The sequence below is a fragment of the Lynx canadensis genome, chromosome F1 (genome assembly GCF_007474595.2).
Source record: "Lynx canadensis isolate LIC74 chromosome F1, mLynCan4.pri.v2, whole genome shotgun sequence".
In the NCBI taxonomy this organism is placed as follows: Eukaryota; Metazoa; Chordata; class Mammalia; order Carnivora; family Felidae; genus Lynx; species Lynx canadensis.
Window position 1 is genome coordinate 64002892 of NC_044319.2, and position 71344 is coordinate 64074235.

General features: G+C 46.8%; 1 protein-coding gene and 2 long non-coding RNA genes across 4 annotated transcripts; 1 reads left to right on the top strand and 2 right to left on the bottom strand.

Annotated features, from left to right (window-relative positions):
- The first annotated feature begins 4704 nt into the window (after positions 1 to 4704).
- Positions 4705 to 26956, top strand: SLAMF6 (SLAM family member 6). Of its 2 annotated transcripts, XM_030303474.1 has the most exons (8): positions 4706 to 5315; positions 16918 to 17250; positions 21713 to 21976; positions 22405 to 22524; positions 22750 to 22788; positions 23801 to 23880; positions 25274 to 25348; positions 25712 to 26956. In XM_030303474.1, exons 1-8 carry the CDS (start codon positions 5201 to 5203, stop codon positions 25856 to 25858), a joined length of 1173 nt encoding a protein of 390 aa, XP_030159334.1. In that variant the 5' UTR covers positions 4706 to 5200; the 3' UTR covers positions 25859 to 26956. The 2 variants fall into 2 exon arrangements, with proteins under 2 accessions (XP_030159336.1, XP_030159334.1); XM_030303476.1 differs by lacking the exon at positions 22750 to 22788 and having other exon boundaries at positions 4705 to 5315.
- A 20008-nt stretch (positions 26957 to 46964) lies between these two features.
- LOC115505716 lies at positions 46965 to 51995 on the bottom strand. The gene is made up of 2 exons (XR_003966093.2): positions 51191 to 51995; positions 46965 to 47998 (listed from the first exon to the last, which is right to left on the bottom strand). It is a non-coding gene; the product is annotated as an uncharacterized LOC115505716 (long non-coding RNA).
- A 16367-nt stretch (positions 51996 to 68362) lies between these two features.
- On the bottom strand, positions 68363 to 70499 carry LOC115505717. The gene is made up of 3 exons (XR_003966094.2): positions 70258 to 70499; positions 69369 to 69537; positions 68363 to 69257 (listed from the first exon to the last, which is right to left on the bottom strand). It is a non-coding gene; the product is annotated as an uncharacterized LOC115505717 (long non-coding RNA).
- Positions 70500 to 71344: the final 845 nt, after the last annotated feature.

Consider the following 71344-nt stretch of genomic DNA (forward strand, 5'->3'; position numbering starts at 1 on the left):
CTGGAAAACAGTATGGGGGTTCCTCAAAAAATTAAGAACAGAACTACCCTATGAGCCAACTATTTCACTTCTGGATATCTACCCAAAGGAAGTATAAACACTAATTTGAAAAAAATATATGTATTTCCATGCTTATTAAGAATTATTTACAACAGCCAAGATAAAGAATTGAATGCCCACTGATAGACAAATGGATAACGAAGATGTGGCGTATATACACAAGGAAATATTACTCAGCCATAAAAACGAATGAAATCTCGCCCTTCGCGACAACAGGGGTGGACCAAGGGGGTATGAGGCTCAGTGAAATAAGTCAGGCAGAGGAAGATCAATACCATATGCTTTCACTTACTTGTGAATATAAGCGATTCCACCATATGTGGAATCCAAAAAAACACCACCAACAAAAGCAGACTTATAAATACAGGGAAAAAACTGGTGACGGTCAGTTTGGGAAGGGGGTCAGTTTGGGAAGGGGCTAGGGGCCTGAGTGAAGTAGGTAAAGGGGATCAGGAAGTACAAACTTCCAGTTATAAAATAAACAAGTCACGGGCATGAAAAGTACAGCATAAGGAATACAGTCAAGAAATTGCGATAACCTTGTATGTTGACAGGCAATAACTATACTTACAGTACACCTGAAACTAATGATACTAGCTTTATAGTCAACTGTAGTCGATATCGTCAACTATGCTTCAATGTTTTTTTAAAAAGGGGGGAGGGGGCGCCTGGGTGGCGCAGTCCGTTAAGCGTCCGACTTCAGCCAGGTCACGATCTCGCGGTCCGTGAGTTCGAGCCCCGCCCCGCGTCAGGCTCTGGGCTGATGGCTCAGAGCCTGGAGCCTGCTTCCGATTCTGTGTCTCCCTCTCTCTCTGCCCCTCCCCCGTTCATGCTCTGTCTCTCTCTGTCCCAAAAATAAATAAACGTTGAAAAAAAAATTTAAAAAAAAAAAAATAAAATAAAATAAAAAGGGGGGAGAAAAAGAAAGAAAATATCTTGTAGTCCTTACATCAGGTTACATTGCATTGCATGTATTCATTAACTTCAGAAATATTTACTAAGTGCCTGTTGTGTTCCTAGGTGCTGTGTTAGGCTGTGGGTAAGGATGGTTATCAACACATTCCGTGTCCTCAATTAGATTATAAAGAAATAAAGGAGACAGGCCGGTGGAAACATGCTGAACCATGTGAGAAATGCCAGGATGTGAATAGTAAGAAGTCACTTCACCTGGTTTTCAGGATGCTGGGGGAAGCTTTTCAAGGTAGATGATACCTTCTCTGTGAAATTGTGCTACATGTGCTACGAGAGGATTGTAGACACAATCAAACATACCTCAGTTTCAACGTGATCATGGTTGGGGTGCGTGGGTGGCTCAGCCGGTTAAGCATCCAACTTCGGCTCAGGTCATGATCTCACAGTTTGTGAGTTCGAGCCTCGCAACAGGCTGTGTGCTGACAGCTCGGAGCCCGGAGCCTTCTTCGGATTCTGGGCCTCCCTCTCTCTGCCCCTGCCCCACTCACACTCTGTCTCCAAAAATAAATAAACATTTAAAAAAAAAATTTTTTTTTAAAAAGGTGATCATTGGGGCGCCTGGGTGGCGCAGTCGGTTAAGCCTCCGACTTCAGCCAGGTCACGATCTCGCGGTCTGTGAGTTCGAGCCCCGCATCGGGCTCTGGGCTGATGGCTCAGAGCCTGGAGCCTGCTTCCGATTCTGTGTCTCCCTCTCTCTCTGCGCCTCCCCCGTTCATGCTCTGTCTCTCTCTGTCCCAAAAATAAATAAACGTTGAAAAAAAAAATAAAAAAAAAAATAAAAAGGTGATCATGGTTTCGAACAGAAGATAAAAGGCAGGTCAATGAGGTGTTGGATAAAAAGTAAAAATATCCACTAGTATTCAAAGGACAAGGGGAAGCCTTTCCGAAAGAAAAGATTTTTTAATTCAAAATTTCCAGAGCTGCAGAGGGCCAACAGCGTCACTTACCAAGTTCTAGGTAGGGGAGGAACAGGGCTACCACGGCTTACTTATATGGGGACTTCGAGAGTCTCTTCCGAGTATCAGATATGTGTATACCCAGAGACAAATGACATCGTTCAAGGTGCTCTCTCTCTGTTCCTTGACTCTCATTATCTCTGCTCGTCTGTGGTGACCTAATTCTCTTCTCCAGCAAACACCGCTGAGTCAGCATCTTTAAACCTCAGCCATGCAGATACAAAATCATATCTCTTTATCTCTTAACATGCGTATATCAGATATAATAAAAGACCCTAAAAATGTTTTATTGCTAAAAACTGCCAATCCTCATCCGAGCTTTCAGTGAGTTGTCATCTTTTTGCTGGAGGAGCGTCTTGCCCCCACGTTGCTGCTGCTGACTGGTGGGGGTGGAGGTTACTGAAGGCTGGGCTGGCTGCGGCAATTTCTTAAAATAAGACAACAATGAAGTTTGCCACATGAAATGACACTTCCTTTCAGGAGTGATTTCTCTGCCGCAGCCATGCTGTTTGATAGCATTTTTTTTTTTAACATTTGTTTATTTTTGAGAGACAGAGCGAGAGCAGGCGAGGGGCAGAGAGAGAGGGAGCAGGCTCCAGGCTCCGAGCTGTCAGCACGGAGCCCGACGCGGGGCTCGAACCCACGAACCAGGAGATAATGACCTGAGCTGAAGTCGGATGCTTAATCGACGGAGCCACCCAGGCGCCCCTGCTGTTTGATAGCATTTTACCCGCAGCAGAACTTCTTTCAAAACTGGAGTCAATTCTCTTCATCCCTGCCGCTGTTTTTTCAACTACGTTGATGGGATATTCTCAATCCTTTGTTGTCATTTCCAGGATCTTCATAGCATCCTCCCCAGGAGTAGATTCCATCTCAAAAACAAAATTTTTTTTTCTTTTTCTCTGCTCCTCCATGAGAAGCAAACCTTCATCCCTGAAAGTTTTATCCTGAGATTGAAGCGATCCATCCCGTCTAGAGACTCTGCTTCTGATTTTAGTTCTCTTCCTGTTTCCACCCCATCCGCGGTTACAGCCTCCGCGGAAGTCTTGAACCCTCAGAGTTATCCGTGAAGGGCTGTGATCCACTCCCTCCAGTTCCTGTGAGTGGTGATGTTTTGACCTCTTCTCACGAACCATGAACGTTCTGGATGCATCTAGAATGATGACTCCTTCCCAGAAGGTTTTCAGTTTTGTTTTCAGGTTTGCTTTGTCCAGATCCGTCAGCAGAATCATTATCTAGGGCAGCCACGGCCTCACAAAATGCGTTTGTCAAATAATGAGACTCGAAAGTCGAAATGATCCCTTGATGCGTGAGCTGCAGAACGGGTGTTGTGTCAACAGGCACGACAACAACACTCGTCTCATTGTCCGTCAGAGCTCTTGGGTGCCCGGATCATGGTCAAGGAGCAGTAATATCTTGAAAGAAATCTTTTTTTCTGCACAGCAGGTCTCGACAGTGGACTTGATATTTGGTAACCCGTGTTGCAAACAGATGTGCTGTCATCCAGGCTTTGTTGTTCCGTTTCTAGAGCACAGACATGGTATATTTAGCATAATTCTTAAGGGCCCCGGGATTTGGGAAAAGGTCAATGAGTCACCAGCTGCGTTAGCCTCTAACAAGAGAGGTGGCCCATCCTTTGAAGCTGGGGAACCAGGCATTGACTTCTGTCCAGCCACGAGAGTCCTAGATGGCCTCCCCTTCCAATATGAGACTCTTTTGTCTGCACTGAGAATCTGCTGGTGAGAGCGGCCACCTTCTCTTCGCCGGATCTTCCGGAGAACTTGCCACAACTTCTACATCAGCACTGGCTGCTACTCCCTGAGCTTCGCTGTTCTGGAGGCAGTTTCTTTCTCGAAACCTCACAGACCGGCCTCTGCCAGCTTCTCGCTGTGCCTGCACAGCCTCCTCCCCTCGCTCGGCCTTCGCAGAATGAAGACAGTCCAGGCCTTGCCCCGGACCAGACTCTGGCTTACGGGGACGTGGCGCGTGTGATGTTCCGTCCAGACCACTCAGACGTTCTCCACGTCAGCAGTAAGGCCATTTAGCTTTCTCATCATCTGCGTGTTCCCTGGAATGGCACTTTTCCTTTCCTTCAAGAACTGTCCCTTTGAGTTCACAACTTGGCCAACCGTCTGGCGCAAGAGACTTAAGCGTTCAGTGTATCTCAGTTTTGGACGCACCCTCCCCCCTGAGCTGAATCACCGCCAGCTTCTGATGTAAAGTGACGGGCGCGAGACTCTGCCTCTCACTTGCACACTTACCGGCCGTTGCAGGGTCCGTGATCCGCCTAATGTCACTGCTGCCCTGTCTCAGGGAACAGGGAGGCCCGAGGAGAGGGAGAGAGACCGGGAACAGCTGTTGGTGAAGCATCGGCACACACACAACATCTAGCAAGTTCGCCGTCTTATAGGGGCACAGCTTGTGGCGCCCCCAAATCATTACAATGCTGACATCAAAAATCACTGATCACAGATCACTGTAAAAATATAAAACTATGGGGCGCCTGGGTGGCCCCGTCGGTTGAGCGTCCGACTTCGGCTCAGGTCACGCTCTCGCGGTCCGTGGGTTCGAGCCCCGCGTCGGGCTCTGTGCCGACAGCTCGGAGCCTGGAGCCTGCTTCGGATTCCGTGTCTCCCTGTCTCTGACCCTCCCCGGCTCGCGCTCTGTCTCTCTCTGTCTCAAAAATAAATAAACATGAAAAAAAAATAAAAACCGTGACGAAGTTTGAAAGACTGCGAGAATTGCCAAAACGTGTCACGGAGTAAAGAAAGGTTGGAAAATGGCACCAACAGTCTGGCTCGACCCAGGGTGGCCACAAAACCTCAGTTTGTAGAGAAACACGATGTCTGTGAGGCTCAACAAGGCGGAGCGCAACAGAACGAGGTAAGCCTGTAATATTGGCCTCGAATGCCATTCATGCCACCGAATGGGACGGTTACAACAGTGACTCTTGGGTCACCACACCACAACCTGTCATTTGGGCCATTCCGCGCCCCCCCCCCAAACCCGCCGGCAAAAAAAAAGTCAAAAAATGAAAAAAGGAACTAGACAGAAAATGAAAATTGCAACTCACGTCACACACTTAAGAGCGTTGCACTCCACTCAGAAAAGAGTAAACAGAATAGTAGGCAAATGAGGACTGTCGGTGCGCTGGAGGGCTTACCACACCTCCGAGAGGAAGGAGAAGTCCGGGTGAGAACCACTTTCAGTTGATGACAGAAGCGCCAAGGGTGGACACCGGCCGCAGGAGGCCACCGGCTCCCGTCTGCCCCGCCGTCATGCTCTATCTGCTCCTGCCTCTCGCGTTGGTCTCCTGCCTCGGCCCAGGTAAATGCGGGGGGTGGTCGCGCAGCCCCCCGAGCGACTCTCTGGTTTTGTGCAGCTCGCTCAGTCTACACCACTCATGCATAGGTGTCTGTCTGTCCCCCGCGGGGCCGGGTGGGTGTCACCGCCTCTCCACTTGGCACGCGAGGCGCTCCCTTGGAGCTGACAGCTTCCCCTGTGTCTGCATTTATCTGCGGGGCATGGGAGGTGAGCTTGTTCTAAGAGCAGACAGTTTGGAGTTTACAACCAGCATGCTGTGAAATACAGAGTTCTGCCGTTAGGAAAGTGAGTTCTCTCCCCAAATGAGCTAGTCTCTTGCTGGGTGACCTCAGGTGGGTTCCTTATGCCTCTTGAGTTTCAGTGTCCGCGTCGAAAATATTGAAAACCCTCTGGTTCAGTGTGGCCAAAATTTCTAGGCACAGGGCAAACGCTGGAAATAGCCCTATTTTATTACTGTGATCGCTGGCTCTCCCTTCCTGTGATTCATGTCAGAGGCTAGCTAGGCTGCCAGAACTTTATATGGCCACAGAAAGTCCTGGCCCGTCCTGCCTCCCCGTTCCCCACTGACCAGTACGTGGAAAACGGGAAGGCTCGTGTCATGTTTGGGGAATCACCGGTGGTTACTGGAACCAAAGTACAGGCTTCAGGGACAGACGGGGCAGGAGACGAGACAGAAACGCTAGGCCAGATGGGGCACCCGGGTGGCTCAGTCGGTTGAGCGTCCGACTTCAGCTCAGGTCATGGTCTCAGTCCGTGAGTTCAAGCCCCGCATCTGGCCCTGTGCTGACAGCTCAGAGCCTGGAGCCTGCTTCGGATTCTGTGTCTCCCTCTCTCTCTGCCGCTCCCCTGCTCACGCTCTGTTTCTCTCACTCTCAAAAATGAATAAATGTTAAAAAAAAAAAAAAAGAAAAGAAAAGCTAGGCCAGGGTAGCGGATGAAAATAGCTAATACTTCCTGACGCCTTCTGTTCAGGGCCCTGGGCCAAGTACTGTGCACGCATTATATACATAAGCCTCAGTACAGGTCTCGGGAGCTTGTGCTATATTGACCCCATTTTACAACGAGAATTTAAATAACTGGCCCAGATTTCGTTAGCCAGCAGGTGGCAAGCTCTTGCAACAGTTCTGAGAAACAGTGACCAGTGCCCAGACACAGCCGCAGTGACAGTCACCATGGATGCAGAATTAACAAGACGGACACCAGGAGGGTGGGGGAGGCTCTGCTTGTCTAGCTTCTGGGGACACATCGCGAACAGAGCGGGTGAAAACTGTTCCCCGTGAAGCTCACATCTGAGCAGAGGAAACAAGTTACCTAAGTGAAATGGCATAGTGGACAGTGACAAATGATAAGGAGGAAAAAAAATCAAGCGGGGAATGGGGATGTGAAGAATGGTGGAAGGAAGGGGCAGGGAGATTTCAGACAGAGTCGCCAGAGGTGATAAAGTTGGGGGACGAAGGGAAGGGAGGCGGGGAGTTCAGGGTCGGATCTACCGATTTGAAGACATCAGGGTGATATCCGTGAGATTTCCAGGGAGCGGCTGGAAATTGAGGGCTAGAGGCTGGAGGCGCAGACATCACGGCAGGGAGATCATCACCGAAGCTAAGAGAAAGTGCAAGGAGAGCAGAGCCGTGGGAGATAACGTGTCCGTCCTGTCCTGTCTTTCTAGAGGTCTCCAGGTACAGGGTGTGGCCTCCATGTGATGTCCCCAGCTCTGTCTATCCCAGACATTACCTTTGATGGGAAAGCCAATGCATTATGGCTTTGTAGCGACCTCAGTAGCCCAAATCAGGGGAATATCCATTTTGATAAGGGCCTTTGTTACCTCATTTGCCATTCCTGCCCCACAGGGAGAGGCCTCAATCCATCTAGTGAACATAACTACAAATATCCAGTATTTGAAACCCCCAGGGGCAGCTGGCATGACGGTAAAACCCGTTTGCCAGTCTTCGGCAGGCAGTGTCCCCCTAGCCTGACTTGCCTCGGCTAATAATAATAATCTCTTTCATCCCTGGACCGTATATTGTCTCTGTTGACCACAGGCATGAAGCTTCTCTGCCACCGTCAGTTGGATCTTGTGCACTCTTTAAACGCTTTTTTGTAATGTTTATTTATTTTTGAAGGAGAGAGAGGTAGGGACAGAGAGAGAAGGGGCGGGGCAGAGAGAGGAGACCCAGAATCCGAAGCAGGCTCCAGGCTCCGAGCTGTCAGCTCAGAGTCCGACGCGGGGCTGGAACCCGGGAACCGTGAGAGCGTGACCTGAGCCGAAGTCGGATGCTTAAGCGACGGAGCCCCCCGGGCGCCCCTAGATCACGTGCACTCTTAAGAAGCCCCCAAGAAGTCTGCTTGGGCCCCTGGACTTTCCCACTGCTCTTTGTCATCTGATTATCAGGGCCCATCCTCAGCCCCGTTTTGCTGCCTCCTCTGTCTCCACATGGGGGTAGGTTGGGGCGGACTGATAACGAGGCAAGGAGGTTATCGCTGTGCTGCAAAATCTCCCGTGACCTAGCAGCCCTTCCTGTGGCTGCGGCCGCCAAGCTACTTGCCTGTACGACTTCTGAATTTCCTTTCTGGTGGCACTCGCAATGCACCATGGGCACCTTGCTCGACTTGTGCGCGGTTTTCAACACCCCGCGGGTCTCTCTGCCAAAGTTGGTTTCTTTATATCCAGGTTTCGTAAGCCTTTCCTTCCATTTGGCTCCATGGGCATGGAAGACAGAGAAGGTGTATTTAGAATCTTTTATGTAGAATAAAGTGCTAGTCGGTAGCACTTTATGTCTGCCTTTCGGGCCGAGGGACCTGGGGTCGGCCTCTTGGCCTCTACAAGAGCATGCAGGGACACCACGTCCCTGCCTTTCTTGCCCATCTACAGATTGGCCTTCCTCCGCCCTGGCCAGGGATCCACTTGGGAGATCTCTGCGACTTGAGACTTGACCGGTTCCTTCTGGGCAACTGTGGGGGGTGGAGGAGCGAGGTCAGGAAGCAGGGTAGCTGGGTTTAAAGTATGATGCGGCTTCAGCCGTAGCTGAGGGGGATCTGGCAGGTGGCTTGATATTGTCGTGTTCTGTGTTGGGACTGCCACAGATGTCCTTTGGTTTCTGATAAACCGGAGACCAGGTTTATCAGACTGTCCAGGGTCCAGACAGACCAGGGTCCAGACTGTCCTAGGGGGACCCATACTTTCTCTTTACCTCTTTGATCAAAAGGCACGTGGCTGCCCCAGATCTCAGGCAGGGACACCAACTCCTGGCCACCATGTCGGAATGTTCAAAGAAATCAGCTACCACGCTCTTATTTAAGGGCCCCAGCATCTGTGTTAACACCCCCACAGCCACACCTTATCTTTCACGTCCATATAAATCAAATGCTTTTCAAGGTCTGGTAACGCTAAGGTTGGGGCTTCTGAACACAGGGGATCTCTTACTTTTCTACAAAATAGTTTCCATTGCAATGTGCTGTTGAGTTTTAAAGTTCCATTTTCTGGGGGCGCCTGGGTGGCTCAGTCGGGTGAGCGTCCGACTTCGGGCTCAGGTCACGATCTCGTTGTCCCTAAGTTCGAGCCCCGCATCAGGCTCTGTGCTGACAGCCCGGAGCCTGGAGCCTGTGTCCGATTCTGTGTCTCCCTCTCTCTCTGCCCCTCCCCCGTTCATGCTCTGTCTCTCTCTGTCCCAAAAAAAAATATACGTTGAAAAAAAAAAAAAATTCAAAAGCCTTCCAGTGCTGGAGGCTACAGGCCACAGGCTGTTGTTCAGAATGGAACTTGTCCCATGTTCTGGGAACCTTCCTTAGAGCCTCTGAACTTCCAAAGGTCGCATACAGTGATTAGGGGTGACACAAATGCCACACGATCTTGCTCACAGAATATTTAAGCCTCCAGTGGCTTATCCTTAAGAAAAAGCCCATGGGTGGCTCCGTCGGTTAAGTGTCCGACTGCGGCTCAGATCATGATCTCGCGGTCCGTGAGTTCGAGCCCCGCCTCGGGCTCCGTGCCGACAGCTCAGAGCCTGGAGCCTGCTTTGGATTCTGTGTCTCCCCCTCTCTCTGGCCCTTCCCCTCTCTCTCTCTGTCTCTGTCTCTCTCTCTCTCTCTCAAAAAATAAATAAACATTTAAAAAAAATTTTTTTTAATTGTAAAGAAAAAGGCTAGAGAAAGAAAGGTCTTGGAGACTGCCGAGGACTCTGGGCATCTATCTTAACTGTTAGTAAGTGAAGTTACACCAGAGAACTGGGGGCCCTACTTACAGATCGCCAGTACCGAAAAGAAGGGAAGGACAAGGTGTACAACGGCCAGGCACTCAGGGTGGAGATTCAGACAGTCGACAACAGTCAGTTGAGTAAACACATACTCACAGATACTAGACCAGCCGGGATGGAGACGTCCGGCAAATCTTCCGGACTCTAAGCACGAGACACCAGCACAACAGGGTCCAGCGTCCCCAGCGAAGAGGCCAAGTTTACCCTCTGACTAGTCTCAAAACGATCGCTCCCGTTTCGCCGGGCTGGAGCACCCAAGCCTCCCGGATAGCCAGGTTGTGCAGTCTTCCTAATGGTCTTTCCCAGTTCACCCAGACTGTGACACACTCTCTAAAATCTGTGCCGTAGACCCGGCCTGTGCCAGCAGAGAGCCTTCCGAATAAAAACACTCGGTGCAGCCGCTGGATCTCGGGGGAGGTCCCAACACCGGTGGTCGTTACAGGCACCAAGGAGGGGGAACCCCGCAAGGAATCCACTTCCAGCCCGGCCCCGGGAGCTTGAACGGGTTAGCCCAGGACGAGGGGACACTGCCCTCTACTCCTTTCGCCAGACACCAGGGAATCGGAGGGCAGAGTCTCAGAAGGACAAGAGTCCCACCTGGGTCACCAACATTTGTTACCGAGCCAATGTGGGTGGGCCCCTCGGTGAGTTACAGAGAGAAGCTACACCGGCGGGAGCTGCCTTACCAAGTCCTCTATTTGCAGCAAATATGGAGAACACGGAGAATAATTCCCAAGGCGGTGACTCCCCAAACAGGAGTGAGCGGACTCCTTTTTTCCTTTTTCAAACCAATTTTTTAAAATTCAAGTGTAATTATTTCATTTCATTTTATTTTATTTTATTTTTGTTTAATTATTTTCTTCATGAAATTTATTGTCCAGTTGGTCTCCATACAACACCCAGCTCATCCCCACAGGTGCCCTCCTCCATGCCCCTCCCCCACCCTCCCCTCCCTCCCACCCCCCCATCAACCCGCAGTTTGTTCTCAGTTTTTAAGAGCCTCTTCTGATTTGGCTCCCTCCCTCTCTAACTTTTTTTCGAGTGTAGTTACCAAACAGTGTTACATTCGTTTCAGCTGTACGACGTAGTGATTCAACAATTCAATGCATCACTCAGTGCTCATCACGATAAGTGTGCTGTTCGCTCCTTTCACCTCTTTTCCCTATCGCCCTACCCAGCCCCAGCTCCCCTTTAGTGCCCAGCAGTTTGTTCTCTGTAGTTAAGAATCTGTTTCGTGGCCTGCCTCTTTTTTTCTTTGTTTTATCCCTTAAATCCCACACAGGAGTGAGACCATATGTGTCTTTCTCTGCCTGACTTATTGATTTCACTTAGCATTATAGCCTTCAGGCCCATCCATGTTGTTGCAGATGGCAAGATTCCGTTCTTTTTTATGGCTGAATAATATTCCATTGAACGTACATGCCACATACTCTTGGCCCATTCGTCCGTCGATGGACGCTCGGGCTGCTTCCATATCTTGGCTATTGTTAACAATGCTGCTGTAAACACAGGGGTGTGTGTATCCCTTTGAATTCGCGTTTTTGTATCTTTTTGGTAAAGACCCCATAGTGCAACTGCTGGGTCGTAGGGTGGTTCTATTTTTCATTTTTTGAGGAACCTCCCTCCTGTTTTCCACAGTGGCTGCACCAGTTTGCATTCCCACCAGCTGTGCACAGGGTTCCTTTTCCTCCCCAACCTCGCCAACACCTGCTACTTCTTGTGTTTTTTTTATTTTAGCCATTCTGACGGGTGTGGGGTGACATCTCCTTGTGGTTTTGATTTGCATTTCCCTGATGACAAGTGGTGTTGAGCATCTTGTGTCTGTTGGCCATCTGGATGTCTTCTTTGGACACTGTTCATTTCTTCTGCCCATTTTTTCACTGAATTATTTGGTTTCGGGGTGTTGCGTTGTAGAAGTTCTTTATATATTTTGGCTACTAACCCTTCACCTGATAGGTCATCTGCAAGTATCTTCTCCCATTCAATAGGCTGTCTTTTTATTTTGTCGATGGTTTCCTTCACTGGGAAACAGTTTTTATTTTGGTATAGCCCCAACGGTTCAATTCTGCTTTCGTTTGCCTTGCCAAAGGAGACGTATCTAGAAAAATGTTTCCATGGTTGACGTGTTTTCTTCTAGGAATGTTATGGTTTCAGGTCTCGTATTTAGGTCTTTAATCCAGAGAGTGGTCCAGCTTCTTTCCCATGTAGCTGTCCAGTGTTCCCAACACCATTTGTTGAAGAGAACTTTTTATTTCCCATGGCATGTTCTTGCCTCCTTTCTCAGAGATTAATTGACCATATAATTGTGGGTTTATTTCTGGGCTCTGGGCTCTGTTCCTTTGACCTGTGTGCCTACTGTGTGCCAGTAACGTGGTCTTTTGATTACTACAGCTTTGTGGTATAACTCAAAATCTAAAATTGTGATACCTCCAGCTTTGTTCTACTTTTTCAAGATTGCTTTGGCCATTCAGGGTCTTTTGCGGTTCCATCCAAATTTTAGGATTGTTTGTTCTGTTCTGTGAAAAATGCTGTTGGTATTTTGACAGAGATTGCATTAGATTTGTAGATAAGCAATTAGTCAGAGAAAGGCGACATCACATGACTTCACTCACATGAGGAATTTAAGACACAACACAGATGAACATCAGGGAAGGGAGATAAAAATAATATAAAAACAGGGAGGGGGACAAAACATAAACGACTCTTAAATATAGACAACGAACAGGGTTGCTGGATGGGTTGTGGGAGGGGGGATGGTCTAAATGGGTAAAGGTCATTAAGGAACCTACTCCTGAAATCATTGTTGCACCAAGTTAGTTGTAAATTAAACAATAAATGCATTTTTAAAAAGAGAGTAAAAAGGCAATCCACAAAGTGGGAGAAAAAGATTTTCGAAATATATTTTGTATCTAGAATACACCAAGAGCTCCTAAATAATAAGAAAAAAACTGAGAATCCATTTAAAAGTGGATCAAAGATTTCAACAGACAAGTGACTAAAGTAAATATTCAAATGGAAATGGCCAATAAATATATCAAAAGGTATTGAATGTAACTGATCGTAAGGGAAAGGTAAATTAAAACCACAAGAAGCTACCAATATATCCACATCAAGCATTGGGAACTTTATAAAAACTGAATCTGGATAATGGAAAAAAAATTGTAGATAAGCAGGTTCCTCTTATTGGGGTCTGGGATGGATACTGAGAGGGGGAGGCCTGATCATCATGTGTCATGGGCAGGCATAGACCTTCACATGCACACCCAGAAAACGTGCCTATACATATATTATACGGTATGCTAATGAGATTTATGCCCGTCCCAGGGCAGGGATTTTAATATTGTCCTAGAGCTGAGGTACCTGTCTGGCACTTTATGACTCAGCTGCCCAGGCATGTCCTGGGGGGTCCTACTCAAAATGTTTCTTTTCCTGTTCCAGCAATTCACTAGTTGGTTTCTAAAAGATAAAACCGATAGCTGGGCAAAGGCTTTGAGGAGTTTCCGGAGTGGAGGGGTTCTCCCTGCTGACAGAATCACATCGCCTGGACCCCAAAGCAGCTCTCCTTGTGCCAAAATTCTCAGAGAAGGGCTTTTGAACATTTCCTGTAACTTCTGACCTTCCCCTTCCCTGAGCAAAATGCCCTAAGCCTTTTTCTTCTTCTTAGACCTTCAGGGGACTAATTCTACCTTCCCTTTCTCTACCTTCTTCCCCTTGGTCTCTTTTTCAGCCAGACTCTTTTCTCCTTCCCCTGAACCAAAACAAACTCCCCACGAATATAAGCAGAGGCAAACAGATATTTGAGCCCCTCCTTGAAGGATAAATAGGGACTCAGCAGGTGGAAAAAGCGACAAAGGGCATTCCGGGCAAAGGGAACAACGGGGCAAAGAAAGAGCGGGGCACTCTTGGAAGAATCACAAATAGTTGGGCCATAGGAACCTCTTGTTTTTATTCAGAACCTTTGCTGTGATGTTATCGCTCCTGTGAAGGGTTCCCTGACAACCCCCAGCTCCCCCAGCCCCAGATGCTCATTTATTTGGGCTCCTCTACAGCACGTACCTCTGTTGGGTCAACATTTATTGAGCTAGAAATTGTGTTAAGTGCTAGGAACACAGAGATAATAAGCACAGTCTCTATCCCCAAGATTCTGGAAAAGAGAGGAAAACAGTCTCACAATTACAACAAGAAGAAAGAAGTACTTGGTGTTGAGTGTACCGGGTGCAATTGATGGTCCGTACAAGGTCAATGCAGAAGTCAGCCCTTTCCTAGCTCCAGACCCAGCTCATTGCACTGAAACTACTCGCTTGCCTGGTAGGCTCCTCTTCGACATGGTGAGCCCAGAGGACCAACATTTCTTATTCATGTTCCCAATCTTCAGCCCAGAAACCGGTCCATAAAAGGGATCTGGTCCATATGGTCTGAATGCCGTGAGTTCTAAAGCTCTACTCACTGAACTGGCATAGAACTGAGCAAATGGTAGAAAGAATGACTTGGTCAATGAATAGTTGCCATCTATAAAAAAAAAAAAAAAAAGGAGGCGTCAAGGAATGTGCTAGGCAGGAGGCAACAGCTCCTGGGGAGTCAGTCCTTGGGCCCCAGGGTATGCCCAGGCTCCTTACAAAAGAGAATCTGCTCCTTAATATCTTGGACAGAAAACCTCCAAGAGAAAGAACGGAGTGTCCAGTCACTCAACAGATACTCACTGGATGAATCCTACGGGTCTATGCTGTGCCAAACAGTGTTCAAGAGTGATCACAACAATGAAAAAGACAGACGGAAACCTTTGCTCTCAGGGAGCTTACATTCTAGCAGAAGGGAGAGAGAATTTTTTTCTTTAAGGCAAATTATAAAGTAGGCTAGGTGGTAAGTATTACGGAGAAAAAGAAGTCCAAAAGCAGCTGAATGTACAGGGGTGAGGGGTGGTGATGAGGGAAGAGCGGTCCTCTCTGAGAGGGAATGTGTGCATTAAAGATCTTCTAAAGATGAAAGAATGAGCCACATGCACACCTGAGAGACAACACCCTTCCGGGCGGAGGGAACGGCAGGTGAACCAGCCCTGGCTTGCTCAAGGAATGGCCAGGCCAGCGTAGTTTGAGCAAAGTCAACCGGTCTGGGGAGAGTTATAGAAAAAATAGGTCAAAGACACAAACATGAGCAGATCATTTTGGTCTTTAAAAAAAAAAAAAGTTTTCTTAATGTTTATTTATTTTTGAGAGACAGAGAGAGAGAGAGAGACAGAGGAGAGCAGGGGAGGGGCAGAGAGAGAGGGAGACACGGAAACCAAAGCAGGCTCCAGGCTCCGAGCCATCAGCACAGACCCCGATGCGGGGCTCAAACTCATGAGCTGCGAGGTCATGACCTGAGCCGAAGTCGGACGCTCAACCGACTGAGCCACCCAGGCGCCCCACCTTTTGGTCTTCATAGGTCATGGTAACTGTTTTGGTTTGGTTTGGGTTTTGTCGTCATTCTAACATATTTAACTGAAATATACACATGACGAGAAAACTGTACAAATCCTAAGTGTGAACTCAATGAATTATCACAAAATGAATAAATCCGAGTATCTAGACCTAGGTCAAGAACTAGGACATTCGCAGCACCCTAGAGTCCCCCTTTTTGCTCCCTCCTACCTGCTCTCTCTCGCTCCTCCTCAAAGGTAACCACTGTCCTGACGTCAAGCAACAGATCTGTTTTGCCTGTTTTTAAACTTTCACTAAGTGGGATCAACAACAGAAAAAGGCAAAATACATCTTTTGCTCAAGATTTTGCTTGGGATCGTCCCCCATGCCGTTCCTAGAGGGAAGAGAGGTTAAGATGAGAAATCTTCCCCATCACGTTAAACCCCTGATGGGAAAGATGGGGTGCGGGGCGGGGGGGTGGGAATGACCAGCAGCGTTCAGTGCCTGGCTTCTGCACGACCATCAAGGAAGGAGAGAGGCAGTGTGAGCTCGCCCAAGAGCTGAGCGTCAGGATCCCGAGAGGTAGTTCCTCCCTGCTTAGATCTTCTCCTGAGAAGTAAGAGATCTGGAGAAGGTTGGGGGTCCTGGTTACAGTTACATATTCACTGACTCACTCAAACATTTCCAGATCCTCCTTCACGTTAGACACAGTGCCGAAATAGAAAGATAACCAGGGCACGGCCAGTTAGACAAACAAGCAAACACAGGACCACAAAATGGTGTGATGCGTGCTACGTATTTGCAGAGGATGCTTGGGAAGCATCCTCTTTAAGAATCGTTGTGACCAGGGGCGCCTGGGTGGCTCAGTCGGTTAAGTGCCAGACTTCAGCTCAGGTCACGATCTCATGGTTTGTGAGTTTGAGCCCCGCTCTGGCTCTGTGCTGACAGCTCAGAGCCTGGATCCTGCTTCAGATTCTGTGTGTGTGTCTCTCTCTGCCCCTTCCCTGCCTATGCTCTCTTTCTCTCTCTCTCTGTCAAAAAAGTAAATAAACATTTTAAAAAATTTAAAAAAAAAAGAAAGAATCGTTGCGACCATTTCACCTTTTTTGCTCAAACATGAATGGCTCTGAGATAGGCTCACGAGAACAGGACCACCATCTATTCCTTTGAAGTTATATTTATCGCTTCTGTATTCATCAGTTTTATCTCCTCCACTTTGAGAATAGAAAAGATACTTTCTGGTATCACAAAAAGAGCAAAAAGCAAGTGAGGTCAAAATCGTTGGGTCTGAATCCTGACCCTTATTCTGTAGCTGTGTGACCCTGGGAAAAAAAAAAAATGAGTTAAACAATCTGTGCCCCTGCTCTTTTATCTATAAATGGAGATGATAATATCCATCCGATCTGCCTCCCAGAATTGCACCAGCATCGAAGGAAATAATGAATGTAAAGAGCTATAAATTCCTAGTATCAGTCCTTTAACCACCACCCCACCCACCCACAAACCTACTATGTTGGGCACAGCAGATAATCAGTGAGTGTTGAGCTTTCATTAAACTTCATCAGCAAAGACTTGTGATTGCTGGAGTCCATGCTAGGGAGCTGACGCAGTTCCCTCTCTCCCTCCACCTCGGGCCCAGAGAACTCAGAGGCTGGAGTCAGATATTGTGGTCATGACCCAAGAGTGACCAGCCAGGATATGAGGGTGGACTGGGCCAGAACCATCTGGGCCAACTTCCCATTATCCAAGAACACCAGACATTTTGCTGGGGGTGGGGCCTCTGTGATTGTCCATTGCCACACTTCTCCTAACCCTGTGTCTCTTCATCATATGTCCGGGCATCAGTATCAGAAGGCTCTAACAGATGGGCAGAGGTAGGGAAAGGGTGTGGGGAGCAAGGGGTGAGCCGGCGGGGGGCGGGGGGGGGCGGTTAAAGCAATTTCTCTTCTGTGTTTACAGGGAACACAGCTTCACAAGCCAGCTCAACCCCACTGATGGTGAATGGGACTCTGGGGGAGTCGGTAACTTTTCCCTTGAAGCTTCCTATATCTGAGGATACTCATTCCATCACCTGGCTTTACAACGGAACATCTATAACCTTCATACAACTAAGCGATCCTTCAGATCCGCAGATCATACTGACGAATCCAAAACGGAAAGACCGACTGCAATTCACCAGGAACTACTCCTTACAGCTCAGCAACCTGACAATGGCTGACGCAGGATCTTACCATGCCCAGATAACCACACAAAACTCTACAGTGTTTTCCAGTTACAAGCTGAGGATCTTCAGTGAGTGAAAGCATGGGGGTTAATTGTGTATGGACTGAAAGGTAGGACGTATGTCAATCCTATGTGACAGCCAGTCACATAGTGACCACCATAGCCTAGTGGTAAACAGCATAGTATTTGGAGTCAGACTGAGGTCCAGCAGTAAACAATCTCAATGGCATTGCTCGGCCAGTGAGTGACAGAGTGGAGAATAGAACCTAAGTCTTGTGACTCCTGGCCCCCAATCACATCACTCTCCCTCACCCAATAAAATAGTCCCTCTTGGGGCACCTGAGTGGCTCAGTCAGTGAAGCATCTGACTTCTCACTTCGGCTCAGGTCATGATCTCAGAGTTGTGAGATCGAGTTCCACGTCCAACTCCACGTAGACATCATGGAGCCTGATCGGGATTCGCTCTCTCTCTCTCTCTCTCTCTCTCTGCCCCTCCCCTGCTCTCACTCACTCACTCTCTCTCTCTCTCTCAAAGTAAATAAATAAACTTAAAAAAAAACAGTCCCTCTTGACCAGAAATGTAATGGAAGTGGGGCACCTGGCTGGCTCAGTCAGAAGGGCATCCCTCTTGATCTCGGGGTCACGAGTTCAAGCCCCACATTGGGTGTAGAGATTACTTAAATAAATAAAACTTAAAAAAAAAAAAAGAAATGTAATGGAAGTAACAGAAGTGAAATAGCTGTGACTCTGTTACCACGTGCATTACCTGTATCTGTTGGGTAATCTTCACCAAACTCCACGAGGTAGATACGAACCCTTAACCCTGAGGCACAGCGTCAGTCACAGCAACCTGCCTACAGTCACAGAGGAGACAGTAAGTGGGAGAGTTTCCCACGTGACTAGCTGGCATGACACGTCCCTTTACACAAAGGCTCGTCTGGCTCAGTGGAGAATGATCAGTATACAGAACAGTGGTGTACCTAGAAAGTGCTCTGTAAGGATGAGTTGATAACGAGAAAGATCTTTTCTACAAGGTTATTTAATTTCCAAGAACATTTTCCCCAGACGGTTCACGTCCTCAACATAAAATTATGGAAACCATGAGACAGCTTGCCAATCAGTATCAGAGAAAAAAAAAAAAGATCCTTCTGGCAATCAGTGGTGTTCAAGATGCCTTGAATGCCTTTAAGACCATCTCTTAGCAGGAATGTTGTATAGGAGATTCAAGCTTGAACTGGCAACTTTGAAGGTCACCGAGATTCCGTACGTCTCATCTACCCGAGAGCCTACGGTGTCTAAAACTCACCCAGAGCCCTTTGGGTTAAGACGTGGAGTCCAAAAAAGCACTTCAGTTAAAGTAAGATGTCACCACAAATAGGTTACTTGTGAACCTTTATATTCCCCTAAATATTTGGCAGATGTACCGTGTTAGATTGGTCAAAGTCATGTCCCTAAAAGAACAGGACACAGAACAGGTAAATATGATAGGAAAGAGAGGTTGTCTAGAAAAGTCTGCCACAGGAATTCCAACCAAATGGGCAAAATCACCCTGGGACAGTCTATTGATATCTTGAAGCTGTTAAACAAATCACCACAAAGTCGGTGGCTAACATCAGAAATTTTATTCTCTCACAATTCTGGAGGCCCAAAGTCCAAAATCAAGGTGTGGGCAGGGCCACCGTCCCTCTGGAGGCCCTAGAGGGCAATCTGTTCTTGGCCTCTTCCAGTTTCTGCTGGAATGCTGCTGGCACTCCTTAATGTTTGTTGGCCTGTGTCTGTGTCACACGAGTCTCTGCCTCCCTGTCACATCGCCTCCTCCTTTCCCTATGTTATCTCCTCTTCTGTCTCAAATATCTCTCTGCTCTCCTCTTGCAAGGACACTTATCACTGGATTTAAGGCCCACCCAGATAATCCAGAATCATCTCTTCATCTCACTTAATTACATCTGCAAAGACCCTTTTCTGAATAAGATTCTGGGAATTAGGATGCGGAGATATCTTTTGGGAGGGTGTCATCATTCAACCCACTACAGGCAGAATCACTCTGGGTGACCAGAGGTCATCAAGTCAGTGCTAGGACCCTGGAGAGAAGAGAGACATCCGGTGGAAAGTCTGAGAACAGACCCCGTATCAGTCTCCATCACACTGTTGAGACAATGTTCTTTAGCCACTGGTCAGAAGACAAAGCATGACTTCTGCAATAACCATACTCATGAGGTTCAACACCAAACCCTTCTCAGGACCTTTTGGCATCAGGAGTGACAAGGAACAGAAGTCATTGTTAAATGGAGTGGTCATGGGGTACCTGAGTGGCTCGGTCAGTTGAGACTCCGACTTTGACTCAGGTCACGATCTCGCGGTTCATGAGTTGGAGCCCCGCGTCGCGCTCTGTGCTAACAGCTCAGAGCCTGGAGCCTGCTTCAGATTCTGTGCCTCCCTCTCTCTGCCCCTCCCCCATTTGCAGTCTGCCTCTCTCTCTCTCTCTGTCTCAAAAATAAATAATTATTTAAAAAAATTTTAATAAATGGAGTGGTGATAATAGACTGAGAAGATAGCATTTGAGCCAAGACCTGTTGGAGGTGAGGGAGTGAGCCATGCAGATAGTTGAATGGAGAGGCCTCCCCTGTGCCTGGCAGGCTCAAGGAACGCCAAAGAGGTCAAAGACCAAGGGTCAGAGTGAGGGGAGAGGAACAAGAAACAAGGTCAGTATGGAAATAGAGGCCACATCACGTATGGCTCTGAGAGCCTTCACAGGGGCTTTGGTCTCTACTCTTGGTGAGACTGAGAACCATCAGAGGGTTTTGTGAAGTGCTTGGATTCTGGATATACTTTGGAGGTAAAGCCACCAGGGTATCCTGATGTGGTGGCGTGAGATGAAGAGGTAAGTCAGGGGTGGCTTCAGGGCTTTTGGCCTCAGCGACTGGAAAGGCGTGATTATCAACCAAGGTGTGGGAGGCTATGGACTGACCAGGTTCGGGAGAGGAAACCAGGAATGCTTTTGAACATGTGCAGTTTGAGAGACACATTATATCCAAGTGGAAACGTCAGGTAGGCAGTTTTATATTCATTAAGTGGGAAAAGGTAACAAGAGAGATTTTTGAGGTTAGCCATGGACACGGGTTGAGGGAAATGTGATATTCACGCCAAATATTTGCCATTGCTGTACTGGGCACTGTCTCATTTAATCCTCATGTTGACCTGACAAGTTGGTATTGTTGCCCGATTTTACGTATAAGGAAACTCACATGTAAGTTTGTGTAAGGCGTGGAGAGATTTAAAAATGTCTCCACGGTCACATAACCAGGAAATGACAAAGCCGTAAGTCTGGCCAAGTTCTTCCTAACTCCAAATCCAACACTCTCCATTCCATGAAATTCCTTTCTGTCAGAATATGTCCCACCTCTACTCCTCTAAGCTTAGAGCATTCCTCAATTATCTTCCCACCAGACAGTCGGGGTCATTCCGTTCTTTACTGGGTCATCGTTACCTCAGGCCAAGCCCCGCTCAGTGGCCTTTTTCTGTACCACTCCCACATCCCTACTGATTCACAGCTCCAGACATTTGTTAAAGATATCTTTTAATGTTTATTTATTTTTGAGAAAAAGAGACAGAGCCCAAATCGGGGGGCGGGGGCAGAGAGAGAGAGAGGGAGACACGGAATGTGAAGCAGGCTCCAGGCTCTGAGCTGTCAGCACAGAGTCTGATGCGGGGCTCGAACTCACGAACCACAAGATCGTGACCTGAGCCGAAGTCCGACTGAACCACCCAGGCACCGCACTACTGGCGTCTCAATAGCCAATATTTTCTGATCTTTGCTCTTAGAAATTTCTCAAATGCCTGGATATATTGTACTTCTTGGTTCTCCAGAATTACTTGCTCGTTCAATTCCCTCACTTCTTTCTCTAGTTTTTTGGCTCTCGACATTTCCCTTTCTGTCTTGCTGACATTCCGCATCAGGATCTCTTTGTCCTCGCTGGAGCCAGCATCCGATACAATGAGGACCGGCATTCCTGCAGATTCATGAGAAGTACAAGTCCCCAAGGACACCGAGCTTTTATCTTCCACCCCAGCTAGGGAACTCTGATGGTGGAGAGAATAGGGCTCTTGAGTCTGGTTTACTGGCTTCTGCCCTGACTAAGGGCCAGTTGGCCCTCAGTTGAATTCCCCAACGTCTTCACACAAGGCCAGTGTACAAGACTGGAAAGGATGCCAGGAATACACTGGGGCCCAGAAAGTAAATTGAGCAGCCCAGAATCACGCAACTAGTTGGTGATGGCCGTCGTGTGTCCCCACTCACTTCTCCCCCTGGCTGCTCTGTCTCATGCTGATGTCCCTCATCACTGGTCACCCCAGACCCTGACACCATCCTTTAGGCAATACAAGCCAAGTTACTTACAGAGTAGACAGGCCATAGCATACAGTAGAGTGTTGGGAGGAATACAGAAGCATTTTGCGGTGGGAAGGGTATTTTTCACAATGGCCTGAACACCAAGCCATTTGGTCTCAGGCCGGGCCTTTTCCCCGCGTGCAGGACCACTGAGGAACTTAGAAGTGGCCAACCACACTTGGCGATCCGAGAATGGGACCTGTGAGATCCACCTGACCTGCTCTGTGGAGAATATGAATGACGACAACCTAGTAAGGTGGGAGGTCGCAGGAAGCATATCTATAAGAGAAGCCAACCTCACTCTGTCCTGGGACCCCAAGAACTCCAGCGAAGAGAAGTACACCTGCATAGCTGAGAATCCTGTCAGCCAACTGTCCTTCTCTGTTTCCACCCAGAGTCTCTGCAAAGGTAACAGTCGGTCTCAGGTCTCCCCGAGAGCCTTGAGCAGCTGTGGGATGTGGTATGTCCCTCCTGCCCAAGGTGACTTCCCAAAACAGGGGCTCAGGGGGAGGCCACCCAACACTGCTGGGATAGAACTAACACCCCCCCGCAGCTCCGTACCTCTCATTGCCTCCAGAGGCCTCTCCTCCCTCCCTCCCCCTAGTCCTCCAGCCCACTCAGGGCCCCGGGGCCAAGTCCTTGGGAAGTCGGAACTGCTCCCCACACCGGCTCTACCAGGCTCCTGCCCCGTCCACCACAGGGACTCCCACTCCCAGAAAGGCTGCCCAGAGCCGGAACCCACCCAGCCCCCAAAGGTGGCCCAGAGGAGGCTCAGCAGAGACCCTCAGGAGGGGTCTTTTCAGAAGAAAGACGCTCTTCTCTTTTTCTTTTTTCAGATTTTTTGAATGATGAATCCATTGGTACCCTATGGATTGCACTTGTGACTATTATTTTGATATGTCCAGTCATCGTGTTACTTGTTGTTTGGAGGAAGAAATACTGTTTGTGCAAGAGAGGTAAAGGGAGGGAGGAAGGTCCACTGGGACGGCCCCTGGGATGTGACCGCACACGTGCTAATTTTCCCCAGAAAATGCATGACCAAGCCTCAAGACCTGGCTGCCCTTCCCCTTCGGGTCCCCCTGCACCACATCCTCTAGAGAGACACCTGTGGGCGAGGGGTAGGGCGTGGGGGCCTCTACACTGCACTCACAAATTTCCATTTCCCTGATTTTATTTTCCAGGCATCTTTCATTTCTCTGCTCAGCAAACCCAGACTTCTGGTGAGCTTGTAGACTCTTAGCTCCCAATCCTAAGACAGAGGGGGGTCCTAGTGAAGGAGGAAAGGGGCCAGTCAGAGGCTGGGTAATGAGAGAGGAGGGAGTCAGAATACCATTACTCAGGGGGACCAGATGGTGAAAGAGAGGTGACCCGTAACTATGCATGTCTGTCCCTGAAGGATCTCAGGCGTTGGGATGAGCGTGGCTCCCCACCCCGTTGATGAGAAACCAGGTACCGGTGAAAGGCTCACTGTCCATTATCAACCAGCAAGTCCAGGGCAGGGACAGGGTTAGAGCATCAAAGGTCCAAAGACAAATTGCCTGACCCTGTCACTCTTTCAGCCAGGGGATTTGAACACTGAGGAGACCCAGTCCAAAAAGAAAAGTGCGATACAGAGACAGGAACACAGGCTCTGGACTCAGACTGGCTGTGAGTCTCATTTCAGGGGTCAGAGATACATGACATCGTGTGTAGAGGACGAACGTGAGGTTCAGAGTCAGAAGGCAGGCATCCGAGTTCCTGTTCCATCACTTCCTCTTTGACTTTGTGCCAAGTTAATTGAACTTCCTGAGCCTCCGGTTTCTCATCAGTAATAATAAATATAATATAATATAACTATCCATAGTACAACCATCTGTAATAGAATCTGAGAAGTTTCCTAATACTTTATATGTGACATAACCCGGCTCCATTAAGCTTGCCAATGGCGTTCCCTGGCCCCTGTGGAGGCAGTGCTCTTTGGTCCCGGGAGCTCACTGGTCCACATGTGAATCTAGAGGGAGACGCTGAAGCTTTAGGACACCTCAAGACCACGTCCCCCCAAGAGATGAGGTCAGAAATAGAGCACATGGCTGAGAAGGTTCTAGTTCAACCCAGAACTTCAAAGAGTGTCAAAAATGAATGAACCCTAAGGAAGGGCATTGCCTCGACCAACTGCCTCTTTGGGGCCACAAAGTGCCGTGGAGTGGGACACTGAGAGAGCGGGATACTGACTGTGCCTTCCTGTGTTAACAGCAGAGAACATGAATAACTTAGAGTATGTCTCCATCTCTTCGGGGAACACCGTGTATGCTCATGTCACTCATCCAAAGAGGGTGAGTCCCTTCAGCTTTATATTCCATCATTGGCACGGTTTTTAGAGTCTTCGTACGCAAACTTGTCACCACAGTCATCTCTTTAATCCAATGACCCCCACTGTGGAGGAGAGGAGAGGCAGTGGCAGCAGCGACGACGTTGCATGGGGGACCTTGCCAGCCCCCAGGGCTCTCGCCCCATGATGTGTTCGCTCACGCCCTACTTTACATGGTCCTCTAACTGTGTGACGCATCAGTAAGTCTTGTCCCTTGGCAGCTCAATTACGAGCTGCCTGGAAGTGAAAATGATGTTTTCCTCTCTGTTCCCTGAGCACGGTTCCCAGTGAACACTTGCTGAATAGATCGGAATTCAATGAAATTTGAGAGTTTCCAGAGAACACAACTGTGTGGCAGGGGGGTTTCTTGCCATGGATGGAGTAGAAATAGAGGAACTGAGAAACCCTCTCTCAAGGGGGGGAGGTGGGGCAAGGATTCACAACAGTAGAAGACGGTAAAGGCGTGAGCGGCTTTCAACGCTCCCCTCCCCTCTGCAACACAGCAGATGGCCTTGGGCAGCCACCAGGAACTCCTTTGCCACACATCAGCAATTTCCCACCACCCCCAAAGTAAAGCATCCGCAGGTCGGCCCTTCTAAATAGCACCATCCACCTTCTGAAAAGTAAGCCAAGATAACTCAGCACTCACCCACTGATGGAAGCGATGATCCCGCTAGAAATCTTAGGTTCCCCAAGCAAATGTCCCTTCACACAGCTCCTCGTGGTATTTCCAAGGTAGGCTCCTCGAAGGGAGGTGACAAGAAGGGTACTCCCCCTGGTCCAAATATCTCTGCTGCCTTTCTAATTCTCTCTTGGGGACAAGATGCATCACCCTCAACAACCCAATAAACGGCTCTCCAGCCAACTTGCTCACTTCTTCAGAAAAAAAAAAAAATCGCACTCTGGAGAGTTTCAGAGGTTTTCTCCATGCCCTAAATATTCCTTAGTTCATTTTAAATGTCAAAACCCATGAGCATGGGGGACTTCTGCCGAAGGAGCTAAGACAAAAGACACAATACTCCTATACGCTCTGGCATAAGGTGGACGAAGGACAGCAGAGTCCGATGCAGGAAAGAACGCTTCCCTTTCTTCACACACCCGCCAACAAAGTTGCCCTTCTGTCCCTCTCTGGCTCTCGAGCCCACTGGTTGTGCTTCTTGTGTGGGCCTCGGGGAATGTCACTCAACTTTCTCTGGCTTGAGAGCGCGTGGTGTTTGGTCGCCAGCCCCTCTTGCTACACACTCTCTTACCCTTTCCTCCTGGAGGATGTTGACATCGCCCCTCTGTGTTGCGTTGTCTTTCTCTGCACAAATATGTCTTTGTCTGTGAGCCGAATGTCTATGATTATTTTTTTACAGCAAACAAGTAACCCAACGCCTATGAAAAGCACTGATTCCTCCACAATTTACTCCACGGTTCATCAGTCCAAAGAGGTGAGCCCGTGAGTGTGCCCTGTTCTCACAGCTTACCTCTCTCCTTAGACTTAGAACTTTATAAGGGAAGTAAAAGTAAAGGGGGCCACGGGATAGATGGCACAGACACCAGCGGAATGTAGAAGGTCTCAGGGCATCACCAAAATGTAGAAGTTATCTTGTATGAGGCCCGTCACCCATCACTGAGTTTCCAACCTACCTGAATTCAGTTAAATTGTTTCAATTAAAATTTTAAGTCAGTTTTGCCTTAGCTCCGTATTCCTATCTGTCACTTAGTGCTTTCCAGACCTCCTCTATAGCCACGAGAGATAGCCCGAGACACTGGTCCCCATTAACCTGCTTGATTTTCCTTTTTGCCATTAGAGTAAGCCCATTTCTCCCCGGACGACTGCCCTCGGCAACGTCATCCAAGTGGCTGAGGGGTCTCAGCAGGAAGGCAGGAAGCACATGGCTTCTCCCGATCCCTTGGGAGAGAACAAACACAGCGTGGTTTCTGCCTGGAGAACTTGAATATCTAGGATCATCACTTCCAGTTCTGAGGACCGGAACCTGTTCGCCTACGTCAAATATCGAAGGAATGGCATCATTTCCAACATGGGACCCAAATAACATTTTCTAATGTGCTCCGGGTCAAAACACGCCTCGGCGAACAAGCCTGGATATTGACTTTCTCTTTGGCAACGGATGGGGTTGCGGTTGACAGGGACTGGTAATTCAGAAGACAACGACTTCTCTCCTTGTAGAGAGCAGCAGGACTGCGATTCGCTGGGAGAGTGTACTGTGTGTTACGTATGTTGTCTCCGGAATCGGACGGACCCATCCCCAAACCCTCACGCATCGTTTACTAGACATACCTCCCGGGACCCGTGACGGAACCTCTTGAGCTCTGGTCTGCTAGACTGAAAAATGGGGATCAGACTGTTACTCAAACCGGGAACCGGAGTTATCCTTGACTTCAGCTGTTTCGTCACCAGGCCCTTTGGACTCTACCTCCACACATGTATGTCAGATCAACCCGCTTGTCTCCAAACCTTCAACCTCCATCCTGTATTAACCCACCATCATCTCCAACCTGGGCTACAACAGTAAACTCCAAACAAATGTCCCCCAGGTTTGCTCTTATCTCCCTCCGGTCCATTCTCCACAAGACAGCTGGAGTAATATCTTTAATATAAATCAGACCCTTCACTTGTCTGCTTAAGACGAACCCTGCGGGACTTCCCGGTCACTCAGAAAGAAACTGAGTCTCCGTGGCTCTGGATGGCCTGGCGCATCTACAACCTCGGCCGTCACCACTCACCCCTCCCTCTCTGATTTGGCCTCTCTGATTCTCTTTCAGCTCCTCGGAGGAGTTTGCTCACATCTGCCTCCAGACCCTTCTCTGCCTGCCTCCTTCCTCCTCATTCTATAGGTGTCGGTGCATACATGTCACTCTCCAAGAGAGACCCTCAGACCATTCTATCTGAAGTGCATCCCCTTGTATTCTGTCACACTTTCCATGTCGCCTATCACATGCCATCGACTATTTATTATATTTAATGTCTCTTTCTCCGACTACTCCATACGCTCTCGGGGAGCAAGGACCCCAATGATTTCATCTCAGTATCCTGACCACCTAGCACAAGATCTAGCACCTAGAAAATGTTCAACCGAGCTCCTGGGTGGCTCGGTCGGCTAAGCGACTGACTTCGGTTCAGGTCATGATCTCGCGGTCCGTGAGTTCGAGCCCCGCGGCGGGCTCTGCGCGGACAGCTCGGAGCCTGGAGCCTGCTTCGGAGTCTGTGTCTCCCCCTCTCTCTGCACCCCCCACCCCCTGCTCATGCTCTCTCTGTGTCTCTCAAAAATAAACCAACGTTGAAAACAGTGTTCAATGATACTTTTTAAATAGATAAATGAGCCTCTAGTGGAGTCCTGGAAGAATTAAAGACAATGTGCCTGCAGCCCTTGGTGTATTCACAGAGCCCGATAAACGTGAGCGTCAGTGTTGCATTGTTACGATTCCTGTTGTTAAATTGCATCCTCCTGAGTTCTTACAGTCTTCTCACAAACCCTCACCACAAGAAAGGAGAAGGGATACATTGTCTGGGACCCGCTTCCCTACCGGTTTGCCAGTTTACATCATTCCCTACCAGTCTATTCGGCTCAGATTTTAAAACTTCATTCTTTTATCCCCAGAGCAGAATTCTCTGATGTTTTTGTGCGTTTGAGATCTTCAAGATAAATTTTTTTTTTACAACGCTCTATGGAGGTGTAATCGCCATACAAGAAGCTGGACGTCCTTGATGGCACACAACTCGATGAGTCTGGAGAGAAGTATGCATTTGTGAAACTGACCACAGTCGGGACTATAAACATAACTGGCACCATGAGAAGTGTCCTCTAGCCTCTTTTACTTTCAATTTTTAGTTTTTGGTGGGCCTCGAACACTTAACCTAAGACCTACCCGATTAGAAAAATGTTAAGTACGATATTGTCAATTATAGGCCCTAGGATGTACGGTGAATCTCTCTAGGACTCATTCCTCGCGCATAACTGAAATTTTATCCCCTTTCTCCCAACTCTGCGGAGCCACGCCAAGTGCCGAGGCACCGGGTCTATCTTCCCCAGAGCAGCACACAGATGTGCCAGGATAATGGGTGCCAACTCCTACCTCTCCTTCCCTGGTGAAGGAGCAGTTGGGGGTAAGGTGCTTTCTCCCCCTCCTGTAGAGCCAAAGCCAACTGCTGGGATCCAGACTGGCTGCCGAGCTGTGCGTGCGAGTCGTGTGGCTCCCCACTATGGGGGACCGCCTGCAGGGGTGGATGCGGGCCTGCTGTGGGGGTCCACTGGTGGACCAGCTCACTGGCAGGGCCCCTAGGCTGGTTCCGGCGATCCACACGTCAGTTGCCGTGGGCCCCAGCCCCCTTGCTTTGTTCTTAGCCGCCCCCCAGTGAGACAGAAATGCAACGTCCCTCTGCGTTCCGGGGGACAGAAGCAAGCCTCCCGGGCCCATTGCGAAAGGCTGGGGAAGGAGGATGCTCATTTCACGGGGTCTCCTGTGGGAGGAACCAGACTGAGGGAGTCTAAGCACTGAGCTGTGCCAGCTTGGGGTGATGTGAGGAAAGTGAAATTGTTCTCACCCTTTGCAATGTGTCTGTTCTCGGATTCTGTGCTCCACTCAGGCGCTAGGACCTCTCAACAGGACCCCGGAGCTCTCGTAAAAGTGTATTTGTCCAGGAATGGCTGTTAAATCAGGGTTCCCCTGGGAGGACCAGGGCTAAGGCCCTCGTAGCCACCATCTAGCTGATGTCACTCTAATACACCATTTTTCAACGTGTCTCCTTCTGATCACAAAAATAATAAATACATGCTCATTATAAATGATTCAAACATTCCATAAACAGAAATTCCATACAATCCCCAACATAACTACCACAAATCGTTCCCTATCAAAGGTATAAGCTTTTTACCAAAATGAAATATTTTTTACAATTTTTCTGCTTAAGAATATCTCTTCAGGGGTCCCTGGCTGGCTCAGGTGTTAGAGCATGAAACTCTTTGTATTTATTTATTTGTTTATTTATTTATTTATTTAGAGAGAGAAAGAGAGAGAGAGAGGAGTGAAAGAATCCTAAGCAGGCTCTACGCTGACAGTGACAGAGACAAAGCCCCAGGTGGAGCTCGATCTCACAAAGTCTGAGATCATGACGTGAGCCAAAATCAAGAGTCAGACGCTTACCCGACTGAGCCACCCAGGCACTCTTAGCGTGCAGCTCTTGATCTTGGGGTTGTGGGTTCGAGCCCCACACTGGGTGTAAAGATTACTTAAAAAATAAAAATAAACAGTTTTTAAAGAAAGAGTATCTCTTAAACAACTCGCCAATGTCAGAACATGTAGTTGTGCTACATTTTTTTTTTTGCTTTTGATTAATTTTCATTAGTTTTATCTACAAATAGTTCAAATAGTGCTTTAAAATGCACATAACAACTGGGGTGGCTGGGTGGTGCAGTCCGTTAAGCGTCCGACTCTTGACCTCAGCTCAGATCATGATCTCACAGGTGGTGAGTTCGAGCCCAACATCGGGCTCTGTGCTGATGGCATAGAGTCGGCTTGGGATCTTGTCTCTCCTTCTCTCTGCCCCTCCCCTGCTTGTGCGCTCGCTCTCTCACGCACGCACTCTCTCTCTCTCAAAATAAATAAACGTAAAAATTTTTTTACATGCATGTGACAACTAACTACAGTCTCTCGCCTTATATCTGCCTCTCCCATACTGTCCTTTCTACACACACACACACACACACACACACACACGCCCCACATTATCTACTGACATCTTATCTGTTTAGATTCATTCTTTCCTTAATCCATCCTCCTAATATGAAGGCATCTCAATTTTGGCTAAACACATATTCAGATGCTTTCATCATTATGACTGTAAAATACTGCTGATTACTGAGCCAAGAAGTGACTATGATTGCATTTCCCTTCTTGCACAATATTTAGTTTTTCTTAGAGTTAATTTCCTCATTTTCCTCTTTGCTTTGTTTTCATTGAACATCTATATTCCCATGCCCTCCATTATCTCTGTCAATGTGATTCTCAATATAATTTTCCACTTAGTTAAATCTGTTAAATAATTTATCGGCTTTACATTCTTCTAGAGGCGTGCCTGTTGGAGCATCTGACCCCATATTCTACCCTGAGCTGGTTATTTTCTATGCCTGACACAGAGCTATTGTCCTGGGACTCCCTCACTGTCACCTTTGACAACGCTTTACCTGTCTCCTCTGTGAGATGGTCCAGCTTTTGTACCCTATGATTTCCTTATGCATTTCTGAATTATTTAAGTAGCAACAGGAATAGTGTATTGTTTTGTAATTTTAAACCAATTCAATTCTTCTAAAATTTTCAATCCATTTTTATTTTTTTTAATTTTTTTTAACGTTTATTTATTTTTGAGACAGAGAGAGACAGAGCATGAATGGGGGAGGGTCAGAGAGAGGGAGACACAGAATCTGAAACAGGCTCCAGGCTCTGAGCTGTCAGCCCAGAGCCCGATGCGGGGCTCGAACTCACAGACCGTGAGATCATGACCTGAGCTGAAGTTGGCGGCTTAACCGACTGAGCCACCCAGGCGCCCCTCAGTCCATTTTTAAAGTTACATGCAAAATTTGGGGGCACCTGGGTGGCTCAGTTGGTTGAGCATCCGACTTTGGCTCAGGTCATGATTGCACGGTTCATGAGTTTGAGCCCCACATCAGGCTCTGGGCTGACAGCTCAGAGCCTGGAGCCTGCTTCAGATTCTGTGTCTCCCTCTGTCTCTGCCCCTCAGCTCCCTCACTCTGTTTCTCTCTCTCTCTCTCTCTCAACAATAAGTAAACATTTTAAAAAATTGATTAATTTTAAAGTTATATGCAAAATTTTAAACAGACCGTGACTATTGAAGAGAGCCCATGTGCTAGAAACTATGTAATGGAGACCAGCTTTTAAGACCTCAAGATTCAGTGGGGATGGGTGGGGGAGTCCAAATGGGGAATAACAGAGATGATGGCTGCAAACAACAGATGAGCCAAGCAAAATTCATCAAAGTTAAACTAATCTCACATAGTGGCTATCAATTACATTAACAGTGGAATAGGACAGGACTGGAGAAAAAAATTGATCAGGAAGAAGGAAGAACTTCTAGGAACAGAGTTGTGGAGGCATGAAAGCAAAGAGAAGAGGGTTACTACCATGCCCATGCAAGATGGCCTCAAGCTCAGAGGAAATCTCTTTGGGCACCAAAGGGTATCAATCAAAAAAAGTAAGACTTCTAAGGGCCTTCAGAGGGGAAGAAGGAATAATCTGTGACGTCAGGGCAGGTAGAGAAATGTTTTTCAACATCTAGGATGCCAAAGCCCAGTCAGAAAATTAGAGATCGTGTCATGGCAGGGACGCTAATCCATCCAGAGCAGAAAATCTACGAGAATCTACCCTTGAGTCAGGACAGCACTGAGGAGGGTCACCTACCAAAACAAGAATTAGAAATGTGTCCACGAATGTCTGACAGGTGAGTGAGAAAAGAGCTTATAAGAAAAATTAAGCTGGAGCACTCGGGTGGCTCAGTTGGTTAAGCGTCTGACTTCAGCGCAGGTCATGATCTCACAGTTCGTGGGTTCGAGCCCCACGTCGGGCTCTGTGCTGACAGCTCGGAGCCTGGAGCCTGCTTCAGATTCTATGTCTCCCTCTCTCTCTGCCCCTCCCCTACTTGCACTGTCTCCTCTCTCTCAAAAGCAAAAATTTAAAAAAATTTTGAGAAAAATTAAGCTTACATTTCACTATAGACCAGGTAATAAAATATAGACTTCTTGATTCTTATGTTTCCTTAAACCTTTTAAACATCCTCATATTTATTATCGGTGCCACCCTCTCTTCTCTTGGCTTCTGTGACACCACGTTCCACCTAGTTTTCCTCCTTCTTTACCAGCTGCTTCTCAGTTTCCTTCTGAACCTCCTTCTCCTCTGTGGGACCAGTAAACACTGGAGCTGAGGCTCAGACCTGGGCCCCTTTCACTCTTCCGTCGACATGTTCTTGTACAATGTCAACCAAGCCCATTGTCCTAATACTATTTATATGCCAGCGGTTCCCAAATTTCTATCTCTAGCCCTGGCCTGCGGGCTTATGTCACCAACTGCCTACTTGGCACCTCCCCTTAGATGTCCACCACACATCTCAAGTTCAGGATGCCAAAAAGCAAAGAAAAAGAAAAGCATCGGATTTCCTTCTCCAAGGCTTTTCTTCCACCACTCTTTCCCATATCAGTAAATGGCACCATTGTTGTGGGACACGGTCAGGTCTCCTCTACAGGCCCGGAGACCACCCAACGCTCACCATAGAATTAATCTTTTTTTTTTTTTCCTTTCTGGTGGGAAACAAAAAGAATTAGCCAACTGTAAGTAATCCATTGTTATGAAGGTAAACACATTAAGACCTGGGTGCCCCATTCCCAAGGGATAGAAAACGCATTTTGCAGCGGGGTGGGGGAACCAGGCAATGCGTGCATGATTCCTACAAAAGGAAAACAAACATCTTCCTTTGTCCGGAAAGTAAGCTTGTTCCTCAATGTTTTCATTGTAGAATGGAGGAAAGGGCACCGCAGTTCAACTGCTTTCGCTGAGGGAAGAAGTCTGTGATTGGCTGTCCCGGGAAGATAACGGAAGGGAAAAGAAACACTCCCCCCTTTTGAGCAGCCCCCCCCCCCCTCCAGTCACACCCACCGGCAGTCCCACACCTTTGGCGTGACCTGCGAGAGCCTCTCCACCCTTTCGCAGCATCTCAGCCACACTGGCTTTCATCCGCTCCTGGACTAACGCCAACCCTCTTTCTTGCCTCTGTGCCTTTGCACATTCAGTTCCCTCTACTAGTCTGCGAACGCACGCATGCGCACGCACACACACAAGCCAGCTCCTAGGCATCCTTCAGGACTCCGCTTCTACATCATGTCTCCAGAGAAGCCTTCTCTGACATATTCTCCGTCGCTATTCCCGTGATGTGGTCTCAGAGCCCCGTGTGTTTCTCCAACCGTTGGTACAAATTCAAATTTTATGAGCATTTACGTAATTTTGTGTTTGATGCATCTGATAGATCTCATTGCATTCAAAGTTCCAAGAGAATGGTGACTGTGTCCCAGGAACCTCATATGGTCCCGAATCTATCGAAGTAGACATTCACTAAACAGTTGTTGAATAAACAAGCAAACAATAGATCGGAAGTAATTTGGTGGCTGGGGGTGGAGGAGGGAATTTAAAGGCTAGAGGAAGGAGGGGCACCTGGGTGACTCAGTCAGTTGAGTGTCTGACTCTTGATTTCAGCTCAGGTCATGATCTCACGGTTCATGGGTTCAAGTCCTGCATCAGGCTCTGTGTTGGCAATGTGAAGCCTGCTTGGGATTCTCTCTTTCCCTCTCTCTCTGCCTGTCCCTCACTTACGCATTCTCCCTCTCTCTCTCTCTCTCTCTCAAAATAAATAAATAAACATTAAACAGAAAGACTAGAGGAAGGACCAGGGTACAGAATGAATGACAGTAAGATTGTTAGAATACAGGGCGATTCTGATACTGGGTAAATCAGTCAGTTAACTGTAAGCCTCTTGATTTCAACTCAGATCATGATCTCACTGTTCGTGGGTTCGAGCCCCACATCGGGTTCCATGCTGGCAGCGTGGAGCCTGCTTTAGGTTCTCTGTCTCTCTTTCTGCCCCTCCCCAGCTTGCACTCTTTCTCAAAATAAATAAATAAACTTCAAAACAATTGTTAGAATACAACGAATTTAGGCGAATGCTGGAAACACCAGAGGGGGTTCCTTGTATACAGAGGGACAGCTCTCCAGTCAAGCCACGCCAGGATGACAAACCCCAATGTCTCTCGTCACAATGCCCTGATCTGCCTCTGAGATCTGAAATTTGAAATCACCACTCTTCCTTGTCCTTATATTTCCCCTGCACTCACTGGTGTTTCCTCCCCGCTTCACTCATTGTGAGTCACCAAGACCCTTGGTCCCTATCTGAATAGCCTTCATTCCCTGTCCACAGATCAATAAAGTCATTGTCAACACTCTATGTGCTCTCTTCCTTAGCTTTCCATATTGCTGGGCCAGCATCCAATCCAAAGGATTGCCTGTCCTCCATCTTGATTCCGCGGTGCAACCCGCAAAGCCCATGGGAGAAAGCCCATGAACCATGCAGCACATCACAAATCCACACAATTCCTCTTTGGACCTTGGCTCTACTCAGTGATGCTTTTACTCCCCCAGCGAATCCAAACTCCCCCAACCTTCAGTATTCACCTATCCAGTGGTTAGGTGCTTAGGTGAATATTTTCAGTATTCACCCGTCCAGTGGTGCTTAACCCTTGACCGCTCACTAGAACCTCATGAGGAGCTTTGAAAACCACCAGTGCAGGAACTTCCAGAGATACTGATCTAATTATTCTAGACTGGGATGCAGGTAAGCAGTTTGTTTGTTTGTTTTTTAACTCTCTGGGTGACTCCAGTCTACTTAATAGCAGAAACATTTTCCTGTGCATGGAGACTACATGGGGCTGTCTTTGAGAGGAGAGTGATCCTCCTGGGGAGGTAACGTGTTGATCTTCAGGTATTCTAAGAGAACGCCAAAGGCATGCTTGCGGACTTGAGAGACTGAGCTAGAGGTCCATAGGCCACTGCCCACTTGCTCTCTCCCTCAGAGCCAGCACAACAGAGAGGAGGAGAAAACGATCTCAGTCGGTGAAGGGTTGAGAAAAGTGAGCATGGGAACCATGACGGGGGTGTTGGGGGCTGGGGAGGAGTCAGTAATGGAGCAAGGAAGGAGGAAAGTAGACCTCGGCATATTTTCTTAAGTCCTACACCAGAAATCACAAACTGGCTGCTGGAGACCAGGATCCTATCTACAGATATTTGGCCCCACAGTGCTCTAATTTTGTTGTCGTTGTTATTGCCGTGCTGTGCTCACCACAAGGGTAGCCACCATTTGTCACCGTAGAGCGCCATTACAGCGCAATTGACCATATGCTCTATGCCACCCCCTTCATCCCCATGACGTAGTCAATCCACAGCTGGAGGCCTGTATCTCCCACTCCCCTCCACCTTAATTTTAAAATTAGTAACATGAGAAATTGAGGCAATTTACCTGGAGATCCTCATTTCTCACTCTTCCTTAAAAATGTTTTCCAGATACCTGACTACATTGGGACCACATGCCTACAGGGCAACAATGTCCGGTGCTGAGGGACATTTGTCCTGTTCTAAACGGGGCCCACACTCTACACTTCATCCTTGGCCTGGCCTGCCTACCTCAGTCGTTTATTTGATCTGCCTGATATCTAGAAACATCTAAGCTTTCAAACGCTGGCCTAAGCCATGAAGCTTTGCCCCATTCCATATTGGTCAAAGAAGTAAATCAGCAAGTCAGGCAAAGTCATAATGCCTGATCTCCCTTGCCCACTCCCATCCCCCCCAAACCAACAGTTGGACCCTGTGCAGCTCTTCTAAACGTTTTTCTAAAGCTCTTAGTAAAGAACCACTGAACGTCCCCCAGGGTCTACTGTATCTGTCGATAGGAGGAAGATCGCCACAGATGGACGCAGAACAGAGAGAAGGCAACTTTGCTCCAGAGTCTCAAGGCAGACATCTCATTCTAAACTTCACAGTGATGAGGGGCACCTGGGTGGCTCTGTCAGTTAAGCGTCCAGCTTCGGCTCAGGTCCTGAACTCATAGCTCACGGGTTCGAGCCCCGCGTCGGGCTCTGTGCTGACAGCTCAGAGCCCGGAGCCTGCTTCGGATTCTGTGTCTCCCTCTCTCTCTGCCCCTCCCCTGCTCACACTCTGTCTCTCTCTCCTTCAAAATAAATAAATATTTCAAAAAATTTTAAATTTCACAGTGATGAGAATGAGCTGAGAAGTGACTTCTCAACTAGAGAGAGAGAGAGAGAAAGTCTGAACCCCTGATTTCCCTCTTCCCAGAGATTACCTAAAGACACTTCCTGTGGGGAAGAAGGAAGGGGACATTGTTACTGACCTCTGACCACCAGACCATAGCATAAGTGACTATGCCCAAAGCTTTCACTTCCTCCTACTTGGTCCAACACTCTTCTGAAGTTTCCCTCTTAAAAGCACCAATGTCCAGGTACATGCTGGTGCCCCCTGTGGCATTTGACATTACAGAGTCCCCTCCACCCCTAAAGTTTCTCTCTTTGGCTCTCAGTATATCTTGCCATGCTAGCCCTCTCCTCTGTCTTTCTGGCTCCTTCTCACCTCTCCTTGGCTTGGCTTCCTTTACAATTCTTGTCTCATAAATAAATTTGTTTCCCTAGATCCTGCTGACTGGATACTTCCTGGATGTCCAACAATCACCTTAAATTCTGCTTCTCTCCCTCCCTTTGTTTCCATAGACTATATATCATAAATACTCCTGGTAACTCCAAGAAAGGAGAAAATCCCTATCAAAGCCCCTCTCGGGATCTGATAACAATCCCAATCATAGGATGAGTTCATGGCCATCTAAAACAGAGGGGAAGGTACCTTAAATGTTGAAGCTCTCACAACAGAGATTGTTGAGAGAAGAAGCGTGCAGGAAAGGAGCCTGCTCCTGACAGAGGGCAGGATATGCTAGTTTGAAAAGGTGTAGTCAGTATTACATTCAGGGTTTACATTCCGAAAACAAAATGCACCTCTTCAACAGCTAATCCTATAGATGATCATATTTACTAAGCAGTTGTTACCTAGTTATTCATTCATTCAGTAAACTTCCCTCTTCCCTGTGGGCCAGGTACTAGGTGCTAACCTTTAACAAGACGGGGCCTCAGTCCTCGGGAATCGCGGGGATAACAGGCGCTAAACAAATGTATAGTAGATTCAGGTAGATAAACACAAATACACGATTACCTCCGTGGTAAGTGCTATAAACGAGTCCTTCAGAGGTACTGGCGGTATCGTTGAGCCCACCAGGCTCTACCACCTCAGGGCCTTTACACCTGCTACTCTCTCCATGCACGTCTTTATCCCCAGGTCCTGGCGTGGCCAGCCCTTTCTCACTATTCATTACAAGGAGGTTTTCTCTGATTTTCCTACCTGTGCTATAGAAAGGGAACCTCTAATCAACTAGATGTTCTAGACTTCCATGAAGCTGGGAAGTGCCTCTCTGTTTTTCTTCACCAACTTTTCATTGCACAGATATAGGTTTGAAGGAGGCAAAGAGTCAGACTCAATCAGGGTTGACAAATCAGATTTAGAATTCAGAGTTCAGAAATAGAATTCACGGAATTGGTGACTTGCCTATATATGGGAGACGAGGAAGAGAAACATGACCGTGATGAGTCAAATACATCAGTGATTGATTGAAATTCAAAAACAAAGGGAAGGAAGTTTGGAGAAGATGATTAATTTAGTCTTGGATGAATTTAAGCTGTCCGAAGGACATCCGAAGTCTCTTCAGTGAACAGTCAGAAATCAAGGACTAGAACAAGAGAGCATAGTCAGGGCTGGAGCTACAGATCCAGAAGCCTTTGGGTGGCGGCCAAAGCCATGGGATTGGGGGGTGGGGGGCCACCCAGGAAATGTATGTACAATGAGAACAGAGGAGGACACATTGGGAGCCCTGGGTAACTGAGACGGAAAATCCAAGAGATGACAGCAGAAGGAATTGACAGAGAGAGACGGGAGAACCAAGAGATCTCAGAGTCACAACAGTTCAAGATAAAAGAAGTTCAAAAAAGTGGAAGCGATGACAAATTCTGCAGAAAACTTAAGATAAAAGTTGGGTAAACAGGAGATCATGCATGACCGGACAATGAGTAATTTTAGCTTCGAATCTAATGTTGTAAGACTGGAACGCTGTCATCCTTCCTATTAGAGTCACCTGCTATCCTCGGGTCACTGCCCCCCAACTTCTTGAAGAGTTCAGCTCCTGGCTGACTTGTACGCTCTCCGACCCTACTCCCCTTGAACTTACATCCATGTACATGGTCCTTCCATTAGCCTCACTCTGCAGGTCTCTGACCTCTTCACCTCCAATGAGCTTGTCTTCCACTCCTTTCAGTCCATTAGCCTTTCGGTTCCTCCATCTTGGTTTTCTCCTCTGTCTTCCTGGTTCCCTTTTACCGCTCCTTGGCTTGGTTCCTCTTGTGTGCGATTCCTGCCCCTCAGGCTGATTTGTTTCTCTAGACATAGCTGATTAGACATCTCCTATAGTCATGCTCTAATGCCAAACTCTACAATCTTTCCGTAATCTTAGTTTTAAGCATCCCACTCTCTCTAATCGCCATCTTCTATCTTTCCATTTCACTCCTTCTTTTACCCCAACTCCAACAATCCCTTCACCTCCGTGCCCCAACCAATAATCCATTGATCCAACTACCTCTCACTATCTCTCCTGACCCTTGTGGCAACACTCGTCTCCTTACCCAGTTTAATGTCCATAGTAAGTCATTACCACCACTCCCTCCGATACGCCCTCACCTCCCTTGTTCCATTTTGAATTGTACTGCCTGGCCAAAAGCCAATTTAAAAAATCAATACTGCTTAATTCCAACTGGGGCTCATTTGTACCTGAATTTGCACCACTAGCTGGAAAAAAGCATGCAACCATGCTATGACCAGTCTCACTTAAATGTATGATCCTTAACTCCAATGCTGCCAGGCAATTATAACTTTATTTCTCTCGTTCATTCTCTTACTCTCCTGAACGATCAGGAGGTGAGAGCAGACAAGCTGTAGAGGGCATTGCCTTTCAATACTTCTTCCACTGTCCTCACTCTCAGTTTCCTCACTGAAAAGACAGATGCCATCTGAAAAGTATTTCCTCATGCTTCCATTGTAACATCTATCCACCTCCCTTCCTTTGTGTCCTGCTCTGTTTTCTCTTCCTCTCTGCATCTTTCTCCATTCTCCTGTTACTCTGGACGAATTGAACTGTGTCAAGTAAGGGACAGCTTCTCTACTTATGCACTAGAGCCTAGCTCCTCTCACCTGCTCGAGGACATTGCCCCGGTAATTCTTCCCGTTTACACTTGACCTCAACCAAAAGGCCAAGGAGCAATGCAGTTCTTCCCTTTTGAATCTGCTCTCACAAATTCCCTCTCTGCTAGATCATCCCCATCAGATTACAAACACATTATTTCTCCCGACTAATAAACAAAACAAAACTCTTCTGATCCTACTTCTCTCCCTAGCTACTGTTCTATTTCTCTCTTCATTTACAGCAAAATTCATACTTTTCTCCTCCCACTCTCTTGACCCATTGAAATATTCCGTCCTCGAAGTACATGACCTATCAGCATCATTCGATTTGGTCCATCCCTCTCTCCTTCTTGACATATTTCTGAAGTCATCTCCCGGGACACCACACTCTCCTGATTTTCTTCCCACTTCCTTCCCGCTCTCCCAGCTCCCTCACTGGTTCATGCTCATCTTCTTGGCCCATTAACATTAAATTACTCCAAGGTCCAGCTCTTAGAACACTTCTCTTTTCCATTTAATCTCATTCCAATGATGATCTCATCCATCCTCATAAGTTTACATCCACCCGCAGGATGTCGACTCCCAAATGCCTATCTCCAGTCCCCTCGACAGCTAAACTCCATCCTTTATCCAGTTCCCTCAAGACTTCATCTACAACTGAATGTCTTCTAATCACCATCTTATATTTCATTGGTACAAACCCTATCTCTCTTTCTTTGTGGTTTTTTTTTTTTTTTTTTTTGCAGCTTTATACCTTTGTCCGACAGTCAGCAATTAGTTCTCGTCCACATTAACAGTCTGTAGATTTTGAAAGTGGTGACAGGTACATAGATAACCAAGGTATAGAGTTTATTTGATGAATCTCCATCCTCATTACATTTTCTGAACAATCACACATGGATATGGTGTGGAACATTCCTTATTCCTTTGGCCCAGACAGCTTTTTTTTTTTTAATTTTTTTTGATGTTTATTTTGGAGAGAGAGAGAGAGAGAGACAGAGCATGAAAAAGCAGAGAAAGAAGGAGACACAGAATCTGAAGCAGGCTCCAGGCTCTGAGCCATCAGCACGGAGCCTGATGTGGGGCTCGAACCCACGAACCATGAGATCATGACCTGAGCCGAAGTCAGATGCTCAGCCCACTGAGCTACCCAGGCACCCCAAGGGCCCAGACAGCTTTGTTGAGCCTGGGGTCGAGGCGCACATTTGGAGTTCCCATCTCCTTCATAGCAAATTTCCGGATCTCTTCGAGTGCCCGAGGGGCACGCTTCTTGAAACCCACTCCATGGATGCGTTTGTGAATGCTGATGGTGCGTTCTCGGGTCACTACCTCGTGGATGGCAGAACGGCCCTTCTTCTTCTCGCCACCCTTCTTTGCGGGAGCCAAGCCCGGGTTGGAGAGAAGCGCGCCAAACCCTCTCCCTTAATCTCTCCCCCCAACCTACTTTTCCCAGGGTACTCCCCAGCTCGGTAAACGGCAGCTCCGTCCTTCGGTTCCTCAGGACAAAAATCTCTGCGTCCTTATTTCTCAGACCACACATCCCACCTCTTATCATGGGTTATCGGTTCTTCCTTCGAAATAGATCCATAACAGGTACTTCACTGCTACCTCCCTGATCTAGGTCACCATCATCTATCATCTGAATTATTGCAACAGCTTCCTAACTAGGCAGGCCCTGCTTCCTTTCTTGCTCTTTTCAATCTATTCTCGACACAGGGGGATCCTTTTTATCTTATTTTTAAACCCATTTCATTTATTTTTGACAGAGACAGAGACGGAATCTGAAGCAGGTTCCAGGCGCTGAGCTGTCAGCACAGAGCCTGACACGGGGATCAAACCGACAAACCCTGAGATCGTGACCTGAACCGAAGTTGGAGGCTTAACTGACTGAGCCACCCAGGGACCCCCAGAGTGATCCTTTTAAAATTTCAGACAGAACGTATCACTCCTCTGCTCAAACCCTTCCAACAGTTTTTCAGTTTACTCACAGAAGTTGGGGCCATTAAGATAGTCTAAAAGGCTTGACGTGACTTGACCCTCCTCCTCTCCATTACTTCTCTGACCTCAACTCCTTTTCATCTTTCCCCTCACTCTCAGCTCCAGCCACACTGGCGTTCCGGAAAACATACCAAACACTCCTACGTGGGGCCTTTACACTTGGCTATTTCCGCTCCCTAGAATGAGTGTGGTGAGTAAGACATCATCAGGGACCTTAGCAGGGGCAGTTTCCTTGACACGATGGGTTGAAACGAGTGAGAAGGTAGTTGAGAAATGTTTGGAAAATGTGGAAATAAAGACTGAGATTTGTGGCTACTATTTCAAGAAGCTCGACTCAGTAGAGAAAGAGAGAAATCAGACGGTAGCTAGGGCGTAGATGCAGGGACATGAGAAGGAAGATTTTTGTTCTTCTGGGATTTCTGTGTTGATAGGTGGGGGTGGGGAGCTTGAATTTGTTTATAGGCTAAAAGGAGGTAGTAGAGGGAGAAGTGAAAGGTCCGGTAGAGGATCATCGATCCAGCCCAGTCCTGCAAAGAAGATTCGATAGCATCCAACAAATACTACTAAATGATGCTGTGTTAAGATATGATGACGCATGAAATCAACATCAAGCGGCACAAATGGATGTGAGCAAGGTTAAAACCACAACTGTAGATTCTGGTTTTAAAGCTGAAAGGAACAAAGAAAGGAGGAAAGGATTGCTTATAGGAAGTTGAGAAACTTCATTATTTTTACAGCCTCTCTTTTCTCAGCATGCAAGAGACTGCAGTCTGTTGTCAGTGAGGGGAAGGTGAGAACGGGGCGTAAAGAAGGTATTTCAGGTCAAAGATCCACGATAATAATTAAAGGGAATAGGAGAGGAAGCTAATGAAACCAGGAGGAAAAGAAAGATCAAGCAGCTCCGAATGCCTACATGAAACTGACTGCCATTAACTCGTAGAGGATCCATTCTCTCCAACCGTGTCATTTTTATCCACTAACCCTCAGCACTCAAGTACAGAATGGTTTGTAGAACCAGCAGGTGGTTGGTGGCTTCCGGGGCAGGGAAAGAGGTCAGGTGTAGTGCTAAGATCCCGGAAACAGCCAGCTGAGTTGTGTATTTCCAACCCATCTGCCTCTAATAGAGAGACAATAAATGCCAAACACTTAATGCCCCAGCTCCCCTACAGCTAGGGGAAGCCATGCGTCGATGAGACATGGCAGAAGTCTACACACGATGCCCTTCTGTTTTCCTTTCTAGTGTCACCAGCACAGTCATGAGGCCTAGAGAGGCAGCAGCCATTTGGTGATCTTGAGGCCACAAGAAGGTGCATAAATACAGCATAGTAAGGACGTCAGGGCAGAGAGGGGGAAGGAACATGGGTTCCTGATGGCGTTCAGAGCTGCTGTTATCAGCTCTGTTGCCTATGCGGAACAAATAAACCCTTATTTATGTAGGACATGGGTGGTATGTTTTCTGGTCATTTGCAACCCAACGGGTTCATAACTGAAGGTTAGGTAAGTACCAGGCTAGGTAAGTACCAGGCTAGGTAAGTGTGTTAGTCACTATGCTCTTGGTTATGAAAAACATTAGGTAAATGTGGAAGCTTCTTTCGTATCCCAGGTGTGGGATACAAAACAGACCAAGCTGCAATTCAGTATTGACTGGAGAGAGCCGCTACGTCAATGATGTCTGTCTCAAGATGGCTCCAAATGATTTCCGTACTGCAAAATGAAGCCAAACTCGGGATGGGGGTGGGGGTAGGGAGGGATATTATAAAATAATATAAGGGGAAAGAAGTGGGGGAGGATTTAATGAGTCATATGGCTGCAACAGCCAAGAGATAGAATTGGCTTCAGGTCCAGGAGGATCCATAGCTCAAATAATATCATGAGAAAAATTATCTCCCTTCATCTCTCAGCTCTGCTTGCCTCTGTTTGACTCGATTCGTTCCCAAATCTCTCCAAGTATGCACAACAACTTCCAGCAGCTCTGTTTTTACACATTCCTTAGAGCTCATGACCCCATAAGCTGACCCCGACCCTTTCTCTGACAGTGTCCGTATCAATCCCCAACAAGCATTGCTTGGACGGCCTGGGTCAGGGGCCCACGTCTATATGGTGGAGGTGGTTAGGCTACATGACCAACAGCCCCACCAGTACCATGTGGAATGGAAGAAGAGTTCCCAAAAGATACAGGTGTTCAGCACACTAAGAAGCAATGGGCCAACTATGGCGGAAAAACAAAGTGAGGCCGGGAAGGAGACGAATAAACTGGGGGAAAAAAAATGAGTGGGTTATTGGACTAGAGCGATTGACAAGGCTTCTAATTTGTATGGAGAAATGACACAGGAGTTGGAACGATAAAAACTTGTGGTCACACAGTAAGATACAGACGTTCAGTATTTCAGACAGGTAGAACAGTCCTAGATGATAATTGGCAAGGTGTGCGTAGTAGAAAGTAGTAGAAGATGGTGATAGAAATAAAGATCTGAGTCGGAAAAAAAAAAAAAAGATCTGAGTCGACGACATTAAGGTCGTAGATCAAGAATCAAGATTATCAAGGATAGATTTATATCTTAAGGCCTTAAACTAGTAAAATATTTACGGTACCTGTGTTAATTACATATTCTTATGTAACAGATTCCCCCTGGGCTCAACCCCGTTGTAGCTTATGACAGAATTTCCTACCTTGTTAAGGCTGCGTATCCACTGAGTTTTTCATTTCGGTGATCGTATGCCTCGTGTCTGGAAATTAAATTTTATGAAATCTTGCCTTTTGTTTTACTTTATGTTTTTAATGATTGACGTATAAATATTTTACGATCTGTTATAGGATGTCAACCTATTATTTTAAGTGCTTGAGGGTTCAGATTTTCCCGTTTTAAGTATGCTGAATTTTACTCATAATGAATTGCTCCCTTGTGTGCTTTGAATTTCCCATCAAAGGAAACATGGGAAGTTGTTTGTCAATGAGTATAGTTTCAATTTTGCAAGATGAAATAGGTCTAGAGATCTGTTATACAACAATGTGAATATAGTGAACACTCCTGAGGTGTATACTTTAAAAGGGTTAAGAGGGTACATTTTATATTATGTATTTTTATTACAATTTAAAATTTATTTAAAGAAAAAAAATAGCCATGGAGCGCCTGGGTGGCTCAGTCGGTTAAGCATCTGACTTTGGCTCAGGTCATGATCTCACGGTTCGTGAGTTCGAGCCCCGCATCAGGCTCTGTGCTGACAGCTCGGAACCTGGAGCCTGCTTTGGATTCTGTGTCTCCCTCTCTCTCTGCTCCTCCCCCACTCATGCTCTGTCTCTCTCTCTCTCAAAAATGAATAAACTTAAAAAAATTAAAAAAAAAAAAAACCTCAGGTGCTCCTGGGTGGCTCAGTTGGTTGAAAGTGTCTTTTTTTTTTTTAATTTCTTTTAAACGTTTATTCATTTTTTGAGAGACAGAGAGAGACAGAGCATGAGTGGGGAGGGGCAGAGAGAGAGGGAGACACAGAATCCGAAGCAGGCTCCAGGCTCCGAGCCGTCAGCCCAGAGCCCGACGTGGGGCTCGAACTCATGGGCTGCAAGATCATGACCTGAGCTGAAGTCAGACACTTAACTGACTGAGACACCCAGGCGCCCCTGAGCATTCGAGTCTTGATATCAGCTCAGGTCATGATCTCTCAGTTCACGGGATCCAGCCCCCTGTCAAGCTCTGTTCTGACCGTGTGGAGTCTGCTTTGGATTCTTTTCTCCCTCTCTCTCTCCCTCTCCTACTCAGGCATGCTCTTTCTCTCTCTCTCTCTCTCTCTCTCAAAATTAAAAAAAAAAAAGCGGTTTTTTCCTTATTTGAATGTATTTTATTTATTTTTATTTTTTTAATTTTTTTAATGACAAACACTTTTAAAAAATAAAAATTCAATAGACATGTCCACCAAGATGAAGTTGGCCTACTTTTCTATTCTTCCCACTGAGTACAATGTAAAACCTGAGACGTCATATATAAAACAAACCTAAGATGCTGAAGGTGGAGAGAAGAAGGCAGACAGGCTAGGGAACCCAGGACCCAAGGAACAACTCAGAGGTGAGTTTCCTGGGTTTTAATTTTCGTTCATATATCCCAAACTTGGAGCTGAAGAAGTCAGCAACCTAAACAAGCCAGTGGGTATAGGCAACTTATACCTGGAAATCACCAACACATGGGTAATACTTTAAGGCATGAGACAAAATGTGGTCCCGTGGAGAGTTAGTATAGATTGAACAGAGGAGAGGCAAAGCAGACTGTTGCCTCTGGAAGAGGAAGACATAATAAAGGAGTCTGACAAGGAGCCGTCAGATAGGCGGGAGAGAAACCATTTACGTGCCAGGCATCGGACTCCTGTTATACACAAATTATCTCACTTAATCCTTACAACAGCTCTGTGGTTTAGGCACTATTGTTGTTTACCCTTTACGGATGAAGAAACGGAAGCTTAGGAACTAAATTTCCTGCTCAAGGTCCCACAAAAGAGAGAGGTAGCGTTAGGCCTAAAATCCGAGACGAAAGCAAATCCCACGCTTTCCATCAGTACGTAGCAGAAAGCAGTGGGTTTCAAAAGCCTCAGGTGACGACAGTCAGTGTATGGGATGGTCTGGAGAAAGGGTCGGGACGCCAGAAATCGTTATGGTGAGAGAGCTAAGGAATAACTTAGGTGTAAGAGGACTGGGGCTAACCAGGAGGGTAAAAATGGAGGCACAGAGCCTTACCAAGGAAACACTGGGCAGAACTTTAAAACTGATGACACATGGGAAATAAGGGTTCTTCAGAGAGGAATCCAAGGCCTCATCTCATGCTTGGTGATTGTGACATTGAGGTAGAAACTTGGTAGGTTGGAGAAGTCAGCTTGAGAGACTAACGGTGTTTCTCCTTTACTCCCTCCACTACCACATTGGCCACACCCTTGACACGAGCTTCGTAGGGGCGCTTTCCACACACCAAGCAATTCTGGGACACCAGCTGGGAGCCCCACAATGCGATTCAGTCCTGGCACTACCCGAAGTTCGCGTCACATCCCACAGGGTAAGGGCTCAGTCCCACAGAACTGTCCCCACCCCAACTCCAGATGCCAATTGAAAGCCCCAGCTTGTCACCCGTACTTCTGACCAATTGACTATCAGTTGAGGTGCCCACGCCGCCCTCACTGAGTTTCATAATTTGCTAAAATGGCTCACAGAACTCAGAGAAACTTAGTTACATTTGCTGGGTTATTATAAAAATATATTACTGGGGCGCCTGGGTGGCGCAGTCGGTTAAGCGTCCGACTTCAGCCAGGTCACGATCTCGCCGTCCGTGAGTTCGAGCCCCGCGTCAGGCTCTGGGCTGATGGCTCGGAGCCTGGAGCCTGTTTCCGATTCTGTGTCTCCCTCTCTCTCTGCCCCTCCCCAGTTCATGCTCTGTCTCTCTCTGTCCCAAAAATAAATAAAAACGTTGAAAAAAAAATTAAAAAAATATATATATATTACTTATTATAGGAATACAGATGGACTTCCAGACAGGGGAGATACATGAGGGCAAGGAGATGTGGCGGAAAGGACGTGAAGGTTCCATGCCCTCACCTTGTGTGCTGTCTTCCCAGCACTCCATGTGTTCAGCGGCACGAAAGCTCTCCAAACCCCATACTTGGGAGGTTTTTATGGAAACTTCACTACATAGGAACGATAGGTCATTAATTCACTCTCCAGCCCCTGCCCCACTCTTGGAGGTTGGTGGTGGGGCTGAAAAGTCCAAGTTTCTAATCAAGGCTTGGTCTTTCTGGTGACCATCCCCCATCCTGAAGCTATCCAGAAGCCCACCCAGAGTAATTAGGACCAAAAACCAACCCTATCACCCAGGAAATTCCAGGACTCAGGAGCCCTCTGTCAGGAACTGGGATCAAAGACCAAATATGACAACAAAAGATGTTCCCAGTGCTCTCCACACTTAGGAAACCACACGGATTTAGGAACTGTGTGTCAGGAACTGAGGGAAGAGACACATATATGTATGTATTTTCTGCCATTTCACAGGAGAATCTATGAGTTTGGTTGTAGATAAGTTGAGCATTAGATGAAAGCAGAACATTCAGTGACAAAGAGTAGCCAGAGGCATAATTAACTTGTTGTTAATATTCAAACACACAACTCTGACAAATGAGGAGAGTGGTTACAGATGGGTTTTTATTAACTAAAAATGAGATAGTAAATCCTAACTTAAGGAACAAAGTGATTTGCATCGACGCATTTTTTTCCAGATAACTGAAGTTTACATCGTCAAGTAACTTTTTTGTTATAAACATTTTTTACAGAAATAAGTCTAGAATATTTCATTGGCACCCTTCCTCTTAAATAGACGATAGTAACTATCATTTCACCACCTCTTGATTAATCATGTTGGTCATTATAGCTATGAATTACAGTAGTCTCTTCAGTTCTTCTATAATCTCCTAACCTCCGGGAGGAACAGTAGTTACTTCTTGTGTCGTAGAGCCTGTCTCTTATCAACCGGTCCCTTCTAATCTGTTGTTGCATTTTTGCTGTGGTCTGAGAAATACAATTACCATCAGTTCATATGAATTAAGAGTTGGTGGCTCTGATGGTTGACCTCCCACCCCGGGCTTTGGGACAAAGACATGGTGGCTGCCATTTTGATGGGTTAGCTCCTCTCTGCGTCCAGTTTCTCCTGGCCTGGTAATCGGTTGTTGGAAGTTTCTGGTAAGCTGGCGATCTTCCATAACACTTTTTGCTGGCATAACTTTGGGAACTTGCTTTTAGCACTGTCACATGACAAAACTAAAACTAAAAACGGGTTGGATGTCCTTTGTTCAAAGGCAAGTGGTCCAGGGATGGGGGAGCAGTTGGAGACTCTTCCTGAGGGATTTTGGCCAGAGTGAGTTTTATAGAGCGTTAGAAAAGGCAACGTGGAAACAGGCATGATTGGCTAGGAGGTCTGAGACTTCCCAATAAAGCTAATGGTCCTCTTTTCTAGAGTCAGGTAAGCTAGCCAAAGCTGAATTAGAGGATCTCGATTGGTGTATGCGAGGTTTCCTTGACAGGTGTTTCCCAAAGGCGCAGGCTGACTTGGGTTTAGATTTGTGACGTGGGCCAGGCCACTGGGAAGGGGGCGGGGGGCACTCATTTTGTGGGTCCTGCCACACAAACCAACTGCATCAGTACACATTGTCGGGCATCCCTGTTATCGAGAGAGAAATGAGGATCTCTAAATTGGAATAGCTCTTCATGTATCCAGTCTCCAAAGAAAATCATCAAGCTTCATTCATCTCTTTGTGTCATGCTGATTCATTTAAACTATTTTTACAATGAAGTGTTTTTTAAATGCCTTAACCAAATGTCTCTAAGTCCTGTAGCCTTCTAGGGTCACCCTTTTATTTACTGTCGAAATAGGACAAGCCCATCCTACCCTCTGCAGACTACCCCTCTTTGTGAGGAGGGCGGGGAGGCAGGGAGCCCCTGATGGGCTGGGAGGGGCTTGGAGCTGGGGCTTTGGAGTCCCCACCCCTAGTGTCACCTCCCCTCCAATAGCTGTGTCCCTCTCCCCGCCACTTGGTCACCAGCGTGGCCCCTGACCCTCGAAGCGCCACCAAACACGAGTCTGTGTGACTATCACTCCCTCGCATGTTGGAATAACCGTCGAGGCCTGAGGCGGCCGCCCTGCCACCCCCCGCACCCCCACCCCCGCACCACATCGGCCAGCCGAAGGAGACGAGGCTCACGTCCCTGGAAATGCTCCACAGCGTGTCCAGTCACCCGAGCCCCATCCCCAGGCCACCCCTGGGCTCTGGGCCAGTTTTCTCGCTCCTCATTCTTTATCCTATAAAGGCATCCTGCCTCCCACCCCATTTTGCAGGGCTCCGAACGGAGACTGCCCGCTTCATGAAATGTTCGATAACGTTTGTTTGTCTCCTTGCAATGGTCTTTTTAACCGTTTTTTAAAACACTTAATGATTTGGGGCTCCTGGGTGGCTCATTGGGTTAAGCAGCCTGACTCTTGGTTTCAGCTCAGGTCGTGATCTCGCAGTTCATGGGATTGAGCCCCGCATCTGGCTCTGCCCTGAAAGCACAGGGCCTGCGTAGGATTCTCTCTCCCTGTCTCTCTGCCCCTCCACCACTAGTGCTCTCTCGCTCTCTCTGTCAAAATAAATAAGCCTTAAAAAAATTAAAAAATTAAAAAAAAAAACACTTAAAGATTTGAGGGAAAGGGCCAGAGTCCACAGAACAGCACAGAATAAGAAACAAATTAAAACTGAGTCCTTCAACCTTAGCTTGTACTACAGAGCTGTGATCATCAAGACAGTAACAGACACGTAGACACGTAGACCAAAGGAATAGAACAGAGAACCCGGAATCGGACCCGCAAATCTATGGCCAACTAATCTTTGACAAAGCAGGGGAGAGCGTCCAATGGAAAAAAGACAGTCTCTTTAGCAAATGGTGCTGGGAGAACTGGACAGCAACATGCAGAAGAATGGAACTGGGCCACTTTCTTACACCAGACACAAAAATAAACTCAAACTGGGTGAAAGACCTAAATGTGAGACAGGAAACCATCAAAACCCTCGAGGAGAAAGCAGGCAACAACCTCTTTGACCTCAGCCGCAGCAATTTCTTGCTCGACGTGTCTCAAAGGCAAGGGAATTAAAAGCAAAAGCAAAAATGAACTGTTGGGACCTCACCAAGATAAAAAGCTGCTGCACAGCGAAGGAAACAATCGACAAAACTAAAAGGCAACCGACAGAGCGGGAAAAGATATTTGCAAGTGACATATCGGATAAAGGGTTAGTATCCAAAATCTATAAAGAACTTCTCAAACTCAACACCTGAGAAACAAATAATCCAGGGAAGAAATGGGCAGAAGACATGAATAGATATTTTCCCCAAGACGACATCCAGATGGCCAACAGATACATGAAAAGATGCTCAACCTCACTCCTCATCAGGGAAATACAAATCAAAACCACACTCAGATATCACCTCATGCCAGTCAGAGTGGCCAAAATGAACAAGTCAGGAGACTATAGATGCTGGCGAGGATATGGAGAAACAGGAACCCTCTTGCACTGTTGGTGGGAATGCAAACTGGTGCAGCCGCTCTGGAAAACAGTGTGGAGGTTCCTCAAAAAATGAAAAATAGAACTACCCTAAGACCCCACAATAGCACTGCTAGGAATTCACCCAAGGGGTCCAGGAGTGCTGATGCATAGGGGCACATGCACCCCCATGTTTATAGCAGCACTTTCAACAATAGCCAAATTATGGAAAGAGCCTAAATGCCCATCAACATGAATGCATAAAGAAGATGTGGTTTATACATACAATGGAATACTACTCAGCGGCGAGAAAGAATGAAATCCTGCTATTTGCAACAATGTGGATGGAACTGGATGGTATTCTGCTAAGTGAAATAAGTCAGTCAGAGAAGGACAGATATCATATGTTTTCACTCATACGGGGAATTTGAGAAACTTAACAGAAGACCATGGGGGAAGGGAAGGGGGAAAAAATAGTGTCAAACAGAGAGGGAGGGAAGCAAACCATAAGAGACTCTTAATACAGAGAACAAACTGAGGGTTGATGGGGGGTGGGGGGAGGGGAAATGGGTGATGGGCACTGAGGAGGGCACTTGTCGGGATGAGCACTGGGTGTCGTAGGTAAGCGACGAATCACGGGAATCTACTCCCGAAACCAAGAGCACCCTGTATACACTCTATGTCAGCCAACTTGACAATAAATTATATTTAAAAAAAATAACTAATAAAATAAAATAAAATAAATAAAATAAAATAAAATAACATTGAGTCCTTCAAATCACTGCCCTCGGAATCCCTCGGCCATCCGTGGAGACTTTCTCCCTGGTGACGTTCTCCTTAGGCTCTAGTGTCTTCTTGGGAGCTCTGACTTCTTGGAAAGTGGCCTTCTTGGGAGCTCTGACTCAGTCTCTCCCCGCTCCCCTCACAAAGTCCCAGAGCCCACAAGCCAGAAGCTGCTCGTACAGATTCACATAAGTCAACCGGTAAAATTTCGGGAATTTTGCAAACCCGTTGCTCAACACAACCGCTGTGAGCGACCGAAAGGTACCAGCTGGCATTTAAATACATTCGTTTTTGAAAAGGTCGTAAGTACTCAAAGGGCATCGCTTCCTAATTATTTGGCTACACGTTGCCGCTCTATGGCCCGGCGCTGACTTACGTCTATGGTACCCGTAGGGTGGAAATAGCGTAGAAAGGTGCGCGTGTTTACGCAAAGGCTACCAGGGGCCAGGGCTGGGTGGGGGGTGTTTGTTGTTGTTGTTGTTATTGGACAGGTGGTTGTTAAACTTCCTGGCACCCCCTCCCCTCCTCCCCCCTCCCTGCTCCCTGGAACACACCTGTGATTCCAACTGCAGCCCAATTTAAGCTCCTCTTGACCCAAGTTCCCTTTTCAGAGCAGCCACCAGGGCCCAGAGCTGAACACAGGCGGCCTCCCGAGGAGCTCCGAGGAGCGGGAGGAACTTCCACCTCTCAGATCGATTTTTCCGTCCGTAACGTTTGCACCTGCCACCGAGGGTTGTCTACACGGTGCGTTTACGAATCTTTGATGAATCCTGTCTCCTCGCAGCAAACACAGAACACAAGCATTCGGTTTCAAGACGGCTTGCGAGAAACGCGTGAGAGAAGACCGCCGGGAAGCGTGTCAGGACTTTGGAAAAACTGAATCTCCCTCACAGGAGGGAGTCGGGAGGGGACTGTGTTGTTGTTGTTGCTGGGGGGGGAGGGGGAATCCTAAAAGCAAAGCGAATGGAAACACGGCTCTCTGTGAGGGGGAGAGTAAGAGGGAGGGGAGCGCCCCAGTCTATGGTTTATGAGTCATTTCCTGTTTGAATTCTTCCTGTTTGTCCTTGGTTTTTCCGCAAGTAACCGTTGAGGCTTGACCTTGCACCATCACCTCACCTCCCAGGGCACGATCAACACAGTCCTGGTGATCGGCAAAGAGCTGGGGACTCTGAGGCACTTTGATGTTCAGAGCTACTGGGGGGGGTGGGGAGTGCAGAAATGACTTCTCAGTTTGCAAACTTTCCGGTGGCTGTGAGCCTCTATTTGATCGAACGTGGAGATACGGGCTCCAGATCAGCCCCAGCCTGGACACCTTCTGTCTCTCTCTCTCTCTCTCTCTCTCTCTCTGTCTCCATCTCCCTCTCTCTCCTTTCTTCCTTCCTTCTCTCTGTCTTCCCCTCTTCCTTTCCCTGCCTCTCCCTCTCTCTTCCTGACCTGTGCCCCTCCCCCACTGCCTGCTTTTTTCCTTTTTGCTGGGCCATTGCTCTCAGTACTGCAGATGCACCTCGATGGGGGGGGGGAGGGTTCTATCACAAGGAGAGAAAAAAGGAGTCTGAACATGCGATTTTGAGGCTCCTAACCGAACTACCGCTCGTCCTGGGAGGTGTGGGAAAGACACAGATAAGACAAAGGAGAAAAACACTGTTCCTTTGAAAGAGGAAATGTAAAAACGAAACTTACGGCCCTGTTTACCTTTTTCCAAAATAACATCAGAGTACTGGCATCTGAGAAGAATAATAGTTCTGCCGCTGTGTGGCTGCTTTCTTTTGAAGTGTTCTTTGCAGTAGCTGGAAAAAGCTTGGGCTTTGTTGTGGGACCACACTGGGGGGGGGGGCCGGCCCCCTCGCAGGCTGTGTGACCCGCGTGGGCTGCCAAGCCGGTGTCCTCAAGGCCCCCGCATTCGGGCTGTCAGTGGCCGGCGTGGTCCTGATTGATGGCTGACTGTGTGGCGTCCCTTGCTGAATGAGTCTAGTCGATCCCGATTCGACAGTGCGCATAAAGGACCGACTGGAGCCAAGTGTGGACGTTCAATAAATTTTAGCTCCGTCGATTCTTTTCCTACCCAGCCACCCCCAAACATTTTCACCAACACAGTTCTGTTAGGAAGCAGTAAAAAATATACGTAATATATTACCATGATGTTCCGCAGCTTCCGTAACGGAAAGCAGAGACCCAGAGGTGAGTGGGCTAAGAGCACCAATGGTGACTCAGACACGCCGACACCTGACCACGGCTCCTCACACCCAACTCAGACCACTGATGGCAAGACTCGAGGCCTCCCTGGTAGTCAGTTAACAGTTTTAAAGTGGAAAGAGCACAGACTTGGGAGTCGGAAAAATCTGCGTTCAGACTCTATCCCTGTCACTTCCTATCTGTATGGCCGTGAACAAGTCACATAACCTCACTAAACCTGTTTCCCCACCTGGGCAATGGGACCAGTGTGCCTCAATGTTTCAGTGGGATCACGTATGTGTGAAAAGAACTTAAAATGGGGATTCTTTCTTTTTCAATGTGGGCTAAGTCTCCAAGAAGCGTAAATAAAACAATAGTTGCTAAACTCGGCACACGTTACAGAGCTGGCCCACTTTTTCGGGAACCTACAAAGACGACGCGCAGAGGCTGGCTTTGTGGCCCTTAGCACCTCACTCCTATCGGGAGCCGACACCGAAGAGGAAGAAAAGAAAAGAACTTCTGCAAAGAGCCCACGTTCTTCACAGCATGGGACAGACGACGTGCCCTCACCTCAAGCCGGTTGGATGGCCTCCACGGAACCGTACGTGGCAGATCCTTTAGAGTGACACGTGTCCTCGAGAGTTTGGAGTGTGTAAGGACTGTGAAGAGAGGTTGAGGTTAGGTGAGCCTAAGGCCACAGAGCACAGGACTGACCACCCGCAGATGGTGGCACAAATGTAGGAGCGTTTCCTCAGACAAGACATCAGCTCCCGGAGGTGGTGTTGACCTGGAGCCAGCTTGAAAGCTCATCACATTGGGGCACCTGGTTGGCTCTGTTAAGCACCCGACTTCATGGCTCGTGGGTTCGAGCCCCGCGTCGGGCTCTGGGCTGACAGCTCAGAGCCTGGAGCCTGCTTCAGATTCTGCATCTCCCTCTCTCTTTCTGCCCCTCCCCTGCTCACGCTCTGTGTGTGTGTGTGTGTGTGTGTGTGTCTGTCAAAAATAAATAAACATTAAGGAAATAAGAAAGAAAGCTCATCCCTCCACAGAGGTCCCCCATGACCAACTTTGGGAGGCTCAGCCCTGAGAGTTGAAGTTCAAACCAGCCAATCAGATAAGAGGCATCACCCACAGCATCCTAGGAATTACAGGTAAAAGATTCCCAGCAGGGGAATCTTGGAGGGCTTTACAGAATAGTCAGTAATGTCAATCTGCCCCAATCCGGGTCACAGGGATAGAAAGATGGGCTCCAACCTCTATCCTACACCCTTTGTCAATACAATGCCCTCTTTCGCTGCATTGTCCTTATGGTCACCTTTGGCTCTAAACTCTTGCTCCTGCTAACTTAGTGCACTTTATGAATCGTTGGAGCAGCCGTGTGTATTTCCCTATTCCCTACCACCTTAAACCCAGAAAAGATCCGGATCATTTCCAGAATGTCTGCCTACAGAGCCCCACTTACACAAAGCTGTTGCATGGATAGAACATTTTCACTGTAAGGAAGGTTTTAGGGGGTGAGGGGCCTGGCTGACTCATTTGGTGGAGCGTGCAACTCTTGATCTCGGGGTTGTAAGTTTGAGCCCCACGTGAGGTGTAGAGATTACTTTAAAAAAAATAAATCTTTGGGGCACCTGGTTGGCTCAGTCGGTTAAGCACCAGACTTCAGTTCAGGTCATGATCTCATGGCTAATGAGTTTAAGCCCCGCGTCGGGCTCTGTGCTGACAGCTCAGAGCCTAGAACCTGCTTCAGATCCTCTGTTGTCCTCTCTCTTTGCCCCTTCCCCACTCATGCTCTGTCTCTCTCTCAAAAATAAATACACATTAAATAGATAGATAGATAGATAAAATCTTTTTTTTTTAATTTTTTTTTCAATGTTTATTTATTTTTGGGACAGAGAGAGACAGAGGATGAACGGGGGAGGGGCAGAGTGAGAGGGAGACACAGAATCGGAAACAGGCTCCAGGCTCCGAGCCATCAGCGCGGAGCCTGACGCGGGGCTCGAACTCACGGACCGCGAGATCGTGACCTGGCTGAAGTCGGACGCTTAACTGACTGCGCCACCCAGGCGCCCCGATAAAATCTTTTTAAAAAGAAAGGATTTGGGAAGAAAGGTTGGCTTACACTGAAGCAACAGACTCAGCTATTATTTTTATCTTCCCAGAAAGCATTTCTATCCCCGTTCTTCTGGTAATAGACCCTTCCCCTACCCTAGGCAAAAATGTAGTCACATGACCTGCGTTGGATGATCGGCGCCCTATTCCACTGGTACCGATGATTGGCACAAGGAATGGACATAGAATCCAAACAAGGCTAATTAGAACTTGTCCCTGGAATTGTTACATGCATGCTGGGACCCCCTTCCCCACAAAAAGCTCTCTCTTTATGGTTGCTGAGTTGGGTCTGGCACAACCAGTCTTCTTGCCACATGGTCAAGTCCTGTCTGCAGTAGGAAAGAAGGAATTCAAAGAGGAAGAGAGTCAAAGGGAGGAGCAAGGCCGGAAAAGAAGGAAGGGGAGAAGGACAAAAAGAGAGAGAGAGAAAGAGAGAGAAAGATCAGGTACCGTTAACCCAAGATTCTGCTTAATTCTCTGCAGCACTGGTTTCCGCCATTGTTCCTTAGTTGCTACAAACCCACCTAGTATCTTTCCAAACTCTGCAACCCACTAAGATCCCTTTTTAAAAACAATTTTTTTTAACGTTTATTTATTTTTGAGACAGAGAGAACAGAGCATGAACGGGGGAGGGTCAGAGAGAGGGAGACACAGAATCGGAAACAGGCTCCAGGCTCTGAGCCATCAGCACAGAGCCCGACGCGGGGCTCGAACTCACAGACTGAGAGATCATGACCCGAGCCGAAGTCGGACGCTTAACCGACTGAGCCACCCGGGCGCCCCTAAGATCCCTTTTTAAATTTAAGCTTCTTTGAATTGGATTTGTGTCACCTTCAAACATAAGAAGCCTAATGAAAACAGCAAAAACCTTCCAATTAAACGCTGGGTATCTTGGGCCTTAAAAAGCCCTTTTCCTACTCCACCCCCAGAATGTTCACGCCATGCAGGTCTCAGTTTTGTACATTTCTTATCGCTCCACTCCCTTTCCTTGCTCTTCCCCTTCTGCCTTCTCATTTCTGTTGCCTCCTAGAACCAAAAGTAAATTCCTTCCTTTTTGTAGGCCAAACAGTTCGACCACATTTTTCATTTCATTTCATTCGGTCCTGAAATCCATATCCTCAGATCATATCCTTTACCCTAAGTGGTTTATCAAGGTATTTTCCTAAATACAGTTCAACACACACACACACACACACACGCATAGAGACTTGGGCCATTTGTTGGCTATTAGGAAAAAATCCAAATCAGATATTCCGTAACAACTTTTTGGACAATTGGCCAGGTAAATTACTTAAGTCTTCTCATCTACAAAATTACATGTCAGAGCTAAAGAGGCCATACAGTTGAGCTATCCTAACCCCTTTAATAAACTTAGAGAAGTTAAGTAACTCATCCAGTACCAAAAAGAAGTTAGTAGTGTTATCAGGGCTCCTGATTCATTGTCCAGGGCCCCAGGTCACCAGGCAAAAGAACAAGCCCTTATGACTTTGACAAGGGTCATAACATAGGCTGGTTTAGGTTTGCACATTCAGTGTTCAGAAGGCACCTCCCAGCTACGGTCCCTCAACTATAAACGACGTAAGACAGACCACCAGTTCTCAAACACTTTTCAATCTGGAACTTCTTCTTTAAATGAAATCGTCTCTTTAACAAATGGTGCTGGGAGAACTGGACAGCAACATGCAGAAGGTTGAAACTAGACCACTTTCTCACACCATTTACAAAAATAAACTTAAAATGGATAAAGGACCTAAATGTGAGACAGGAAACCATCAGAACCTTAGAGGAGAAAGCAGGAAAAGACCTCTCTGACCTCAGCCGTAGCAATCTCTTACTCGACACATCCCCAAAGGCAAGGGAATTAAAAGCAAAAGTGAATTACTGGGACCTTATGAAGATAAAAAGCTTCTGCACAGCAAAGGAAACAACCAACAAAACTAAAAGGCAACCAACGGAATGGGAAAAGATATTTGCAAATGACATATCGGACAAAGGGCTAGTATCTAAAATCTATAAAGAGCTCACCAAACTCCACACCTGAAAAACAAATAACCCAGTGAAGAAATGGGCAGAAAACATGAATAGACACTTCTCTAAAGAAGACATCCAGATGGCCAACAGGCACATGAAAAGATGTTCAGCGTCGCTCCTTATCAGGGAAATACAAATCAAAACCACACTCAGGTATCACCTCACGCCAGTCAGAGTGGCCAAAATGAACAAATCAGGAGACTATAGATGCTGGAGAGGATGTGGAGAAACGGGAACCCTCTTGCACTGTTGGTGGGAATGCAAATTGGTGCAGCCGCTCTGGAAAGCAGTGTGGAGGTTCCTCAGAAAATTAAAAATAGACCTACCCTATGACCCAGCAATAGCACTGCTAGGAATTTATCCAAGGGATACAGGAGTGCTGATGCATAGGGGCACTTGTACCCCAATGTTCATAGCAGCACTCTCAACAATAGCCAAATTATGGAAAGAGCCTAAATGTCCATCAACTGATGAATGGATAAAGAAATTGTGGTATATATACACAATGGAATACTACATGGCAATGAGAAAAAATGAAATATGGCCTTTTGTAGCAACGTGGATGGAACTGGAGAGTGTGATGCTAAGTGAAATAAGCCATACAGAGAAAGACAGATACCATATGGTTTCACTCTTATGTGGATCCTGAGAAACTTAACAGGAACCCATGGGGGAGGGGAAGGAAAAAAAAAAGAGGATAGAGTGGGAGAGAGCCAAAGCATAAGAGACTGTTAAAAACTGAGAACAAACTGAGGGTTGATGGGGGGTGGGAGGGAGGGGAGGGTGGGTGATGGGTATTGAGGAGGGCACCTTTTGGGATGAGCACTGAGTGTTGTATGGAAACTAATTTGTCAATAAATTTCATATATATTAAAAAAAAAAAGAAAGAAGGAAAAAAAATAAAAAAATAAATGAAATCGTATACTGATTGCAAATAAAAGCAAAATATAATCATAATCATAATCATAATCAACACATTAGTTCAAATGCTTCGAGAATCAAGGTGCCAAAGATATATACTCTCCAGGCCATGATGCAGATCTGACCCTTGGGAAAAAGAGAAGAAAGGAAGAAGGACTGAGTAGAGTCTCAGACTGCTATGCAGTTCTATGAAAGTTCCATCCGGGCTGATGAGTCCTCAGGCCAAAGTCACCCATCAGAGGTATCTGCACCTCCATTAGCATTCATATCACATTCAGTCCATGGCTAGGGGCAGCCCATCAGCCCATGAAAAGGGGGGCTTTAGGACGAACACGATGTTGTGTTCAGAGCACGCTGCTGGAGTCATCTATCAATTAGGCTTTCTACAACAAAAGATCTGAGTGTGTGCTTCCATGGCTCCCTCCAAAGGAAAAAAAAAATTTAAACAGAAGTTGCATTTGGTTCTTTTCTCTATCTTCCACTTCTCTCCTTATTGTATTTACGTGGAAATAAATGGGAGATACAGGAAAGAACCAGATGGGAAGCTATGGAGTTGAAAAATACAATATCTGATTGGACAATTCACTAGCTGGGCCTGACAGGTGTAAAAGAAACGATCGGCAAACTTGGTGGCCTAGTAGGAGAAACCATGCAAACCAAAGAGGAGAGAGAAAATACTCTTTTAAAAAAAGAGAGGGGCGGGGGGAGAAGGAAGCGCCTCAGTGAAGTGTGGCTGTTAAGCAGCACAGCACGAATAGAAGGGGATGGCTGAGAAATATTCCAAGGAAAATGATCTAAAATACTCCACATTTGCTACAACGATCAACTCACAGAATCCAAGAAGCTCAATGAACCACAAGCAAGAGAAACATAAAAACCACCCAAGTAATTTCATAACCAAATTGTTGGAAGCCAGTGATAAAAAGAAAATACAAAATGTACACAAAGAAAAAGGAACATTACAAACAAGAAAAAAAAGATAAGAATTATCGCAGTCTTCCAGTAAAAAAAAATTTTTTTTGAAATGCAAGCCAACAAACAACATCTTTAAAGTGTCCCAAAACAAAACAAAACAAAACAAAAACACTAAATCTAGACCTCTATCCTGAGAAAAATACAGTTCAGAAAAGAAAGCAAAATATAGACTTTTTAGGAAGAATAAAAAGGTTAGAAGAATTCATGGCTGGAAGAACTAAACAACAAGAAATATCTTTTTTTTACTTTAAATGTTTATTTATTTTTGAGAGAGAGACAGAGACAGAGCATGAGCATGAGCAGGGTGGGGGCAGAGAGAGAGGGAGACACAGAATCGAAAGCAGGCTCCAGGCTCTGAGCTGTCAACACAGAGCCCTACACGGGGCCCGAACCCATGAACCACGAGATCATGACCTGAGCCAAGTCAGATGCTTAACTGAGTGAGCCGCCCGGGTACCCCAACAACAAGAAATATTAAAAGAAGTTCTTGGGGCACTTGGATGGCTCAGTCAGTTGAGTGTCCAACTCTTCATTTCAGATCAAGTCATGATCCTAGGGTCACATGGGGGTTGAGCCCCATTTTGGGCTCTGTGCATGGAGCCTGCTTGAGATTCTCTCTCCCTCTGCCCCTCTCCCCTGCTCCTGCTCCCTCTCGCTCTCTCTCTAAAATAAAATAAATAACAAATTTAAAAAGACGTTCTTAAGTCTAAATACAAAGATTCCAGATGGAGACCTGGATACACACAAAGGAATAAAGAAGAATGGCTCTCACCTCACCTAACGAAACTTGAAAGCATGCCTCAAAACATCAAGCAATTCCCAAGTAAATTAACCTCGCACACAACTCAAAATTATTTAAAAGAATTCAAAGAATTCCAATAACCTAAAATTCACTGTATCTGGAACCCAATAAAAAATTACCAGATACTGCAAAGAGGGTGGAAAATGTGACCCATAATGAAGACAAAAGCAAATTAAATATAAATAGAATTTTTAAATGATCCAGATGACAGAACTGGTAGAAAAAGACATTTAAACAGTGGTTGGGGGTAGGAAGATGCCTGGCTGGCTCAGTCAGTAGAACATCCAACTCTTGATTCCTGGGTAGTGAGTTCAAGCCCCATGTTGGATATAGAGCCTACTTAACCAGTGATTATAAAAACATTCTGTATGTTCAAGAAGCCAGAAGAAAACACAAGTATATTAAGGAGAAGCATGGAAAATATAAAACAGCCCAAACTGAACTTCTAAAGATAAAAAATATAATGTCTGGCATCAAAAAATACACTTGGTAGAATTAAGAACTGATTAAACACTGTAGTGTTTTTAAAAAAAGTTTAAAAAAAAAAAGACATGAACTGGAAGACACAGCACTAAAAACCGTCCAAAATGACACATAAAGAAAAACTGGGAAAAAAATAACTAGGAATCACTTACTTTCAGGGCAAGTTCACATGGACCAATATACATGTAACTGGAGTCCAGAAAAAGGGAGGAGAGGGGCAAAAGATTTGAAACACTAATGGTCAAATTTTCCAAGTTTAATGAAATTTTAAAAGACAGATCCAAGAAGCTCCATAAATCCCAGCCACAAGAAACTTGAGAAAATGACGCCGAGATCCATCGTAACCAAGTTGCTTAAAACCAGTGATAAAGAGAAGAGCTTAAAGGCAGTCAGAGAGGGTGCCCGGGTGCCTCAGTCAGTTAAGCAACTGACTCTTGATTTCGGCTCAGGCCGTGATCTCACGGTTTGTGGGTTCGAGCCCCAAGTAGGAGCCTGCTTGGGATTCTCTCTCTCTCCCCCTTTCTGTGCCCCTCCCTCACTTGTGCTCCCTCTCGCTCTTTCTCTCTCTCTCAAAATAAATAAACATTTTTTTAAGTAGCCAGATATAAAAGACACATTATATACAAAGGAATAAAGATAAAATGATAACAGGCTTCTCAGTGGAGACAGTGCCAGCCAGCAGACAATGCCACGACATCTTGAGAGTGAGGAACAAAAACCGTCTACCTGGGATTCTATACCTAGTGAAAATAGCCTTCAAAAACAAAGCTGACATGAAGAATGTATCAGGCATGCAAAAGCTGAGCAGACCATCACTGTAAGAAACGTTAAAGAAAGCCCTTCAAGTAGAATGATAATGATAGACTTTACCCCTTATCGCTCTACTGAGATGCCCCAGCTGGGGACTCTGGAGATGACTCAGAACCACCTCCAATGATTTCTAAGAGCCCTTCCAGTTCTCACCTTTTAAAATGACTTGATTCTGGATTGTGTGTCCTCCTGGGTACTTTCCCTAATAGCAGAAGGAACAGCCATCAGATAAATGTTAGTGAGTGTGTCATAGTTTTGTGATGCAAAGAGTCAGAATGAACTTAATGAGGTGATTACCCAAAAACATCCTTTCTTCTGATATTAGTGATATATACCGGTATTATTTTGATCATCAGCCATCAGGGGTGTGGCAAAGAGGCAGGGTCTGTGCTAGAACTGACAGTCAGACAAAGCCAACAAAAGCAGGCACAGTACAGAGGAACTGCAAACACACTGAGGCTGACTCCTAAGAAACTGAGTGCTAGGTCCATAGAGCAGGTGGTTACACAGACTCGAGACCCACTCTTCCCTTCGCGACCTCAGTTTCTTCCTATCTACAATTAAGATTTTGGTCAAATGACCCAGAAGTTCCTTCCGGTTCTAACTGCCTGGGAGCCGATACGTGTGGCTGAACTCAGACAAGTCTCATCCTGTCTGTGACTGCCTGGCCCTTCTCAATCTGACTCGTTATCAGCAGGGAAATTCCTGCCACCCCAAAGTGGGCATTATTTTTATAATTCAAAAATGTAAAGCCCACAACGCAGATGGACCTTGAGGGAATATGCTCAGTAAAATAAGTGGGACAGAGAAAGACAAATACCATCTGATTTCACTTAATGTGAAATCTAAACAAAACGAAACAAAACAGACAAGCCGATGGATAGAGAGAGCAGATCAGCGGTTGCCAGAGACGAGGGTGGGCAAAATGGGTGAAGGGGCCCAAAGGTCAAAACGCTGCTATCAAATAAATAAGTTACGGGGGTGTGCTGTGCAGCATGGTGACAATGGTTAATTGTATTTTTGAAAGTTGCTAAGAGAGTGGATCTTAAAAGTGTTCATCCTGAGGGGAAAAAAATTTGTATCTATCTATCTATCTATCTATCTATTAGATAGATATAGGTATGACTGTGAAGTGATGGATGTTATCAACATGCTGAGGTGATCATTTCACAATACATGCAAATATCAGACCATTATGTTGTACACCTGAAACTAATATGATGTGATCTGTCAATCATATCTCAACTTTACAAAGTAAAGTGGATAATGGTTATGTTGGAAAATCTTTCCAAAATTTATATATCATATAATGTCCTTGCAAAGGCACGGAGACCAAGTCAATGATTGCCAAGGTCCGCAGGTGGCGAGAGGAGTTGACTGTACTTGAGTAGCACGGGGGGAGCTGCAGGAGCGACGGAAATGTTTCCTATCTTGATCACAGTGGTGTTTCCATGATTGTATTCATGTGTGAAAACCTACAGAATGATACACCCTCAAAATGAATTTTGCTGTTTGTTCATTTAAAACTAAGTAATTTCTGGGGCCTGGGTGGTTCAGTCAGTTGGGCATCCGACTCTTGATTTGGGCGCAGGTCATGATCTTATGGTTCATGGGTTTGAGCCCCGCATCAGGCTCCGTACTGACAGTGCAGGGTGTGCTTGTGCTTGGGATTCTCTTTCTCTCCCTCTCGCTTCGCTCCTCTCGTGCTCTCTCTCTCTAAATAAATAAACTTTAAATTAAGTGATTTCTAAAAGAATAAGCTATTAGTCCCAAGTTGATTCATGTTGTTTAAAGTTTACATCATTTTAGGGGCGCCTGGGTGGCTCAGTCGGTTGGGCATCCGACTTCGGCTCAGGTCATGATCTCGCGGTCCGTGAGTTCGAGCCCCGCATCGGGCTCTGTGCTGACGGCTCAGAGCCTGGAGCCTGTTTCCGATTCTGTGTCTCCCTCTCTCTCTGACCTTCCCTCATTCATGCTCTGTCTCTCTCTCTCTCAAAAATGAATAAACGTTAAAAAATAAATTAATTAAAAATAAATTTTAAAAAGTTTACATCGTTTTAATAGATACTAAATAATTTTCTAAGCAATTACATTTCACTTCATATTTGAATCCTAAAATCTCTTAAAGTCTCTTCAAAACAACCCAATTCTTAGCATATACTTTTTTTTTTAATTTTTTTTTTAACGTCTATTTATTTTTGAGACAGAGAGAGACAGAGCATGAACGGGGTGGGTCAGAGAGAGAGGGAGACACAGAATCCGAAACAGGCTCCAGGCTCTGAGCTGTCAGCCCAGAGCCCGACGCGGGGCTCGAACTCACTGGCTGCGAGATCGTGACCTGAGCTGAAGTGGGACGCTTAGCCGACTGAGCCACCCAGGCGCCCCTTTAGCATATACTTTAAACCATTTAACGTATAATGTAAAATAAATCCGTTATTTTTAAAATATGACACTTTGAATAAGAAACTTTGAATAAGAGACTTTGAAGAAACGGATCTATTGAGGTATAATATATACACCATAAATTCATCTATTTTAGGCATACAGTTCAATGATTTGGGGTAAACTTGCAAAACCGTGCAACCATCACCAATATCCAATTCTAGAACATTCCATCACCCCCAAACGTCCCTTTACACCCATTCACAGTTTAAGAGATTTTCAAACAGTGGTAAAGGAGGAACCAATCTGATAATAATTTGCAAACACAGAATCACCGGATCTCAGAGTCGTAAAGCTCTTAAGACAGACTAGCTCAAACCTGCACCCACATTCAAATGCCTCTCTAACACGTCTGATGGATGGTTAGTGAGCCCGGTTAGACAGCATGCAGTGACTAATTTTACAACCCATTTCATCCTTGGCCCATTTCATCCTTCAGCCAGGCCTATTTATTGCAGTCAGTCCTTCCTTCAAAGCCTTGAAGCCTCACACACCTCCCCCTGCCACCGCCTGCCGTGTGCCCTAACCTGCGGCTGAATGTTGGGAAACCCCAATTCCAGCCGTCTTAGGAAAGTATCTCTGTTCTAGGGACAAGCTGGGAATCTTAGGGACTGAGAAATAAATTAGTATCCAAGGAAGGTACCCGGAAGAGTCTAAAGGAATGGTTCTTAAGCACTCAAGGTCCAAACCGTGGCGGGCAGGGAGAAGGGATGGGCACACAGGATGCGGCCCGCAGAGCGAGAAGTCAGCTCACACCCACGGAGGGCCCCAGGGACTGTTCAGAACCGCTCGAGGCAGAAATTTGAAGTCGGTCAAGTCGAGAGGACCCATCAGGAAAGTAGACCAAAAACATGACTATCCAATTAAAAGTGAAACTAAAACAAAGATCATTTATATTTTGGTATGTTGCCCCATTCCACGAGCTCCCTGCTTCCTGAGTGGGTAAAGCCTGCGTGACTGGTCCCCCCGTGGATTGCGCTGGACGAGTAAAAAGAACAATGGGGAGGTCACAATCCTACAGACCTCCGTGGAATGCCAGGAGAGCAGGTGCGCTGGCAGCCTGGGAAGTCACAAAACCACCAGGGCTTGGCTCCGTGGGCTGGGAATCTGTGCCATCACACAAGGCCACGCACCCAGATGGTCCCTGCACTTGGTTCCATGCTCTGATGTTGCCCTCTTGAAATTTTTTTTTTAATGTTTACTTATTTTGGGGAGAGAGAGAGAGAGGATGAGTGGTGGAGGGGCAGAGAGAGGGGGACAGAGGATCCGAAGCAGGCTCCAGGCTCTGAGCTGTCAGCACAGAGCCGACGTGGGGCTCAAACTCACAGACTGCGAGATCATGACTTGAGCCAAAGTCGGACGCTCAACCGACTGAGCCACCCAGGCACCTCCCCTCTCGCAATTCTTAATAATTTTTTAACAGGGGGCCCAGGTTTCATCTTGCGACGGGCCACATAAACTACACAGCTTGTCCTGAAACCCACTCACCCCAGGAGTGAGGTCAGGGGAGACATAATAGGCACACGTCACAGTCCCGCGGCCCCTTAGGATTTCCACGGCCTCCTGCACATCCCGCTTGACCGTGACAATGACTCTTTCAAGGAGGCAAAAAAATGAGGTCATTAGTTAGTTGTAGTCTGTCCAAGGGCACAGAACCGGGGACTTTTAGAAGAGATCTTATCTGCTGTGTAATTTATCTTTCCGCACCTCCTTCCACAAATAAAAAGCTCGGGCTCAGAGGAGTTACAGGACTTGTCCAAAGTCACACAAGTGGATTTACCGGGAAGCGGGCTTCGCGCCGTTGTCTCTGGAAGTTCTGGACCGTGAGCTCTGTGAGGACGGGCGCTGATTACGTGTTCCTTGTTCGCAGGCTCAGAGTAGGTACCCAGTGAATGCACATCTAACTGCTTCCGCTTTTAAAATACTTCATTATTTCTATTTCATTTGACCTTCCCAACACGTCTAGAAAGTAAATGAGGTAGGTATTGTATCCTCGTTCGCAAGTGAAGGAAACCATTTCGAAGGGGCACAGATATCCTTACAGAGCGGTAGAGTGATGAGGACGGGGAGGGGCGTGTGCAGACTGGATGGGCCTTCACCCCTCCTCATCACCTTTTCACCAGCTCTCCCCACATGGGAGACCTTCTTTCCGGTTCCTCCTCCAGGGTAAGAAATCAGTTGTCTATTAAGCACTGCATCCGTCCAAATGGTCACTGAAAGAAACCCTGGACCCAGAGGAAAAGAGACTAAAATCCACGTATGTGTGATATGTATGGTCACATAGAAAGATGGCGGTGGAGTCCCACCGAATTGTAGCAGAGGATGCCGGTAGTCCAACAAATCAGAACACAAGTCAGCCTGGGGTCCCCCAGGACGCAGTAACAGAAAAGACTTGGGCCTTCTTGCTTCTGGGTAGAGCTCCTATGGTTCATTCTCCATGACTTGAATTATCCTTCTCTTCCCTCAAAGTATCAAAACCTTGAGAGGCAAGTATTGGGGGCGGTCACCCACAGGTGGCCCTGAACTGTGTGACTTGAGCAAGGCAGCAGCTGGGGCCACGGCATCCCAGGGAACTTACAAGGCACGAATGTGGCAGTCTGCTTAGGACTGACTCAAGGAATACTCAATACTGATTGTACTTTAGTATTTTCATAATACCACAAGGTAAAATAACCACATGGAAACCATCAATGGGAAGATGAAAGAATGGCTATCCGGAGTCAACAATTCCATTGTTCTCAGGGGCACCCCAGTGGCTCAGTCGGTTGAGCATCTGACTTCGGCTCAGGTCATGATCTTACAGCTCGTGAGTTCGAGCCCCATGTTGGTTTTTGTGCCGATTCTCTGTCTCCATCTCTCTCTGCCCCTCCTCCACTTGTTTTCTCTCTCTCAAAAGTAAAAATAAACATAAAAAATAAATAATAAAAACAACCAACAATAAAATGAAATAAATCACAATGGAGCAACCACACCCCCACTACCCCAAAACTCAGTTCCTTGATTATTAAAGACCCGGATGCAAGAGGCAAAAATATAAAGATCTTATAAGACAATGTAGTAGAAAACCTTCGTGATCTCAGTGTAGGAAAGGACACGAAAAGCATGAACAGTACTCATGTGTTAAACATTTTTAAGTCTGTTCACCTAAAGACATTATAAAGAAAGTGAGGGGCGCCTGGGTGGCGCAGTCGGTTAAGCGTCCGACTTCGGCCAGGTCACGATCTCGCGGTCTGTGAGTTCGAGCCCCGCGTCAGGCTCTGGGCTGATGGCTCAGAGCCTGGAGCCTGTTTCCTATTCTGTGTCTCCCTCTCTCTCTGCCCCTCCCCCGTTCATGCTCTGTCTCTCTCTGTCCCAAAAATAAATAAACGTTGAAAAAAAAAAAAAAAAAAAGAAAGTGAAAGGCCAGGCCATGAACTAAAACCCATATATATGTGATGCATAACTGACAAAAGAATAATATCCAGAAACATTTCATGAATTCCTGTGAACACATATGCACATAAAGAGAGATGGAAAAAAATAAAATAAAATAAAATAAAATAAAATAGTGGCAAAGACATGAACAGGCATTTCCCAAAGGGCAAAGGGGAAATCCACATAGTGAATAAAGACACGCGAAATTGCTCAACCTCTTTAATAACCAGAGAAATGCACATTAAAACCACAAGGACGTACCATTGCACACCCTCAGATAACAAAAATAAAAGAGATAACAAAAATGTAAGAGAGAACGTGGAGCAAAGGAAATTCAATGTAAGTTATGCTTGCCAAGTGCAGAGTCGTTTGGCAAGTTGGTCTTTTCTTGCCCTCAGCAATTCCACCCATAGGTGCATACCCTACACTTGAAGGGGTTCCAGTCAAGTGCGCCAGGAGACAGGCAAGAACGTTCACAGAAACCCCGTGCTTGTTAGCTCAAACCCAGGAACAGCCCGAACGCTCTTCAATAGTAGAATGGATAAATAAACAGTGATTTCTTCAAATCGTGTACTATTATACAACACCCCCCCAAAACTGTTACTGGGAGATCAATCTAGCTCAATCGCACCAAGATAGTAATGAATAAGAAAAGCAACTCACAAAAGAACAAGTGCGGTGTGATCCATTTATATAAAGACACAAACGAGCAAAAATGAGCTCTATCCTTTAGGGATGCCAACATAAGGAAAAGGAATGAGTACCACAAAACTCAGGGTGGTGTTACTCAGAGGGGCAGGAGGGACATGTCACGGGGAGGCGCGTGGGGAGGCCATACTCTGTTCTTTGACCTGGCGGGTGTTCACACTAGCGTTTGCCTTAACTTCACCAGTTCATTGAACAGCACGTAGCATGGGAAATCAGGAAACCGTCGTTTCTATGTGTCAAATCCGAGCAAATACTGACAACTTCAAATGGTTTGATATAAAATATATGTGTGTGTTGACACAGTATGATCTGTGCGTGCTACACTTCCCAATTTAAAAAAAAAATGAAAAGAAGAAGGAAAGAAAGAAGTATTGAATAGGAATCAGGAAACCTAGGTTTCTAAGGTGACTAACTGGGTTCCAAACTGCGTTCTAAGACCACACAGAGCTCTTTACCTCTGTTTCTACAGAGAAGCAGTGTAGGGCAGTGATTATGTGCAAGGGCCCTGGGGACAGGCAGCTCTGGGTTTGAATCCTAGCCTTGCCACTTAGAAGCTGCATCTCAGTGACTCGATTAATTAATTTACCGAGCCATCGACCTCATCTGTAAAGCCGCTGTGGTAGTTGTACCTATAGAGTTATTGTCAAGTGCATGTGTAAATTTAAATGAAGCAGCTGTAACCGTGTGTAGCTAGCTTAGAACAATGCCTTGTGTTTTGTTTTTTGTTATTGCGAGACAGAGAGTGTGAGCAAGGGAGGGCAGAGAGAGAGAGGAAGACACAGAATCCGAAGCAGGCTCCAGGCTCCGAGCTGTCGGCACAGAGCCCGAGGCGGGGGCTCAAACTCACGACGGACGCTTCACCGACTGAGCCACCCAGGCGCCCCAGTACAATGCCTTGTAAATAACTGATCAATGGTAGTCCCGTCATTTGGTCTCATTCTCTTCCCTCACATTCCTTCACGAGTTTCAGAAAGGTACCAAAGAAAAACTTATGCGAGCACGTTCTGGAAATGCACACGATTCTGTGCAAAGCCCCGCGGCTATTTTTGATCCTCTAGGAGTCTGTTCTCAGACTAACGCCCGAGAACTTTAGTCTGTTCTCATTTATCACAAAGGTAGCACCATCACCACGACCACCGGGAGTTAGGAGAGAATCAGCACTGCCTTTCACACACATCCGACGTGATCACAACACTTGTGTTTCTCCACAAGGAATTCAACCGTGCTCCTCCTAACCCCAACCTCCTAGCACAAAACTGATTCTTGAACTCCGGATTACAAACTTAGGTCCAAGGAGATGAAGACAGAAGCAAGACTTTCTTGTAAACAAATGGGCGGGGTGAGTACCGTCCCGCCGGAAATTGCCTTCGCCAGGGGTCACAGCACGGAACTTCCCTGCAGCGGGTCTGGGAAGTGTTTGGATTCTATAGTCAGGATTACCGTAGAGGGTCTCCCAGCCGTCCTTAGGCCTCAGGAGACCATTCCAGCTTTGTGTAAGTTGCCCATGAGCCTGAACCCCAGGGAAGGGGTGGGCTGGTTGTTAAGTCTCAATCAATGTCTAAGGAAAAATGGAGATTAATAACAAGTGGTTGCTCAGACGGGTAGGGATGATATTGCCTTACCTTGACACGCACGGATCTGACACAGAGGCCTGGTGAACAGCTTGACTTGGTTAGACCCCTCTCTGCAAGGCTCAATGTCGTCTGGGAACCCACCTTGATGTGAACGCACGGAATCGCGGTTTCCTGAACCTGTGGATGAATTGCCTTTAACACTTACAATAAGTTACCACAAACGTTATCCACCCCGTGGATGCTTCACCAGTACCTGGGCGTTAGTGACCAGACCTCTCAAGAGCCTACCGATTCATATTTCATGTGGGAAGAGTCCTTGTGTTCTGTCTGCTCTAACGCTCGTGTTCATTACAATGAAGGACAGCACATCTGGCCACTGTAGTTTGGATAAATAGACTGGCATAACCCTCGGCCAACTTGGTTTCTTCAAAGTCTATGTGGGTGTTTTATCGCCTCCCTTTAAGAAATGGACAGGGAAAGCATTGAATCCCGAGGCAGTGAAGGCATAGCGAGGTTTGCAAATTTTATAACCTCTCCCATAAAATATGTGCCTTGATTACTACTCATAGACAAAGATATTGCAAACGAAGAGATAACGTCTTTCAGAAGTCATTTGCCGACCGTCACCAGTCACAAGCAGTTACTTATGAACTCGCCAGAAAGATGTAAGCGTTTACACGGTCACTAAAGCACAAGTAGGTAAACAACACTTTGCTTGTATAAAATCAACCCAAGTAGTTAGCAAAGCCCCCATGAGGAAAGGCTATGCCTTCTTAACCCTCTCCTGATAGCAGAGAAGTGCATACCATCGCATCAAACAACTCTGGACACACGGAGCAAACCAGCCAGCCCTAATAATTCGTGGAACCCTTCGTTTGTTCACAGATGCGATAAGCTACCCAAGCTTGGTGTCACCCAGCAGCCGCCAAGGTGCCTCAAAGATGATATGGGTGCGAAACAAACAAACAAAACAAAACAGCACGTCAGCCTCCAAGAACTCTGAACGCGGGATTTGATTTTGGAGAAGAGTGGTAAGTGATAGAATGGCCAGGGGAATAGAGTGAGATGTTAATGTAAGAGTGAAGAGAACTGTTTACAGAAATGGCCACAGCCCCGGAGGTGTCATGGACCAAGCTAACCGTTTTATAACAACCAAAACAGAAAGTAAGAAAAGAACCTGGGAAATGCTCGTTGGTTCAGAAGTGAGAAACGCTTGTTTTTAGAATTCAGGAGGTACCCCAAACCATAGCTGGAGTCGGTCTCAAGAGCCCCGGCTCTGATGAGGCGGTGTTTTTGCTCCCCGGGCAGAATATGCAGAAACAAACCAACAAAAAGACTCTTAACCGCTGCACGGTGAGCAGAGACTGCCAGCCAGAGGCGAATTTTCACTTCCTCGTCCTCTAGTTCTCTCCAATCAAGTCTACACATTAAAAAAAGGGTGGGGGCCTGGGCGGCTCAGTGAGTTAAGCGTCTGACTTCAGCTCAGGTCACTATCTCATGGTCTGCGAGTTCGAGCCCCGCGTCGGGCTCTGTGCTGACGGCTCAGGGCCTGCTTTGGATCCGCTCTCTGCCCCTCCCCGACTCATTCTCATTCTCTCTCTCTCAAAAATAAGTGAAAACATTTTTTAATTAACATTAAGATTAAACAAGTGGGGGTCGGCGTGCCTGGGTGGCTGTGGGTTAAGCTTCTAGCTCTTGATTTCCACTTGGGTCGTGATCTCACGGTTCATGGGTTCAAGCCCCGTGCGGGGCTCTGTGCTGACGGCGCTGAGCCCACTTGGGACTCTCTCTCTCTCCCTCTTTTTCTCCCTCTCTCTCTGCCCCTCCCTTGCTCTCTCTCTCTCTCTCTCTCAAAATAAATAAACTTAAAAAAAATTCAATGTACTGTGTAAAGGAAAAACCCACTCCTACTGTCTGTGTTACTCACATGACCACCACACTCCACGAGACTTCCCTTCTGACACCGGTTGTGTGGGTTTTCCACCCGTCGAGCAATCCTCTGAGACATCAGCGGTTCAAAACAACCCACCAGTTCAGGACCGACACGAACCTGGGGTTAGCAGTGGATTCTGCATGTTAGGGGCTGCGTCCCCAAGATTGTCCTCACATCAGGCACCAATCACAAGCCCACGTTTGCACCTGTGCTTCTGGCCAATCACCTAGAAATCAGGGTTCCCATGACTCCTTCTTTGGGTTTAGTAATTTGCTCTATAGAAAGACACACAGGACTCAGAGCAACACTTGACTACGTTTACCACTTTATT

Coding starts and splice junctions, on each gene's coding strand:
- SLAMF6 (XM_030303474.1), top strand. CDS start 5,201: ATGACAGAAGCGCCAAGGGTGGACACCGGCCGCAGGAGGCCACCGGCT. Junction 5,316..16,917: donor GGTCTCCTGCCTCGGCCCAG/GTAAATGCGGGG, acceptor CTGTGTTTACAG/GGAACACAGCTTCACAAGCC. Junction 23,881..25,273: donor ATGTCACTCATCCAAAGAGG/GTGAGTCCCTTC, acceptor ATTTTTTTACAG/CAAACAAGTAACCCAACGCC.